The following is a 69,435-nucleotide window of genomic DNA, read 5'->3' as shown; positions in this document are numbered from 1 at the left end:
GTGCTGGGATTAAAGGTGTGTACCACCATGCCCGGCTCAGTACCTCTTTTGTTTCTGCTGCAATGTGTGCTCCTAGATAGCTGGCCCATGGGTTTCTGAATGGTTTTCCTATCTTACCTCCCGCCTCACCAGTTAGTGCTTCTGAGATTCGTGGTTTTCCTTCTCTTTCCCCTCATGGGTTCTGGAGATTAAGCTCAGAGTTTGAAGCTTGCAAAGCAAGTGCATCTACCTGGTGAACATCTCTCTACATCTGGACCATCCACAACTGTCCTTGCCATCTTTCAGTTTTTAAAATTTTACTTTGTTTAATGTATATGAATGTTTTGCCTGTGTTATGTCTGGGTACCACATGTCTGCCTGTTGTCCACGTAGTTCAAGAGAGGGCATCAGATCCCCTGACCTAGCGTTACAAGTGAACCACCATGTGAGTGCTGGGAATTTACCCTTTGTTCTCTATAAGAGCAGCCTGTGCACTTACGATGGAGCCATCTTCCCAGCACTCCTTTGTACTCCTGATGTCTGTTTTGTCATGTTTTGTTTTACACACATTCATTCAATTATTCAGGTTTTGGTTTAGTTTTGTCTTGTTTTTCTGGTAAAAGCACAGTTCGTAGCCTCCTTAAGTGGGTGCTGTGATACATGCAGACATATCCAGGTATAATATTTGGTTTGATTTTTATTTATTTTCTTTTTTGTTTTTTTTGGTTTTTGTTTGTTTTTCGAGACAGGGTTTCTCTGTATATCCCTGGCTGTCCTGGAACTCACTTTGTAGCCCAGGCTGGCCTCGAACTCAGAAATCCGCCTGCCTCTGCCTCCCGAGTGCTGGGATTAAAGCCATGTGCCACCACGCCCGGCTGTATTTATTTTCTAACAGCTTTCTGAAATTTAAAAACATTGATTTTCTTTGATCATTCCAACATTCATAATATGGGAAAACATTGTATATATACTCCAATTAAATCCTTAACCTAAAATCTTATAAAACACCTTGCCTTTGCAGCGAGAGCACACAGACACCTTACGCCATCTGAACATGATGTTAATGTTTACTGAGTGTGTGCTGGACCTGACGGCAGTGAGGGGTGGGAACCCTGAGCTGTGCACATCTGCTGTGTCCTTGTACCAGATTCAGGAGAGTGTAGTTGTGGACCAGATCAGCCAGCTAAGCAAAGATTGGGGGTAGGTACCTCCTGTCATTCATTTCCAGATTGTTGCAGGAAATATTAAAAAGAACAGCAAGTTCCCGTGCTACACCCAGCTACTCTGAGCCCCAGCCAGTTCTTATCTCATGGAGACTCTCTGACTCAGAGATCTGAAATCTCTATACACAGCTCGCTAAGTTCCCACTGGTGGGTCATTACTATGCCAGCCCCAAACTACAAAACCCCTATGGCCTTTTGTGGTGCACATCTGGCAAACCCCTGCTTTGCCACCATACCTTTCTCTCGAACCCAGAGGAGCCATCACATGAAAGAAAACACAAACAAACTTAGTTCAGAAACAACGGTAACTCAATCACTGGGTGCAACAACTAAAATCCTAATCTTGTAAGCCTTATTAAATCTAAAACCTCGGGTGAATCCTGACAGATTTGCCATTGAAACAGGGAGACACTAGTAGCTACATCTTGTTCTCACACTATCTCTGTCCAAAAGGACCCTTTCTCCCTCCTGCTTCCTCTCTACCCCTATCCAACTGGGAAGTCCTGCCTACTTGTCCAGTGATTGGATCCTTTATTCATCCCAGGAGAGTAGAATTAGCATCAAAATACAAGCAACCCCAGTGCTATCCACAATACCACAAAATCTTTATGCTTTCTATAAATTTGTATCTAAATGTAGACATTGTTGTTTGTTAGAAGTCAGGTCTCATTTTTAAAAGTTGCAAGAAAATATGTTGTTTTATTGTGTGATATGTTAGCCAGGAGTTTATTACACAACCTTAGCATTACCTTTCTCTGAAAATTTATGACTGAAGATATTTGATGGCCAAGAGGTTATACATATTTTTGTTTCAGTGTTTCTATAATATTCAAAGTTCTCATATATTTCTCCATACAAGTTCTTCTTCCTTCAGGAGTTAGATATATATATTGAAAAGTCAGGAAGGAGCCAAGTGAGTTCCACACCCAGCACTTGAGATACTAAGGCTGGAGGGTTAATAAATTGAGACCTGCCTGGGTTACATAGGAAAATCATTTCTCATGGTGGGAAAAATGAGGACATAGTCCCCTAGAAAAGCTGTTTGGATGGTGGCCTGATATTTAGCATGCTGAGTCTTGTGGGTCACTTCCAGAATAATTTTCTGCTCCTGTCTTCTGTCAGGCGGGTGGAGCAGCTGGTGTTGTACATGAAGGCGGCACAGCTGCTGGCGGCTTCCCTGCATCTCGCCAAAGCTCAGGTCAAGTCTGGGAAGCTGAGCCCATCCATGGCTGTGAAACAAGGTACAGAACATGTGTAGTGTTCAGCCCCAAGGGCTTTGTGTCCCACAGAGTCAGTCCGACGATCTTTTGTTTCTAATTGTTTACTTTACACAAAGAAATCAGGAGTGCTGGATCTGTCTTTCTGTACTGAGAGATCACAGAACCTGACTTCCCATCTTTTCCTTCAGTGAGCATGTAGCGTCACTTTCCTTCCAACAGCGGGGAAAGGTACATGTCACTATGTTAGTTCTGGAAGAAATTAAAAATAATTCCAATTTCAACTTTGTTTCAGTTGTTAAAAATCTGAATGAAAGATACAAATTCTGCATCACCATGTGCAAGAAACTTACAGAAAAGCTGAATCGCTTCTTCTCTGATAAACAGAGATTTATTGATGAAATCAACAGTGTGACTGCAGAGAAACTCATCTATAATTGTGCTGTGGAAATGGTAAACCTTGCAAGGCTTGATATTTTATAACTGTATTACTGCTCTCTGGGTGTCTTTAAATTGAACACCTACTTGAAATGATCTGTCCTTTAAGAATTTATATCCTGCTGTGTGTGGTGACATATGCCTTCAATTCCAGCACATGGGAGACAGAGGCAAGCAAATCTCTGTGAGTTTTAGGCCAACCTGGTCTACAGAGTGAGTTTGAGGACAGCCAGGGCTACACAGAGAAAACCTGACTCAAAATAACAAAAAAACAAAACAAAACAAAACAAAAAACAGAACAAAAAAACAACCAAGAAAAGAGTTTTTTTGGTTTGTTTGGTTTTGAGGTTTTTTTTTTGGGGGGGGGGGCGCAGAGTTTTGAGACAGGGTTTCTCTGTATATCCCTGGCTGTCCTGGAACTAACTTTGTAGACCAGGCTGGCCTCAAACTCAGAAATCCGCCTGCCTCTGCCTCCCGAGTGCTGGGATTAAAGGTGTGTGCCACTGCACCCGGCTTTTTTTTTTCAATTGTTATTTTTTCTTTTGGGGAGGGGGAGAAAAGAGTTATATCCTACCCTTTCTCAATTCCTAGGTGTATGATTACCTAATGAAGTCATTGGACTTACCTGATATATAAGTAGTACTAATATAATTTATTTAGTAAAAAAAGTTTTGGAATGTAAGCTGGTGAGAGTTTATTATTGCTCTAAACTATTGATAGGAATGATAGATAGTATATCACACCATACTGTGTTAAGACAATAAGATTGATTTTTTTTTTTTTTGGTTTTTTTGGTTTTTTTGAGACAGGGTTTCTCTGTGTAGCCCTGACTGTCCTGGAACTCACTCTATAGACCAGGCTGGTCTTGAACTCAGAAATCCACCTGCCTCTGCCTCCCAAGACAATAAGAATTTTATATTAGGAGTTATATTGCTTCTTTCCTTTCTAGATTTAGTTGTAACATTACAGAGTCGTCTTTTCATAGAATGTATTGATTTGTAAAGGTGTTTTGTCCATAGGACTTGTATATCCTTGCAGTTGCAGATCTTCTTATTTGTTAACTGATTCCAGGTTCAATCTGCAGCCTTGGATGAGATGTTTCAGCAGACTGAAGACATCGTTTATCGCTACCACAAGGCAGCCCTTCTTTTGGAGGGCTTAAGTAAGATCCTGCAGGACCCTACAGATGTTGAAAATGTGCATAAGTGTAAGTCACAGCGCAGCAGCGCTTGCTCATCTTCACTCCACTTTCACAGCGGGGCTCAGAACTATTAAATAGAAAACTGAGAAATAAACAGCCAGAGAGTTCTTTAATTGTTTAGTTTTTTTAAAAATTGGGTATCAGTCGGGCAGTGGTGATGCATGACTTTAATCCCACCACTTGGAAGACAGAGGCAGGCGGATCTCTGTGACTTTTAGGCCAGCCTGGTCTATAGAGCCAGTTCTGTGACAGCCAGGGCTACACAGAGAAATCCTATTTTGAAAACAAAAACAAGGCCTGGAGAGATGGCTCAGCAGTTAGAGCACTGACTACTCTTCCAGAGGTCCTGAGTTCAAATCCCAGCAACCACGTGGTGGCTCACAACCACCCATAACAAGATCTAGCACCCTCTTATGGAGTGTCAGAAGACAGCTATAGTGTACTTACATATTATATATAAATAAATCTTTTAAAAACACAGAAAAAGAATTAGAATCATGACATTTAAATTTTTTATTATTTTATTTTATGTGCTTGAATGTATTGCCTACGTGTATGTCTAAGTGTACTGCATGCATGCCTGATGCCTTGGAAACTAGAAGAAGGTATCAGATCCCCTGGATCTTGAGTTACAGAGTCACAAGCAGCCGTGTGAGTACTAGGACTGGAATCCGGGTCTTCTGGAAAAGCAGCCGTTGCTCTTAGTTGCTGAGGTCTCTCCAGCCTTCATTATGGGATTTTTCAAACAAAATTTGTTGCTGTTTTTCCTTATTGCCTCTCTTCTTCCCATCCACATTTTACATTGTTCTGAGTACCATGACAAAATCTTGAGTTGTCCTCTGCTTCCTGGGACATGGTGCATCCCTTTGCCCAGTGCACACTTGCCATGTATGCCTCCTGCCTATGAGTCACTTAGTAGCAGTTGCTGTGAAATATACTGTGTTGATAGTATAATGTATTGGTAGTACTGGGTTTGTAGATAGAGTTTGAGACTATTTATAGTTTCAGGCCTAAATTGGGTATCATAAAGTGAATCCTTTGTGGGTTAAAAAGAACCACTGAATTTAATTAATTGTAATTTGTCTTCTAGATTTGGAATCATACTGCCTGAGATGAATCATGGCTTTAAAATCTTGAACAAATTATTAATCTTTCTGTAATATGTTGACAACAATGCCAACCTTGTATACTGTAAGGATTAGAGAGGCTTCATACAAAATATAGATTACTTTTGTCCTTTATATTGTTCTCATTGCATTATTTTATTGTCAAGTTCTTGTTTAAGACTATAGGAGGACATTGTTTTATTATTGAACACTTTTAAGCTTTCTGGGTATAGTAACCAAAGAATATTGTAAAGATCCTATATACTACATATTTTATATAACCAACAGAGCATAGATTGATGGGATACCAGAGTGCTACATACATATATATGTATGTATGTATGTATGTATGTATGTATGTATATGTGTATACATATATTATATACACATGCACACACATATTATTTATATATATATCCCTAGTATCTGGTGTTTGAGGAGGAGCTATTTTTGTGGTTTTAGGACAGCATTCCTGAAGTTATTTGTACTTCTCAGCAAGAGAGTTGATTTGCCAATATGAATTTTACCACAACAGCATTAAACTGTTGGTCATATCTGTACTGTTGCTGGAAAGAGGAAAGAAAGTGTATTCATTGTGTTCACCTTGGGGCCAAGATAGAGCAGGAACCATGGTGGTGAGAGTCATGATTTTCCCTTTAGTTCCTCTGTCCCTGGGTTAAAAAACACAAATCTTTCTATTATTAATATCATTTTACATTTTACTTCTAGATAAATGTAGTATTGAAAGAAGATTGTCAGCACTCTGCTGTAGCACGGCGACTGTGTGAGTAGCAGGCTTGTCTGTGGATTGGCACGGAACAGGAGGTGATACACTTGGGATTACATCTTGATTCTGTCACCCATCCCAGGACAGTGTGGTGACTACCAAAGAACAAGCAGCAGCTTAAGAAGGAAGAACAATACAAAACTACTACATATTGTAGAAAACCTGCCTTATTGGAGAAGTCACTCCCCCTTTCCTTTCTCTTTATAGAAGCAGAAGCAAAAGAGTTTCCCACATGGCTCAAGTTATTTGAACCTGACAAATAATAAATGTACCTTAGAACTAGCATTATAAGTACAGTTATTCTTGTGGATAATTAAACAGAAAACAAAGTGAGTGACTTCATTCAGCTGTCTGAGCAATCCGTGAAATTCCGTGTTTTGCTCAAGCACACACAAGCAGAAGAGTACACAGCTCATCCGGGCAATCCGAGATTTGGGGCATGTTTGTCTGCATCTGAGCGTGCATCCTTAAACAGCTCAGGAGGAGGAAGCTTAAGAAGAAACAAAAGGTGACTCTTGGATGAATTGTGAAATCTTCACCTTGATCTAATGTGGACATGATGTTAATCTTCCAAAAATCTTTCATATTGCACTAATTTATTAAAATAACTGTGTATTGGATTTTGCAATTTAAAACTAACGGAGGCACAATGGACTTGTTTAAACACTTTACTTGATTATCTACATGTCCTTTTCAGAATTCATGTGTAATCTCCACTGAACTTTTAAATGGTTGGAACTTGCGTTCACGTGAACCTTTGCGTTTTTCTCACCTGTTATCTTCACCATCAGATCCTCTTAGTGGAATTTTGAGCTGCTGGTTGTTTGCATTTTTTGTTGTGCATGCAGAATGTGCATCGACCCCTGTGATCTTAGGTTTACTAAAGGCTAAGTTTATTTGGGCAGTATTAGAAAGCTATCATGAGTCAAGAAATACTCTTGAGAATTTTAATAGGGCCAAATCAAAGTGATGAATAATGGCTTGTTAGTGATGTGGAGTTTCTACATGAAATTAGTAAGAAATGAGGTTCATTTTCCCTTAGGAAAATGGGCAGCTCTCTCCAGACTAATATGTACTTCTCAGTGTTAACCCTGAGTTCACCATAGCTAGTCATGGCAGATCAGCACCTCTCCAAGAATGGTTCCTGTGTTGTATATTATTTGGTATCTTTTACTTACCTGCTTGAATACTTGAATAAACCATTCACCGGTTTTAATCCTTTTACTTCAAAACTTACACAAACTGACCTATGCTCTGATAGCTGCACAGAAACTCTTTGGCACCACACTTGCTTTAGTGTGCTGATTAAAGTTAACAGAGAAAACATGGTTTTCATTTACTTGGTGAACAAAGTAATGTAATTTTTACATTATTTATCTGTATGAAATTCCAGCAGTTAATTTGAACGTTTATGTATAGGATGTTTGTATTTTTAGGTCTTTACTACAGTGTTTCTACCTCTCATTTGTAACTGCATTATCTTCAAACTAGGTAAAACCCACTAAATCATTGTGGAATAGCCTTTTTTAAATTACTTGTACAAATGTATATTAAGGTTAAATAAAACTGACAGTGTTTTTAGGTTATAGTTGGGTTAATATTAAGTGGCTTGTCAAGCCAGATGCTTCCTTAGAGAGTGGGTTGGAAACTTGGCCATCAATATTCTTTGCCCTGCTCCAGGATTCAAAATTCTTGGTGGCTGTCATGCAGGCTCCTACAGACAAGACTATACCCCTCCTTATACTAGTGATAAAATGTCTTCTGTAACTTTTACACTAAATTCTTTCATGTTCTCCCAATTACCCCGTTTATCTCAGTTGATTTTCCAAGTAATTAGATGTAGTTGGCTTCCTCTTCTACCACTTTTTAAAAATATAATATGAACAAGTTTGGAGAGGGTAAGTTTGGTGTGAAGACAGGAAGTAGGCAAGCGTTGAAACTGCACTGTAACTCTCAAGCTCTTCTTGTATGACAAAGGTCTTGTAGGTGGTGTGTAAAAGCAGTGATGTCTCAGCAGTGGAGAGCAGCTGTAAACTTAGTCATGGTTCTGATATACTTCCATTATCAAGGCTAATTGTTTAAAGAAATTTTTGCCTTGATTATAGCAATAATAAATAAATGCTTTATGTTTCTGTATTTTTATTTCATATCATGTATTTCATAAAATGGAATTAGACAAGTTCACACACTCATGGGTCAACACCTATATTCATGTCCTAACCTGGAAAATTATTGGCCATGAAAATGTAAGTAGAATTCAGTGAACTTGCTAACTGGTTTTCTTTTCTTTTCTTTTCTTTTTTTTTTTTTTTTTTTTCTTTTTTTGGCTTTTTCTTTTTTTAATCTTCTTTTTGCTAAATGGTTTTCTTGCTATGTGGGTTTTCTCTAACTCTCACCTGTTGAAGCTCTGTTCTTGACATAATTACTTTCTACAGCCCTCATGTGCCCTTTTCTAGGAAGAAGAGCGGGCCTCACAAGAACCAGGTGTAGGAGCTTGTGTAGAAGCTCTCCTTAGCTAACACAAGTTAGTTTACAAGGGTAAAAGGAAGTTGAGATGAATGCAGAAGAGATGTGAACATGGAGTAGGCCCCTGATGTATCTGTCATGTCAGGGTTCCTGTTCCTGCCTTCTTCATGCAGCTGGTGCTCAGTGTGCATTTCCTGTAGCACTTCAGGTCAGAGAGGATGGCACCCCTCCTTCCAACTCACTCCCTTTCACTCCCTTCTCTGCCCAGCTGACCCTGTGAAGTAGCATTTCTCCTGCTTGGGAATACTGTGCTTAAAACTGCATATAAACAACTTTATTCTGTTTGAGAACATTCAATAAATGAGTGAATGACTTCTCTTCCATAGCACAGTGTTCACTGGTTCCCACAAGAGGAGCTGTTCTGTAGCCCAGCATAAGAACCAGCATAAGAATCTGATTAGAAATGGCCTGTCTCAGTCTCCTAAGAACAAGGAAGAGGAACCTGAGTTGGGGCAAATTAGGCATGAACTATTTTCCAAATATTTGGACTCAAATATTTGAAAACCCCAGAGGAGAAGCACAGAATTCACATTAATTTACCCTTCATTCTTTGTCTCTGCACAGTCCTGGTTGGCATTTTTATAGGACAGCTGCTTAGCAAGGAGCAGCTAATGCTCAGAGAACTTGTCTCTCTTACGTGCACCAAGTCCTAGATGTCATTTGGCTGCTCGATTGTGGGTTCTGAATCATTGAGTCAGCAGCTGTGTAGACTTTAAGTCTTTCCCAAATCCCTTTTATGCCTTACAAACCTTTGTGAGAATATTATCTTTGAGTGAGGAATCAGAAATTCAAGACAGTGTTTTTGGCAGGTAAATCAGGAAAATGGATCTGAAATGATGGCCCTGAAAATGCACTCTGCTACTCTGTGTGGTGGTGCTGCCTTTAATCCCAGCAGTGGGGAGGCAGAGGCAGGCGGATCTTTGCATATCAGAGGCCAGTCTAGTCTGCAGAGGGGTTCCAGGACAGCCAGAGCTACATAATAGGATCTGTCTCAAAATAAAAATTAAAAAATACATTTAATAAACAATGCCTATAGGAAATGGGTGATACTCCATGACAGACAGACAGGATTTGTGCCAGAGCACTGACACCTGTGCTGTGATTACTCAGGGGCTCCTCTTTGGGTTTGTTTTTTCATTTTTCTTTTTTCTGTTTGTTTGTTTGTTTGTTTGTTTGAGACAGGGTTTCTCTGTGTTGCCCTGGCTGTCCTGGAACTCACTTTGTAGACCAGGCTGGCCTTGAACTCAGGAATCCACCTGCCTCTGCCTTCTGAGTGCTGGAATTAAAGGCATGCGCCACCACTGCCTGGCACTCAGAAGCTCTTATATGTTAATTTATTTTGTTTTAGGACAGGGTGAAAAATAACTCGGTTTTGCATTTGTTTGAAGCAAGGCCTAGATAAGAGGACTCAGTGGCATGTAATGTCGGGGTTTGTTGGTCTGTATTGGACAATCATGGGATAAATAATTCTATCCAGACCTCTCTCAGCCCCCAGAGAACAGATTTTTTTGTCTCTCTTGCTAAGCACTATTTCACAGTACCCAGAAATGTCTAGCACAAGTATGTTGCTGATATAAAACTCAAAGGAAATGGGATAATTAATTTTCGCCCAAACATGAGTGTCTGTGGCACTGGAATATAGATTCATGTTGCCTTGAGTAATGTGGACATAGAGGAGTGGTGGCCACAAAGACAGTGTGTAGCTCTGTGTGTGTGTGTGTGTGTGTGTGTTTGTGTGTGTGTGTGTGTGTGTGGAAATGAGTCCTCTCACTGGAGATCTTGGGAGCAGTGGTAGGCAGGAACCAGCTTGGACTGGCTAATCAGAGTTGATTGCTTTTTTGTTTTGTTTTACTTTCCTTGTGTTATGCAAATATAAAACAATTTTCCTTGGAACAAAGGGCATACCCTTGACTCTGTAGCTCAGTGAGCTGAAGTTCTCAGAAGAAAGATTTGGGTAGGTGGATACTGATCAGAACTTCATGATTGTGGAGAGTGGGAGTGCTGGAGAACCAGAACAAAGCATCTTGGGTCTTACTAATCTCCTTCATGACATCCTTGCCAATACCAGGGAAAACTTTTTGGAATGTACTAAACTTAGCAGACTACCAGCTTCCTCAAGTCAAAAGCTAAGAGTACCATGAGGCAGCAGCTGAGGGCAACAAGAGCACGGATCTCTCCTCCCCGCCATCGCCTGCTTACCTGGTGACCCCACAATACATTTGGTAAGTACTTTGACTTATGACCCTTTTGCTCTGCAACTATAAAAAGGTCATGAGACCATTTCTACATCCACATTACTCAGGGCAACATGAATCTATGTTCCATTGCCATGGACACTCATGTTTGGGCAAAAATTAATTATCCCATTTCCTTTGAGTTTTATATCTGCAACATACTTGTGCTAGGCATTTCTGGGTGCTGTGAAATAGTGCTTAGCGAGAGAGAGAGAGAGAGAGAGAGAGAGAGAGAGAGAGAGAGAGAGAGAGAGAGAGAGAGAATCTGTTCTCTGGGGGCTGAGAGAGGTTTGGATAGAATTATTTATCCCATGATTGTTCAAATACAGACCAACAAGCCCCCTAATCAAAAATGCTCCAAAATACAAAAACACTTTGAAGACAGAGAGAAAACCACAAGTGTAAATTTTTACACCATGAAACTTTGTTTCATACACAAAATTATATTTAATACAGTACAAAAGTAAATTGTGTGTTTAGACTTGAGCTGGATCTTTAAGTGCCTCACTGTGTATATGCAGATTCTCCAAAGTCCAGGGGACAAGATATCAGAAATCCAAGTCACTTCTCAAACATTTTCCCCAAGGGACAAGGATATGGACAATTAGCAACTGGGTTGGGTTCAAACTAAAGATTGTTTTATTTGAATAGGGAGTGGTTTAGAGAAGACAAACAGTCTTCCCTTAACTCCTCTTAAACACTCCACAATACACAGAGCAGTGGTGGCGCACGCCCTTACTCCCAGCACTCGGGAGGCAGAGGCAGGCAGATTTCTGAGTTCAAGGCCAGCCTGGTCTATAGAGTGAGTTCCAGGACAGCCAGGGCTACACAGAGAAACCCTGTCTCAGAAAACAAAAACAAAAATCCACCCCCCAAAAAAAAAACCCCACCACCACAAACACGCCTCAATAAAAGTGTTAGAAGAGTTGGTGGGGGAGGGGACTGCAGAAGGAAGTGAATGCCTTCAGGGCAGGAATGGAACTCCAGGCTGTGTCTGCAAGGTTGAAAATGCAAGGACACACTGGCTTCGGAGCAGTCCAGAGCGAGCTGACTTCAGAATTCTGCAGAAGCTCAGCTGGGCATGGTCTATATCCCGCTTTCTCCCTTCTCTCTGCAGCTTCCTCAGATGCAGATCCTCAGATGGTTTCCCTCAAGGTGAAGAAAGAAAGGTGGTGGCTCCAGAATGGGAGCTAAAAGCTCATCACTGCAGGGTCGGAGTGGAGCTCCTGACTTGGCTTAGGAACTTGCAAACTGAAAGGGATAACTTTCTCTGATTGGCCAGTTCCATCTACACACCAAGTGCTGGGTAGAATCAAACCTCCACACCTTGAAGGTGTGTCCCAAGACTGAAAGTCCGACAAATCCTGCACATCCACCACTAGAAAAGATCACAGGTTGAAGGTCATTTTTGGCTTAAAGAGTCCAACTCTGTCTGCCTCTCTCCCTTTTTGTTTTCTGTTTTTTTAATGATTTACTTATTTATTACATGTGAGTACACTGTAGCTGTCTTCAGACACACCAGAAGAGGGCATCTGATCTCATTACAGATGGTTGTGAGCCACCGTGGGTTTGCTGAGATTTGAACTCAGGACCTCCAGAAGAGCAGTCAGTGCTCTTAACCACTGAGCCATCGCTCCAGTCCCCCTACCCCCTTTTGTTTTTTAGAGGCAGGGTTTCTTTGTGTTGCTCTGACTGTCCTGGAACTCTCTCTGTAGATCAGGCTGGCCTCAACCTCACAGAGACCCACCTTCCTCCTCTGCCTCCCAAGAGCTGGAAGCCTGTGCTACCACTACTGGTGAGCCAGTTTCAATTAATCATCAATCAATCAAAAGTCCTATACAGGTTGTCTTTATGTTTTTAGGAATACCCACATGTGTAATTAATTTTTTTCAATCCTATTTTTAATGATGGTTCTTAAAGGCTTCAACCTTCCTTATAAGCCACCACCCACCAGAGGTAGTGAAAAAGAAAGGATATGGGGGTGTGGAGGGTGGACCTATTTAGAAAGGATCTTTGGAGCAACTTCCATCTGTGTTGTTTGGAAATTGGCAGTTCAGTTCACAGGTTAGTAAACAGCAGCTTGCCACTCACAAACACCTCACAGCAGTCCAGTTCAGTAGAGTCGGGCTTGCAACAGCAGTGACAGGACCTAGCAGAGACAGCCAGGCCTCGAACCTGGGCTCCAGTCAGCAAGAGGGATCAAGGAGGAACACCAGGAGAAGTTCTAGGCTGTGCCTCTTTCAGGGAAGCAAAGATCAGCCAAGGTGGGAGACCCAAAAGTGTCATACAGCTAGCTGTACCAGCAAGCCAGTCTCCCTTTCCACCACTCCATGGAGTCCTATTTATACCCTCCAAACATTACATGTCTTCCACATGCCTTGCCTCAGCATAGCTCTTACTTACTGGAAAAAGAGCATGGCAGAGTGCATAGCATCTGGAGGGAGGAAAGGGAAGAGGAAGATATAAACTACATCATAATCTCAATAGTTAAAAATTATTTACAATTAATGTTTAAGGAATACATTTGAGTAAAACTTTTAAAAAGTGCTGTGGAAGAGACATGTCTCAGGAAAACTACGAGGCAAAGCAAGAATATTAAACTCACGTGTGAAGTTATCACCTTCACGTAATTTAGAATTCAGAGTTTCAAACGCTTATGTTCTTTGCCTATACAATAACGTTAGTCAGTAGAGACCTGATGGCTACTCTACTCCTCTGCCTTGTGTACACGTACACACACACACACACACACACACACACACACACACACAAGCTTTCGTCTTAAGAAGAATAAGAGGTAGTTTATTCTGGAGCCATTTTGAGTGACCATGGCCCAGGAAAACAGATTTGGATTTCTCTAAATTCTGAGTTCTGAGTAGAAGTGGGTTCATGAATTTCTTAAAAATAGTTTTACAGAACAAAAAGAAAGTTATTAAATGAAGTTTAAAATGCATTGTTGGGCCGGGCAGTGGTGGCACATGCCTTTAATCCTGGCACTTGGGAGGCAGAGGCAGGCGGATTTCTGAGTTCGAGACCAGCCTGGTCTACAGAGTGAGTTCCAGGACAGCCAGGGCTACACAGAGAAACCCTGTCTTAAAAAAAATACATTATTGGATGTGTCAGAGAGGTGGGTACACCAGAAAGGTAGGTACACTAAGAGAAGTGGGTGCATCAGAGAAGCGGGCCCACCAAGATGGGGGGGGGGGTTTCTCTTAACTTAGCTAACCACTCCTCCCACCAATCCAAAAGCTAAGATTGCCATCAGATAAGTTAATAGAGTCCAAAAGACTTATATCTATTAGTCACAAGATGTTGGTTCTGACACAGAGGTGGGCAAGAAATGGCTGTTCCGAAGGGCCAAAACTAACCCAAGGAAAGGTAAACTAGCCTCTGAACCTGCGATATCCCAATCTCCCCCACAGGACTGAAATTGTAATCAGTCAGCCAAACACAGCTTCTTTTCAGTTTTCATGCACACTTCCCATGAATTCTAGCTACCCACAAGCCCTCCTATGAATTCTAACCATCCTCGGCTTTCTGATAATTAATTCTAGCCATCTGTGCATCCTCCAATAAATGTCTGCATGTCTCACTTGTGAACTGGAAGTGCAGTGGATGAAAGCCCTTAAGTATACACATGGAGCAAGGCACTGTAGGTGGTACCTGTCTATTGCTTTGTCACTGGCATCTGAGTACCCACAGCAATTAAATGGAGATAAGTCTTACCCCATTTCTGAAAGTTACTGTTAATATATTAATATAAAATATAGATAAATCCATAATAAATGCCTTGATCCCTGGCATGTGCTACAAGTTTGTTATGTTATAAATATTAAGGGATCACCGTATTTCAAGGTATAAAGAATTCAGCAATGATATATCAACAGCAACCAATTTGCTAGGAATGATGGTCACACATTTAATCCTAACTAACACTCAGGAGGCAGAGACAGATGAATTCCAGGTCACCCAGAATACAATTTTTTTTAAAACAATAACTTTTAGAATTCTTAATTATTTGTATATATTTTTTTAAAGATTTATTTATTTATTATATGTAAGTACACTGTAGCTGTCTTCAGACACTCCAGAAGAGGGCGTCAGGTCTTGTTACGGGTGGTTGTGAGCCACCATGTGGTTGCTGGGATTTGAACTCTGGACCTTCGAAAGAGCAGTTGGGTGCTCTTACCCACTGAGCCATCTCACCAGCCCTATTTGTATATTTTTATGTTTATATGTTGTGAGTGTAGGTGCCTGAGGAGGCCAGAGACATTAGGGGAACTTGGAGCCAGAGTTAACAGGCAGTTGTGAACTGCCTTACTTTGGTTCTGGGAACCAAGCTCAGCTCCTCCGGAAAAGCAGTATATACTCTTAAGCAGTGAAAAGAAGGAAGGGACAACAAAGCGAATAATTATGAATGATAACTGCGCATCGACTATATGCTAAGAACCATGCCGAGAGGTTCGCAGATTTCTCATTCGTTCCTCTCAACCCCAGGGTACTGCTGTCATCTCTTTTTCAGAAGAACAACTCGGGCCAAAGAGGTGACCTGCTCAGTCTTGCAGGACAGTAAAGACTTGAACCCAGCCAGAACCTATGAATTTCAACCACACTTCCGACCACGCCCACTCTAATTCTCCCCCACTTTCCTCGAGTCTGACCACGCCCGCACATCCTCCCACCCACTCCGGCGGCCACGCCCACAGCATCAAATGCATTGCCTTCTCCTGCCCCGCCCCTCTCCCTCCGGACCACGCCCCTCGGCGGCCTCGCCCACTCTAGTCAGTTGCCCTCAGGCCCCGCCCCTGGCCTCGCAGTCTCGGAGGACTTTCTCGCGCTCGGAGTCGCCATTTTGCTGTAAGACGCCGTGCGGAGCTCTGTGCTGTCTTCCTTCGGCAGCCGAGGCTGCGGCGGGCCGGGCTGGGGTCGGGACCAGGTAGGCGGGCGGGAGCCGCGGCGGGCGGGCGGCGGGCCCCGCGAGCTCTCGCGGTGCGGGGCGGGAGCCATGGCCCTTGTTGCTCCGGGGCGAGCCCGGGGCCCCGTGTTCGGCTCCACCGGCCTTAGTGGATGATTGGGCTCCAATCAGACGTAGGAGGAGCGGCATAAGATACTCTGCAGGAAAAATCTTTTCCTCAATCTGTTACGTTGTTGATGAGGATTTATTTTTCTTATTTTGATATTGGCACAGTTTGGGTGTTTAGCTTTTGTGAGGGATATGAAAATACTGGACCGAGCTTTGAGGCCTGAGGAAGTGTGAGTTCTAATGTTTTATGGTTTCTTTTTCTTTCTTTCTTTTTTTCTTGCGGTGCTGGGGTCGAACGCAAGGTGAAGCAATGCAAGCGGCCTGCCATTGACTCATCTCATGCCCTAGTGCTTAACAATTTAAATGCACAAATAAAAATGATACGTGCTACTGAGCCCCACTATAGGAAACCTTTCTTGTCCTTTAACTGCTGTGGTTTGTATCATTATTATCCAAATTTTGCAGAGATATGCACATTACATTCATTAACTACTCTGTGGTTTTAACTTAGAACCAGTGTTTCTGCTCTTAAATAATCTTGCAGTTTGTGGGGCTTGATGGCACACCCCTTAATCTCAGAGACAGGTGGAAGGATCTTGAGTTCTCATGGTCTGCAGAGGGAGTTCCTGGCAAACAGGGCTACAAAGTTTTTTGTTTTGTTTGTGTGTGTGTGTGTGTGTGTGTGTTTAATTGTATTTAACATCATTGACAATATGGCTCTATACTTGGGATAAGCTCCAAGAATTGACAACACCAAAACAGTTCTGTGGTTGTTTTTTTTGGGGGGGGGGCAATTTAATATGCTATTTTCTTTTTCTGAATAAGGTATGTTTGCAATAGACATTTCAAAATCTGGGTATTTGTCTGATTCTATTGACTGTAGTTCATCAGGTTGCCAAGTCATGCTCTGTATGACTGAGAGTCATGCAGCCTATTGTTGTATGCAGGGAACTGTATTACACAAATCAGACTGCTACCCCACTCTGTCCTTTAGGGGCCGCTGTTGTGAGGAAAAGGCTACCTTGTATGACTTTGTTAAAAAGTCTGGAAAGTAATGACAAATCTGTTTTCCTATTAAAACTGCTTCCCCATGTGTGGAGGCTGGAGAGCTGGCTGGTTAAGAGTACTAGTTGTTCAAGAATGGGTCATTTCCAGCACCCACCCACATGACAGCCTACAACCACCTCTAATGCTAGACCCACCCGATCTGACGACCTCTGCTGGTCTCCAAGAGTACCAGGCACACGGGGTGTGCAGAGAAAACACCCATACACATTAAATGAATAAAACAGTTACTTCTCCAAATTTAAAGTAGTTTTAGATTTATTTCCTGTTTCTCCCAAGTTGTCACAAAAAACAAAACAAAACAAAAAATCAAAACTCTCAGAACAGCATTAGCCATAAGAAAGCAAAATGCTAGGAACCACGGAATATGGAAGAGTAATGTGGTTTTAGCTATGCCCTGCAGTTTCTCAATTATTTTAATTTATTTTATTTTGGAGACAGAGGTTTCTCTGTGTAACAGCCCTGGCTATCTTGGAACTCTTTGTAGACCAGGCTGGCCTCAAACTCCGAGATTTGCCTACCTCTGCCTCTGGGATTAAAGGTGTGTGCCACCACAGCCAGGCCTCAACTTTTTTTTTTTAACAGTTTTGTTTTGTTTTTTATTTCTTTTTTTAAACATCTTTCTTTTTTTAAGATTTATTTATTTATTATATGTAAGTACACTATAGCTGTCTTCAGACACTCCAGAAGAGGGTGTCAGATCTTGTTACGGATGGTTATGAACCACCATGTGGCTGCTGGGATTTGAACTCTAGACCTTTGGAAGAGCAGTCGGGTGCTCTTACCCACTGAGCCATCTCACCAGCCCTTGTTTTTTATTTAAGTACATTGTAGCTGACTTCAGACACTCCATAGGGGGGCATTAGATCTCATTAAAGAGCCACCATGTGGTTGCTGGGATTTGAACTCCGAACCTTTGGAAGAGCAATCAGTGTGCTTAACCACTGAGCCATCTCTCCAGCCCAGGCCTCAACTTTTATTTTGTACTTTTTATCTATTTATTCTTAATTAATAAACTATTTGTATATTTATTGGTTTCCCAAGATAGGGTTTTTCTTTTTCTTTTTCTTTTTTTTTTTCTTTTTGGTTTTTGGAGACAGGGTTTCTCTGTGTAGCCCTGGCTGTACTGGAACTCACTCTGTAGACCAGACTGGCCTGGAACTCAGAAATCCACCTGCCTCTGCCTCCCAAGTGGTAGGATTAAAGGTGCCAACACCACCTGCCTGTACTTTTTATTTTTAATGTTGGTGATTAAACCCAGGCCTGCAGCACAAAGCACCTAATTTTCACTAAAGTACACTTCTAATCCATCTCAGCAAGTCCGGCTTTTTTTCCCATGCTTGGGTTGGAACCCAGGCCATGTGCATGATAGGCAAATGCTCTACCACTGAAGCAGATTTTCCAGGAGTTACTTTCATTAACTCCTGGATCCTTTTTGCTAAGGAATGACTTTCTTTTTTTCTTTTTAAGATTTATTATATGTAAGTACACTGTAGCTGTCTTCAGATATACCAGAAAGGGCATCAGATCTCATTACAGATGGTTGTGAGCCACCATGTGGTTGCTGGGATTTGAACTCAGGACCTTCAGAAGAGCAGTCGGTGCTCTTAACTGCTGAGCCATCTCTCCAGCCCCATCAAATGACTTTCAATTCTCTTTTTGAACTGTTGTGCCTGAAGTGAGGCTTTGTTCAGCATACACTGGTTGAGCCTTTGCTGCCTGGACCTTCCATTTTGGTGGAGAAGCTTTTCCAAGCCTCTAACTTCATTGTCTGGGAGGTGATACAGGTCTAGCCTGTGGCTCACGCCTGTTGTGGTGTAAGCCCACAGCTTTAGCCATCTTTAGAAGGATTGGTTACACAGTGGATGCTTTAGAGAGGAAACAGCACAAAGGGCTTCATCATCTCTAGTACGAATGTTGAAATACAGTGGTGGTAAATCCATCTGAAAACAAGTGATCTTCAGTGTGGAGACCTCTGCGCTCATGAAATCTGACAGGTTGTCTCATTCAGAGAGATTAATATGATTTGTTCTTTCAAAGGTCTTGAAAGTCTCTGGAAAAAAGGTTTGTTTTCACCCATGCATAAATATCATATTCTTGAGTAAGTTTAGGGTAACATGAAAGCAGTTACGGCACGTGACGGGAGAATGGGAACAGTATCTGTACTCTAACACCGCCAACTAGTGATTCTTAGCCTGGTAAATAGCACGTCGAAGTAGGAGGCTGGTCTTGGTGGCACATGCATACCTTTAATCTCAGTATTTGGGAGGCAGGTGGATATCTTTGAATCTGAAGCCAGCCTGGTCTTCATAATGAGTTCCATGCCAGCCAGGGCTACATAGAGAGTCCCTGTCCCAAAAAAACAAAAACAAAAGCACTGTTGGAATTTCTAAGTGGGAGGGAACGTGGAACTAGAGGCACCTCTTAGAGGTGAACAGCTTGTGAGATGGGCAGTCACAGTGATTGTTCTGATGCCCTTTCTAGGTGCATGGCCTGCCTGCCTCTGCTGTTCAAGGGTGGGCATGGAGCCGGGCGTGGTGGCGCACGCCTTTAATCCCAGCACTTACGTGGCAGAGGCAGGTGGATTTCTGAGTTAGAGGCCAGCCTGGTCTACAGAGTGAGTTCCAGGACAGCCAGGGCTACACAGAGAAAACCTGTCTCGAAAAAAAAAAAAAAAAAACAACAATAAAAAAGGATTTGGCATGGAACCCAAGACGTGCCTCATGCTAGGCAAGCCTTCTCCCATTGAGCCACACTCCACCCATTCTGTCAGAGTTTGACTTTACAAGCTGTTGCTCTGGATTCAGCTTTGGAGACCAGGCAGGCTGCTATGCTCATTTGAGCCACAAAAGGAAAGGCTTCAGGAGAAGTCCTGGAGGAATACAGGGTAAAGAGAGGCTGGACTGTTGTCGAGACAGGGTTTCTCTGTATAACTCTGGCTGTCTTGGAACTCACTCTGTAGACCAGGCTGGCCTCGAACTCAGAAATCTGCCTGCCTCTGCCTCCCGAGTGCTGGGATTAAAGGCGTGCACCACCACTCCCAGCAGTCTCTCAGGGTCCTTTGTATTGTTATGTAGGAACTTCTTATTTGAAGTTTAGGGATGTAAAGAAATGGCCACCCCAGGCATTTTACTGAATTTAGTAGATAACCAAGACTGTTGTGAACTGCTGTGTGGTTGCTGCAAGCCTAAACTGGATCCTCTGCAAGAGCAGTAAGTGCTCATAGCCCTCACTCTAGCCCTGCTGATGTAGTGTTTCTTTTCTCCTACCCCATTTTTTTGAAGTTAATCCGCATTCTCTGAAAGCCAGGATTGAAATATTTATTACAGAAGGGACAGAGTAAGTTTTCAGGCCTTGTGGCTGTGCTTAGTATATCTAGAAATGATATTGAAATGGTCCAGGCTTTGGAAGGACTGGGCTTGACTGAGTAGTATCTGTGGACTCCTAGTCCACAGCCACTTTTCACAGTGTGCACCAGTGGACTCCTTACCAACATTAGATGGTTGGCTGTACAGACATTTATGACTTATTAACTTCAGAGAAATTTCCCTGTAGCCTATTGGAACCCTGGGCTTTCCATTTAGAATATCCCTTAAAGGCTGCTCTGCTACAAATGTGCTCTCATAGCCTGGTGATCCCACTGTATGTGTGCATGAAGCCTGTCTTAGATGATGATCCACTGACCACAACATGGCCACACTGTGGAAGCTGAGGCAGCACTTAGGAAGAATAGAATAGCTTGTCCCATAACTCAAGTTGTTTGAACAAGCTACTTAGATAGTCACAGTGATACACTCTTTTGAGCTAGAAACATTGAATGTGTTTTGTTGTTGTTGTTGTTGTTTTAAATATTTATTTATTTATTTATTTACTATATGTAAGTACACTGTAGCTGTCTTCAGACACTCCAGAAGAGGGCATCAGATTTCCTTACGGATGGTTGTGAGCCACCATGTGGTTGCTGGGATTTGAACTCAGGACCTTTGGAAGAGCAGTCGGCGCTCTTAACCACTGAGCCATCTCACCAGCCCCCGTTGTTGTTGTTTTAATAGAGTTCAGTGTCTGAATGTGTGGGGAAGGCCTGAAGCAGTGTGTTTGTAAAGTGGAAGAACCCCAATTGCCAGAGGAGGAGTACTGGAAGAGTACTGGTGGGGCTGGCAAATCCAGCCTTATCGGTCATGTCGCAGGTTTTACTAGGAAGATGTACTTGTTTGGGGCATAACAAACAGTTTTCATAATAAAATAAAAACACCAAAGCAAAACACAGCCAAATGAGCTTCCTGAGAGCTAGCCAAGCTAGTAAGACAGAGGATGTGTGTTCTTGGAGAGTCACATCTTCCACCCAATCTAGCACTCTCCCTGTGAGAGGATTCTGCCAGGCCCTACTCTTGTCTGTCCCGTGAGGGATAATAAACACTTCCTTCAAGGTTATTATCTAGTCAGCCTTGTCCCAGTTGAGGGGAAAAAAATATGACAAGTTGAAATTTTATTTTTGTTTTGTTTTGTTTTTTTAGACAGGGTCTCTATTATAGTTCTGGCTGTCCTGGAACTCACTGTGTAGACCAGGCTGGCTTTGAACTCAGAGATCCTCCTGCCTCTGCCTCCTGAGTACTAGGATTAAAGGTGTTCCTTGACCGGGTGCTCTAAAGCACAGAGCCACTTCCAGCACTGACAATGCATTTTAGATGTGGCCCAGAGCAGCTGCAGGGTGGGGGTGTGGGGAGCAGGTGTCATAGAAGGATCTGGGTCATTTATTCTTTGTTTAAGGATCAGTTAGTCCATGTCCTTGCTAATGGCTCTGCCACTTTTCTGTGTTAATCCAGGAGGAATTTTCTTGTCAGAGAGTAACAGGAGGTTGTCCATAATTGACTTTAAGCAGCAAACAGTAAAGCACTGAGCTCTTCAGCTCCGCCTTTCTTGTAAGTTTATTATTTATTCCCAGTGAGTATGAAAAGTAATGGACTTGTGTGGTGCCATTTGCAATCTTAAAATCCAAGGGTTGTACTTGCCCATACCGTATCTCCTTAAAATCAGGGCCACCATTATGGTGGCATCTATTTTCCTTCTACTGATGTCATTCTTTGTTTAAAAACAAAATCTGTCGGAAAAAAAAAAAAAAATCTGTGTCTTAGTCAGGGTTTCTATTCCTGCACAAGCTTCATGACCAAGAAGCAAGTTGGGGAGGAAAGGGTTTATTCAGCTTACACTTCCACATTGCTGTTCATCACTGAAAGAAGTCAGGACTGGAACCCAAGCAGGTCAGGAAGCAGGAGCTGATGCAGAGGTCATGGAGGGATGTTCTTTACTGGCTTGCTTCCCCTGGCTTGCTCAGCCTGCTCTCTTCTAGAACCCAAGACTACCAGCCCAGAGATGGTCCCACCCACACTGGGCCGTTCCCCCTTGATCACTAATTGAGAAAATGCCTTACAGCTGGATCTCATGGAGGCATTTCCCCAACTGAAGCTCCTTTCTCTGTGATAACTCCAGCTGTGTCAAGTTGACACAAAATTAGCCAGTACAATCTGCTTGGGTATATTTTATATATGTTGGTCCTTTATCTATATTCTTTTCTTCTAGGCTCTGAGAATTGGAAAGCCAAGAAGGTTTTGATGTTTTGTGTGGCGCCTCCTGAATTAGAAACCAAGATGAACATAACCAAAGGAGGCCTCGTGTTGTTTTCAGCAAATTCCAATTCATCGTGTATGGAGCTTTCAAAGAAAATTGCTGAGTGAGTTCCAGTTTTACCATTCAAATCCATAGTCAATATGTGTGGTAATTTTAAGTGTGATAATCAGACTAGCAGTGATTATCAGGATCAAAAGCAGGGATGGCTAACCTGCATGTCATCGGAGTACACTCAGCACTACAATGTGTCAGTGACCACAACTCCCAGGAGTGTGGTAGGCACAACTGTAGATAAATTATGGAAGTCTAGCAAACAGGGATGTGTAGTATATGAGTATAGTTTAGTGTAATTTTAAGAAACTGATTAAACACATACCAAATCCCTGCAGTGCATAAAACCTTGATATGAATATTGTGAGTTAACGGTGAACAGGCCAGTCAAAAGCTTTTCATATCATGTAAGTTACATTTTCGTGTGGGAGCCAGAAAGAAGCAAGCTAAGATAACCAGCGAGGTGGTTTTTGGTGGTAACAGATGCAGGAAGGAGGCAGTGAGTACATGAGGATGGGTAGAGTGGTCTGTCCTGGCTTAGTTGCTCAGGCACCTTTAAACCAAGGGGTGTCTAAGAACTGAGAGAAGGCTGGTGCAGAGCCAACCCCTCTCTGCAGAGGGGGAATCCGGTTCCAAGGCCTCTTACATGCAGTAACAGTAGAGCACGGAGCACTAGAAAGACGCCCGTGAAGCAGGGGAGACAGATTGCATAGGCCTTGGGGGGTCGTGGGGTGGAGGTCCAGGGTAGGCAACAAACAGATGTGATATTTACTTTATTTCATAATTAGAATGACTTTTATCTTTGTCAACTTATAAGTCATCTTTAATAGTAAAGATGTTGGGTCTCTTCTGTTGCCTTCTCAGCTTTTCCCCCTTTCTCTTCTCTAGGCGGCTGGGGGTGGAGATGGGCAAAGTGCAGGTTTACCAGGAACCTAACAGAGGTGAGCTTCCTTGGACATATGTATTGTGGATCTTCTTGCAGAATGTTGTGTAATGGGTCATCAAGTTGTCCTTGACTGTCAGACGGATGCAGTCATCTAGTCAGTTCAGAAAGCAGGAAGTCAGGCAGGCAAGGTGGAGGAGTGTGACTTTCAGTTCTTACTAATGCCATATAGAAGTGTCCCTGGTGCAAGTCACATATAGAGGTTTCGTGAAGGTTCTTGGGTCTCATTCAGGAAACACTGCATAAGTATAGCTAGCTCCTCAGCTTACTGTTGGTTGAGATCTTTTTGTTGTAGGTAACATGAGTCCTGTGTGCCTACACTTTTAGTCTGTAGGTATGTGGGCATGCCCAGGACTACATGCACACCCATGCTCGTATATGCTGCATTACTGCTCCCAGGACTTCATGCATGCCTCCCTACTGAGCTGTACCTCTAACCCTAGCTTGTTACTCTTTATTTCCTCTAAGGCCACAGGTTAATTCCTTAAAATATTGCTAGGAAGTAGTTGTAAGAAAATGTTATTTTATTTAATCTTGGTATTTCTCTAGAGTGGTGAGTATTCTTAGTGAAATTATTCTAGCAGGGGTAGTTGCAGCTTATATGGACATGAGAATCTTACTCTTTATTCTTGGACAGTAATAATTGGGATAATCTCTATACTTGACATCTTTTGACACATAGTAGGTGCTCAGTAAACATTCATTCTGACCTTTCTCTATAGGAATTTGTCTAGTGGTTCAGCCTTAAAAAGCTGTTTCTTTTAGTTTTCCTAAGATGGTTGCTACTGGACAAAGTGTGATTGAAATCTGGGGAGGTTCTTTTCAGGGAGCCTGGATGAGGGAGAGCTGAGGGAAGAGTAGGGCTATGGGCAAGCTGCTTCATTCCCAGGCTCAAGAGTACGGGTGGGAAATCTTTGGTTTATTACAGAGGAACTAACTTCTACATTCCTTACTGTTTGTAGATACTGCAGTTCTGGGTCAAGGATAGACACAAGGTCCCATGAGTAGCAGTACTAGGATTTAAATCCAGATCTCTTGTCTCTAAAACACATTTGCATTTGTAACATCACATCCCATTTCTTTGTAAGCACACTATTTTTTTTTCCTAATAACTTTTTTTAGAATCAATGCCTTACTACATAGTCTGAGCTGGCCTTGAACTCAGCTTTAACAGCTGTAAGCCATGAAGTGGTTGCTGGGGTTTGAACTCTGGACCTTTAGAAGTGCAGTTGGTGTTCTCAACCACTGAGCCATTGCTCTAGCACTGGCCTTGAACTCAGAGTGTAGCCCAGGTTAGCCTCAAACTTGCAATCCTCTTGCCTTAGCCTCCTAAATCCTGGTATAAAAGTGGCCCTCACCACGGAGCACAGAGCACATATGCACTAATTGAGAGAATAGAGCCATGACTGGCTATCTTGATGTCTACCATATAGGTTTGGTGTTTTGTTATCTAAATGTTGCATTTGAAAGTGAGGTGCAGACAGCCATACACAATCCCTAGATACCTGGCCACATCTTTGACATGTACGTTCTTGCACATAAATACAATACTTTATTCACATTTCAAGAAATTAGCTATAATTATGACTTTTGAAGGCTTTTTGCTGTTGCTAGTTTTATGATTACTAGCCTCAAGTGATTGGTTTTTTTTTTTTCAATTTTTAAAAAATTGTTGCCGGGCGTGGTGGCGTACGCCTTTGATCTCAGCACTCCGGAGGCAGAGGCAGGTGGATTTCTGAGTTCGAGGCCAGCCTGGTCTACAAAGTGAGTTCCAGGACAGCCAGGACTACACAGAGAAACCCTGTCTCGAAAAACAAAAAAAAAAAATTTGTTTTGATTTGCTTTTGTTTGCTGTTTTATGAATCAGAGTTTTACTTTGTAGCCCAGGCTAGCTTCTAACTCTTCTATCCTCCTGTCTCAGCTTCTTGAGTATTAAAATTCTAGACAAGCATCACAATGGCCAGAAGGTGACATGGTTTCACTTTTGATGTAGAACCATACCCCATCCTGCCATTTTCCTCTCTGTTGATGTTGCAGACCTACCCCGTGGAGTGTTCCATCCTGGATTTGTCCCTTGTTGCTAACTACAGATGTTTAAGATCAGGGATAGTCACCAGTCTTCTTTTATCCCACAACATACTACGTTTATGCCTCTGTTCTTAATTGATGCTGATGGCATGACTGAATACATCATTTCTAGGCTGTACTCTGGCATAGCAGACACTACTTAAATGTGAGGGGAGAAGCCTGAATTTGATTCTAAAGTATGATTAATGGCAGCACGCTTCATGTCAGTGCGTTCTGCTGTTTGGTAGTAGTCCTGGTTTCTGTATTCGATAAGTTTGGAAATTAATGCAGACTTGGTGCATGTTTTAACATTTTGAACTATATTTTCCCTCCTTTTCCCTTTAGAAACAAGAGTTCAAATCCAGGAGTCTGTGAGAGGAAAAGATGTATTTATCATCCAAACCATCTCAAAGTAAGTGCTTTCTCACTGCCTCTTGAATATGCCTATTAGAGTCTGAAGAGTAGGCCACACAGGAGAAGGTCGTTTTAAGATTGGTGTGCTTTTTTATTTGAGAAATGAGGACAGTTGAACCCTACCATTCTCATGCGTGGGTGAGATGGCGGCCTCTAGATCCAGTGGAACCTGAGTCACTATGAACTCGTGGACACTAGGAGAACCAGTGCTCTTCACCACCGAGCTGTCTCTGCAGCCCCCTTTGCTGACTTTTCTAGTGAAACTGCTGACTTTTGTTGCCCTCTCCTTTATCCTCCTTTGTTTTGTTTTTAAAGAGATAAACTCTGCTGTGCTTCAGTCCATCCCTAGATTCCTAGTGTCAAGCGACATGTCTGCCTCAGCCTTCCTAGGCACATCCCACTGTGCCCGCCCTTCTCTAGATTAGTTTGTTTGGGTGTTTATTGTTGATTGTTTTGACAGGGTCTTGTGTATCTCTGGCTTCAAACTTGCTATGGGGCCAATAATAACAAGTTGCTGTTCCTCCTGCCTCCACTTGAGTTCTGAGACTACAGGCGTGTGCCCCTATGCGCAGTGCTGAGGATTTAACCCGGGGCTTTGTGCATGCTAGCGAAGAATTCTACCAGCTGAACTGCAGATCCTTTTCTGTATTGTTTTGTTTTCTTAGATGTACTTGTTTTTATTCTATGTGTATGAGCATTTTGCACACATGTATATAAATGTACTGCATGCATTCCTGGTACCTATGGAGACCAAATGAGGGTATTAAGTCCTTTGGGTCCTTTGGAACTGGAATTAGGGACAGTTCTTGTGTCTCTGTCTCTGTCTCTGTCTCTCTCTCTCTCTCTCTCTCTCTCTCTCTCTCTCTTTCTCTCTTTCTTTTTAAATTTAATTTAAGGTTTATTAATTTAGTTTTACCTTTATGAATAGTTTGTCTGTATGTATGTACATGTACAGAAGCCAGACGAGAATGTTGGGTCCCCTAGAACTGGAGTAACAGATAGTTGTGCAGTGTCACATGGGTGCTAGGAACTGAACCCAGATCTGCAAGAGTAACAAGTGGTCTTAACCACTGAGCCAACCCTCCAGCTCCCTCTTGTGTCTTCTTGATGAGGGAAGTGGCAGACAGTAGACGTTCTTTTTTTTTTTTTTTTTTTTTTTTTTGGTTTTTCGAGACAGGGTTTCTCTGTATAGCTCTGGCTGCCCTGGAAGGAACTCACTTGGCTCACTTGGTAGACCAGGCTGGCCTCGAACTCAGAAATCCGCCTGCCTCTGCCTCCCAAGTGCTGGGATTAAAGGCCTGCGCCACCAGGCCCGGCTGACAGTAGACGTTCTTAGCGATAGATTCTATTCAGTTTTTCTAGCAATCAAGAATCGTGTTGGCAATTAGGTTCTGTGGCAGAACTGTTATCAGCTGACCCTGTCTTTTGGCTCCACATAGGACATTGAGCTCTGTCTTAACTAGGTTACAGAAAGTATGCATGCATATCAGGATCTTCTTTCTGAGATGCAAAGAAATAGACCGAGGATTTGATGGTGTCACATTCAGCTGCTTCTTCATTGTATTGGTTGATTGACTTGGTGATGGAGGAATAGCAGTAGTAAGGATTAGACCCAGAGCCTCCTATTGTTGGGCAAGCATTGTACCACTGAGCTACACTGCTACTCCTTACTTCATTTTAGTAACAACCAGTTTAAGCCAGTAAAACCTAAGACAGATTCTAAGTGAAGAAAATTTCTGTCCATTAACTGACATTTTCTTGTCATCCATTTGCTCATGAGTTAGTGGTAGTAAGCTTGCTTGGTACTCCTGATTTGTTAGCCTCAGGATGACTTTCTGCTCATTGCAGGTTCCCCTACTTATCCTTCCCCACAGAATGCTTTTCTGAAGTTACTTTAGTTAATCTGGGATCAGGCTAGTTCAATAGTGATAGAACCTTTTCATCCAAATGTTGGCATTCAATTATTAACAATATTTGTTGAATATTTTCAATAATTGGGGTCCTGTTGCATGTGTGAGATGCTTTCATGCTTGGAACAGTTGATGATCTGGTAAGGAACTATACACAGGGAACATGATAAACCAGAAAAGGTGACGCAATTCCAGCACTCAGAGGCTGAGGCAAGAGGATTATTAGTTCCAAATTAGTATCATCTACAAGGTATATTAGCCCTGTAGCCTTCAGGTTGTGTGCATCTGTGGCCCAACCCATTTATAAACATCAGTATCATGTCACAGTGCCAAAAGGTTGGCACTCCGAGCATAGTGAGACCTTCAGAGAAAACAAAACAAAAAACCAGAGAGTTTAATAGATACCAGGTACACCATAAAATAATAAGTGCTGTGTGACATATAACACAAAAGAAGTGCTATGGCTGTAACTCACTGGTAGAAGGGTTGGTTGTCTTGCATTCAAGAGCCTCTAAACTCAATACTCAACATTGCCAAAAGTTGTCTGGCAGTGGTGGCACACGCCTTTAATCCCAGCACTCGGGAAGCAGAGGCCAGCCTGGTCTACAAAGTGAGTTCCAGGACAGCCAGGGCTACACAGAGAAACCCTGTCTCGAAAAACAAAACAAAAACAAAAAACAAACAAACAAAAATGATGGGAGAGAGTTGAGGTGATGGTAATAAGAGGGCAGAGGGCAGACAAGGTAGGCCTCAGTGAAGAAGAGCAGTGAGTGTCTAGGAAGGCTTGTGGAACAGATGTCAAGGTGAAAAGTGTGAAAGCAGATCATAGAGGGGCCTGGGAGGCTCTGAGTAGTACAGTCCTGAGTGCTGGTTCCTGCTATGGATGAGAATAGGAACCAGTTCAGGGCCTTGGGCCTTTGCACTGACTTCCACTTTAAAGAACAAGCTACTCTGTTTGGAGTGTAAACTGAGGGGCCAGTGGAGGAGGTGGTAATAGAGATTCAAAGGCATGTGAAGAGAGGAGTCGAGCCACCTCTAAGCTCGTGCAGAGCAGCCTGAGGAACAGTATGGCCAGTGAAGTAGTGGTTACAAATTTTTTGATGATTAGGCATTTGCAAGGAAGAACAGTTCCTTTAGTTAGGTTTTAACATTCAAATGGAAGCGCCTAGCAACAGCTAGTTGGAGTACTTTCTGAAGGGGATTTGGGCTATCGATAGGACTATGAGAGTGGCCAGCATTTACAGAGCCTGAGAGGTGAAGGGTGACAGGAGGAGACGACAGTAGAATGTTTCTTTGGCAGGTGGTGAACCAAGAAAGGAGTCAAAGAAAACAGAAGAAGGAGGCAGAAGGCTATTGTGCACCTAAAGTAAGCACAGCCGAGAAGCTGCCATAGAAGCAGAAAGGCAAAGGAAAGACTGTTTTTAGCCAGTCCATTGTTGGAGGCTGTTGATGAAAGTTGGGGAGCTGTTTTGGAGACCAGAGCTTCTTTGAAGTGTACATAGGAGAAACAAGGAGAGTGGGACTGTAGACTTCTCTCTTGAGGTGTCCTACAAAGACAGGCAAAGAACTGGATGATGAGGTTCACAAGTTGTTTAGGATGAGAGGCAGAAGAGTGAGGAATGATGGTGACACTGGTCCTCCACAGAGCATGGCGAGGGGATGGCCACTAGAGTGTAACTTTAGAGATTGTAAAAAGTTCCCGCTGCTGCCCAGTGGCTGAGTGCATGTGGTGGGAAAGCCGGCTTCTGACCCTCCTTAGTGAGGAAGCAGAGCGCATCTGTCAGGAGCTGACGGCGGCTTGGGAGGAGAGGGGTTTGTCCTTTTTGTCTAATGCTTCAAGTGTATCGTAGTCGTAACATGCTAAGTGTCTGACATTGCACACGGGTTTCAGGGACGTGAACACCACCATCATGGAGCTCCTGATCATGGTATATGCATGTAAGACCTCATGTGCCAAGAGCATCATCGGAGTGATCCCCTACTTTCCTTATAGCAAGCAGTGCAAGATGAGAAAAAGGGGCTCCATTGTCTCAAAATTGCTGGCTTCTATGATGTGCAAAGCTGGTAAGAATGACTGTTTGTTTGTTTGTTTAAGACAGGGTCTGTCTATGTAGTCCTGGCTGTCTTGAAACGCACTACATAAACCAGGCTGGCCTCAAACATATAGAGATTTGCCTCTTTCTGCCTCCCAAGGAGGAGACTAAAGTTCTGCACCACCATGACAGATTTGTTTTTGACCTTAGAAATTTCAAAGCATTATCTTGACTAGAGTTGTAAAGAAAGCACAAGTAGTGAAACAGATAGTTTATACAGTGGGCTTCATTTTCCAGGAAAGATGTGCTGGTCACCCAGCAGTTAGCTGCCTGTAACCTTGGTGTGTCAACCCCACAGTACTGCAGTGGTATATTTCACATACCACCTAAGTGGCAGATACAGCACCAGTACACTGTCCTAGGGGAAGAGAAGGACATCACAAGATTTGGTGACATTATTCCTGGTGACATGAGGTTTAAATTTGTCAATTATTTCTTTCTGGAACTTGTCATTAAGTGCTTTTGGATCATGGGTATCTGAAATTATGAGAAGTATGCCACAGGTAAGCTGGGGTCTAGTTTAATTAGAAAACTGTAATTTGCTAATTATTGGAATTCTAATTATTAAAATTGGAATTCTGTTTTCAATTCACTAAGATACAAATAATGACTTTTGTTATATTTTTTCCTGAATTACTTGTTAACATTCATGTTGATATGTCATATTTTTTCAGTAATATTCAAGTTTTGAGAGGAGAAAAATAATTTTCAACCTTTTAGACTTTAATACAGGAACATTTTCATTTTATAAATAGTTGTATTTTATAAACCACATGTTATTTTCTGTTAAACATTTTCAGGTAACAACCTAAGTATTGTAAAAAACATTTTTATATTTTTTAATTAGTGTACAGGTTATTATGTGTGTTGGTCAAGGAGCAACTTTGGCCATTGTTCTCAGGTGACATCCACCTTTTTTTTGAGACAGGATCTCTCATTGGCCTGGAGCTCCGTGTAGGCAAGGCAACTTTACTACTTCTTCCTGTTTCTCAATACCTCTTTTTCCTTTTCTCTAGTACCACTTCTAGTTTCACAACCCATACCTACATATTAATATATGCAAGTTGTAAAGGGTAGGATCCACATATGAAAGAAGACATGCATATTTGTCTTTCTGAGCCTAGATTACTTTGTTCAATATAATTTTAATCTTTATAGCTGGATAAAATTCCATTGTGTACATGTGCTACAATTTCATTATCTATTCATCTGCTGACAGACATCAGGTTGATTCTGTTTTCTTGTGATTGTGAGTACAGTAGCAGTATGTGTGGATATGCAAGGGTTTGTGTGGCAGAGGTAGACTCTTCATGTCTGCCAAGCAGTGGTTCAACTGGGATAGGTGGTAGTTCTTTTTCTTTGTTTTTCTTTTTTTCTTTTTTCTTTTTCAAAACAGGGTTTCTCTGTATAGCTCTGGCTGTCCTGGTACTCACTCTGTAGACCAGGCTGGCCTCGAGCTCAAAAATCCGCCTGCCTCTGCCTCCCAAGTGCTGGGATTAAAGGCGTGCGCCACCACTGCCTGACTTCTTTTTCTTTTAATGTGTATCTCTATTTTGACTATGAATTATTTCTGTGTACCACATGTTTGCAGTACCCCCAGGCCAGAAGAGGGCATTCGATCCTCTGGAACTAAAGTTCTAGCTGTCAGTTGCCCGAGTCCTCTAGAGGAGCAACTATTGTCTTTAACCCCTAAGTCCCTTCAGCCCCTGGTAGCTCTCTCTTTTTAATTTTGTGAGAAGACTCCACATTGATTTCATGGTGACTGCATAAGTTTAGACCTCACTAGCATTAGTGTTTCTCTTTCCCTGTGTCTCTGACAGCAATTATTGTTATTTGCTTTCTTGGTGGTGCCGTTTTAACTAGGGGAGGCGAAATCTCAAAGTCAAAATCTCAAAGGCTGGCAGGCTTCTGTTTGTTTGCTTTTTCTAAGACAGGGGGTCTCACTAAGTAGACCATGTCAGCCTTAAACTGCAGTTGAAAAGCTTAAAGGAATGCATCTCACCACATTCAGCTCAAAGTAGTTTTATGTTTCCCTGATGGCTCAAGATGTCAAACACATGGATATAATTGTTGGTCATTTGTATGACTTCTTTTGAGAGCTGTCTGTTCAGTCTGTTCACCTATGGAATGATTGGCAATTTGAGGGTTTGGTTTTTGGGGGTTTTGTTTTTTCATTTTTCTGCTGTTTAATTTGTGCATTTCTTTATATTCTAACTAACACCTTCCTTACATGTAGCTAGCAAAGGTTTTCTCCTGTTCTGTAGGCTGGCTGTTCATTCCACAGCCTAAGAATTTTATATGTGTTTGTACATACTTTAACAGATGTCTGTGTTGTGTGTGCTTGTATGTTAGTGTACATGATTAAGGGAGGCATAGATCACAGAAGTTTGTGCCGACAAAGGACTGAGACTTCCCCAGGTCACCGCTTTTTACAGATACTCACTATAGAATACATTTCCATAGTAGCTTTACAAAGAAGGCAGAAACAAAACACAGCTTTAAAAAATATAAACCCTAGCAACTTCAGTCCTGGGGAACCATATTAGTTATTTAGGTTACTGATGTAACAGAACACCTGACAAACACAACTAGAGGGAGAGAAAGTTTATTCTGACTCACAGTTTGAGTACGGTCTGTCACACAGACGCTAAGGTAGCTAGGCCTTGAAGCAGCTCACAATACTGCACTTGCAGTCAGGGTGGAATGACAAATGCTGGGCTCAGCTAGCTTCCTCCTTATTCACTCAGACACCAGCCTAGGTGTGATGTCACCCACATTTATAATGAATCGTCTTGCTTCAGTGTAATCAAAATAACCCTCACAGTCATGCCAGACGCTAATCACTCACATGTATCTCCAAGACTTACCTCTAGGTGATTGCAAATCCTTTCAAGTTGACGTTATTAACCACTGTACCCCTTTGAAACACTAACAAGCTTCGACAGAGGAAACAGGCTAGCTCACTGAGTCATCTGGACTCTTTCTCCTTTCTCTTACAGGATTGGATAGACCACACAGGTTCCGCTCCTTATTCTTTTGGACAATACTACTTCTTAAATATTCCCGTACCTTTTTCTGGTAATCATTTCAGATGTCACAGTGTGGGTGAAGAGGTCTTGGTATCTTATGTTGGGTTTTGTCATCCCTGCTAAGGAAAATTCTAGGAGATACAATCAGCTGTAGTAACATTTGTAGAAATATTTCTTTGTTAAAATTATCTGCTGTTTCTGTACTTTAAGGGCTTGTTGTTGTTGATTTGCTTGTTTGTTTGTTTGTTTTTTTCAAGACAGGGTTTCTCTGTGTAGCCCTGGCTGTCCAGGAATTCACTCTGTAGAGCAGGCTGGCCTCGAACTCAGAGATTCAGAGTGTGCACGTGGGTATGTGCACATGTATGTAGGTTTCTAGAGGACAAAAGAGGGCCTTAGCCTTTGGAACTGGAATTACAGGTGGTTGTAAGCCTCCTAACGTGTACTGGTCACCAAACTTACATCCTCTACAAGTTATTTGCTGAGCTCTCTCTCTCTGCCCCTACTTCTTATCTTCAAATGGAAGTGAAAATCATACATCTAATATTACTAAAATTATAAGCAGAGGTGCCAGGTTTTTATGATAGGACAGTGTTTGCTCCGTCATTGTTATATAGGTGTCTTAGAGTCCTGTGGTACTGTTGACATGTTTAACTTGCTTATATTTGAAGGTCTGACTCATCTCATCACTATGGATTTACACCAGAAGGAAATCCAGGGCTTCTTCAATATTCCAGTGGATAATTTAAGAGCCTCCCCCTTCCTGTTACAATATATTCAAGAAGAGGTAAGCTAGCTCTAACTTTTTATGTTAATAATTCTGGGATGATATAGTTTCTGTTTCTTTTAGTTTTTCTTAAAAGACCAAAACTTGATGTATTCTGTTAAACTTTATAAGTACAAGTCTCTAAAAATTTCATATCTGTAGATTTTTTTTTCCCCCAAAATTTGCTTATGTGTGTGGTTGTTTTGTTTGCATGTAGGTATGTACACCATGTGTGTGCCTGGTGCCCTTAAAGGCCAGAAGTGGACATCAGCTCCCCTAGAAATGGAGTTGTGAGCCCTCCAGGTGGTGCTGGGGACTGCATCCGTGTCCCTGGGAGAGTGCTAGTTGCTGAGCCGTTGCCTCTTCACCCCTCTCCTTATTTATTGCCTTATGAGTTCCTCATCACTGACTTTTTCATCCATTTTTGCTGGCCTTTTCCCCTGGTATCCCATTTCATCAGCCCTCTTGGTAGTTTCTGAAGGGAGACTGTCTCTAAAATAAGATCTGTTTTTACTTAAGCTGACCCTTTGTTGGACCATGCAGAGGCAGATTCTGTTCCATGATCTTACTCAAGTTTCCAGACTTTGTTAGTCTTATGAGTATTTGTGATCTGCTGATTTAGAAGCCTTTTACATGTTTGGTTTGTGCCACACATGGGTGTTTTGCTTTTAGGAGCTCTTGTTAGCACATGGAGTGTTTCTCTGGAGTGACTTTTCCAGAGAGCTTCATTTCTTGCTGGTGTATTTAAGGGCAACACTTTCTACATTTTTTTTTTTTTTAAAGATTTATTTTTTATATACATAAGTACACCGTAGCTGTCTTCAGACCCACCAGAAGAGGGTGTCAGAGCTCATTACGGGTGGTTGTGAGCCACCATGTGGTTGCTGGGATTTGAACTCAGGACCTTTGGGAAAGCAGTCAGTGCTCTTACCCACTGAGCCATCTCACCAGCCCACTTTCTACATTTCTAAAGCATGTTTCCTGGTTGACAGTCCAAGCCTTCCTCGTGGGCCTGGTCTTTGGTCCTTTTGTCTTGCAGTGGTTCTGTCTGGTTGGCTGTCACCTTTCTTTGGCAGGGTTTGGCAGGCACAGCATTAGCTGCTTTTCTTGTCGAGCACTAGGACAGAAGGGTCTGACAGAGTGGGGAAGGTATGCTTGACTGCAGCATGAGGCAGCCGCTTACACAGCACCTAGTCAGGAAGCCCAGAGGGGAGTGCTGCTGCCCAGCCGTCTTCTCCTCGAGTCCAGGACCTAGTCAGTCCATCAGTGCCGCCCAGATTCAGGGTGAGTCTTCCCTCCTTAGGCAGGCCTTTCTGAAAACACTCTTGGAGATATACCAAAGGTCTGATGGTTCTAAATCCACTTAGGTTTACAGTCAAGACAACCAGCACAACCATTCATAGTGAAGTGATTTAGAAGTGTTTTTGAAAAGAAAGATGTATAGAAGCCTTTAATGAAAGATGGTGCAAGCCTTTCATCCCAGCACCTGGGAGGCAGAGGCAGGCGGATTTCTGAGTTCGAGGCCAGCCTAGTCGACAGAGTGAGTTCCAGGACAGCCAGGGCTACACAGAGAAACCCTGTCTCGAAAAACCAAAAGAAAAGAAAGAAAAGGAAGGAAGGAAGGAAGATGTATAGAATATCTGCATGTTTTATATTTAATATACATTAAAACCAGTAATTAAAAATAATATGCTGGACTGTGATGATGTGTAGCTTTTATCCCAGCTCTTGGGAGCCAGAAGCAGGTTGACATCTGTGAATTTGAGGACAACCTAGTATACAGAGCAAGTTCTAGGACACCCAGGGCTACACAGAGAAACCTTGTCTCAAAAAAACAAACAAGAAAACAAAACTATAGTAGATAGATAGATAGATATTCGTTCAGATTTTTATTTACTGATTAATTTTGAGATGGGCTTCTGTTTGTTACCCAGGCTGATTTTGAACTCTGGGAATCAAGTAATCCTGCCTCAACCTCCTGTACATGGCTGTAACTTATTATTTTTGTGAGGTTGGCACTTACTGTGCAGGCCAGGGTGGAGTGACTGCACTTTGCGTTTGTCTTGGTCTAAACACTTGGCTCCTTACATAACGGTGTTCTGGGCAAATTGGCGCTTTCCTCCCAGATTTCCTCAGGAGCTCATTTCTCCTGGTGACCAGCTACTGAGCTGCTTGTTTGGACTAATAGCTTCCTTCTAGGTCACTTGGTTCTTTCACATCAAACCTTGATGTTTGTGTTTATAAGATTTCCTGGTATATCCTCTGAAGACACAATGAGCCTGTTTTTATTAGAGTCCTTTGGTTTTATTAGGGCTTTGTTGGCTGCTATGTTGTCTCTTGGCAGGGTGTGATGTTATTTGATGAGGCAAAGAAGTGCATGAAATAGTTCAGAAAAACTTATGGCTAAAACAAGGTACCTAAATGAGTTCATAGTGTGTGTCTGTCTGTCTGTCTGTCTGTCTGTCTGTCTGTCTGTCTGTCTCTCTCTCTCTCTCTCTCTCTCTCTCTCTCTCGTCTGAGAACACTGGGCAGGTGTGTCTTTTCTCTATGTGAAAGTCCAATCAGTATATGTGTGTGTGTAATTTTTTTTAATTCACTTTACATCCCAATCAACCCACCCTCCTCTCTTCCCAGTCTTACCATTACAAATCCCACCTGACATTACTCCCTCCCTTCTCCTTAGAGAGAAGGGATGATGATCATTTTGTTCCTTTACTGAGCACTTGTTATCCAGTGGGCCTTTGGATGCTACACCCACCTGTGTTCTTCACAGTGTTGGGACTAGAGAGAGTTCACGGGTAAGAGCACTGCATCCTCTTGCAGAGAACCAGTTCCCAGCATCCACAATAGTCTACCTCCAGATCTGGGGCACCTGGGGATCTGGTGTCTTCTTCTGACCTCTGCAGAACCAGGCATAAGCATGGTACGTGCACATACATGTAGGAAAGACACTTTTATACATAAAATTAAAAGGTTTTTTTTTTTTTTTTTTTTTTTTTTTTTTTTTTTAATTGCCAATGTCACGTGAGGAAACACCAATGGGAATGTTCTTCAGTGGTCATTGGCACTGAGTGGATTAGTTATGTCTCAAGAATAGTTTGAAACCCTGCCAAGATGAAGTCATAAACAGCAAACTGCTTCTCTGCTGAAAGACGGTTCTTTACTGTGTATGTGGGCACAATAATGGTGACATCCTCCCTAATCATCATTAGCACTGTGTACTTAAGTTTTCAACTGTGAAACAATTCCCAAAGTGGATGATTATTTAGTTGCTTGGTTTTGTTTGTTTGCTTGTTTATCTTGGGAGGAGGCAGTCTCAGGTAACATAGACTGGCCTTAAAATCCTGATTCTCCTGCCTCTTGATTACTCGGATTATGGACATGTACCAGGTCACCTTGCTCTAGTTACTTAGTTTTTCTTTTAAGCAGTTTGTTTGTTTGCTTGCTTGCTTGCTTGCTGTTTAGAGATAGGTCTTACTATGTAGACCCACTGTCCTCAACTCAGAGAGGTCTACCTGTCTCTGCCCACTGAATTCTGGAATTAAAGATACTAACACAACTGTCTGTCACTTTGTTTGTTTAAAGGGCTCTTAAGCCCTTTTCTTAAGAACAGTAGGCTAACTGTCCTTTCACAAATGGCCTTCCTCAGCATGGAGTAACTGCAGTGTTTGATCCACAGTATTTTAGAATATGACATTAATTTGGATTCGGGCTCAATGGATATCTTTCTATTGTGAAATTACATTTGATGTGGGATTTATGAAAAGTCTTTATTTATTGAAACAGATTCACACCAGCCTCCTAGACAATTGGGATTACAAGGCATACACATCACACCTGGCTTGCTTCTGTTAATTTTTTTGTTCCTTGCTTTTTGAGGGCTCTCACTGAACATGAAGTTCATTGATTAGCTAGATTGCCTGGCCAGTGTGCTTTAGGGATCTGCCTGACTCCACCTTTTATAACCATCCCCACCCCAACCCCCCAGCACCACTCCCAGTGCTGGGGTTACAAACACAAGCTGCCACACTCAGCTTTTAAGTGGGTGAGGGGGTGGGCAAGCTCAGCTCATCACACTTCTCCAGCCATCAGCTTAGTGACTGAGCCACATCTCCATTCTCTTTGCTAACTTTTTAGAACACTTGTTCTACATTACTGGGTTTTTCTATATAGGTAAAAATATTCATATTGAGAACATTTTCGTCTTTATTTTCCAAAGGAAGATTTTGCTTTGAACTTTTTTTTTTTTTTTTTTTTGCTGAAACTTTAAGTCAAATGATAATTTTGAATTTCTTAGAACATTCATGTGTGTTGGTTGATGGAATAATCTCTTAGAGATAAAGTAGTAATCCCAGGCCTTTTGTCTTTCACAGATCCCAGATTATAGGAATGCAGTCATCGTGGCCAAATCTCCAGCCTCTGCCAAGAGGTAGGTGGGACTGTGTCCCGACTGAGGTAGGTGGACTGTGTCCCGACTGAGGTAGGCGGGACTGTGTCCCGACTGAGGTAGGTGGGGCTGTGTCCCGACTGAGGTAGGTGGGCTGTGTCCCGACTGTATAGATTGGGCTGCAGTGGTTCCCCCGATGCCCCTCACTTTTCTTCCATGGATTATTTTGGTATTATCCTGTCAATTCTAATGTTAGAAAGATATTTTAGTTTGTTCTTCTTTTCTCCAATCTCAGTTTATGACTGCCAGTCATCTTTTTTTCTTTTTTTTAAGATTTATTTTATGCATGAGTGCTCAATCTGCATATATACCTGCATGCCAGAAGAGGGCTTCAGATCCCTGGTTGTGAGCCACCATGTAGTTGCTGGGAATTAAACTCAGAGCCTCTGGAAGAACAGTCAGTGCTCTCTTTATTTTCTTTTTTTCTTTTCAAATTTTATTTATTTATTATTTATATGAGTACACTGTTGCTGTCTTTAGACACACCAGAAGAGGGCATCGGATCCCATTACAGATTGTTGTGAGCCACTGTGGTTGCTGGGAATTGAACTCAGGACCTCTGGAAGAGCAGTCACTGCTCTTAACCACTGAGCCATCTCTCCAGCCCCCAGTCAGTGTACTCTTAACTGCTGTGCCATCTCTCCAGCCCCAGTCATATTTCTTAACCAACCTGAGTCATCCCATCTGAGGATTACTGACCTCGTGTGTCCACTGTTAGTCCAGACCTGTCAGTAAAGTCCTGCTTAAAGAAAGATATCTCTGAGGGTAAAGGCATTTGCTGCCAAGCTTGACCTGAGTTGAATCCCTGAGACCCAGATGATAGAAAGAGAACCAACTCCCATTAGTTGTTCTCTGACCTCCATACTCCTCCACCCTATGCTAAATAGATGAGCGGTTTTGGGTTTTGTTGTTGTTTTCCAAGACAGGGTTTCTTTGTGTGTGGCCTGGCTGTTCTGGAACTCAATTTGTAGACTGGGCTGGCCTCAAACTCACAGAGACCCACCTGCCTCTGCCTCTGAAGTGTTAAGAATAAGGGTGTGTGCTACCATGCCCGGCAGTAAAGGTAAGCCGGGCAGTGGTGGTGCACGCCTTTAATCTTAGCTCTGGGGAGGCAGGCGGATTTCTGAGTTCAAGGCCAGCCTGGTCTACAGAGTGAGTTCCAGGACAGCCGGTGCCACACACAGAGAAACCCTGTCTCAAAAAACCAAAAAGGAAAAAAATAAAAGGCAAGCAGCATGAGCCAGGTATGGGAGCAGGCCAGTAAGCAGCACACCTCTGAGGTCCAGAAAATGTAAGCCACATAAAGCTTTTCCTCCCCAACTTGGTTTTGGTCTTCGTCTTTATCATAACAGAAAGCAAATTAGGACAGTGACATAGCGTGGGAAACTGATTCGTTAAAAGAAAACTGAAGGGGCTGTGTTGATATCTGACAAACGGGTTCAGTGAACATTCCAAAGAATAAAGGTTTTTTTCATGATGAGAAAAGGTCACTTCTTCAGAGAGTGTGGTAATTGTAATCATTATGAACTAGTAGCTGTAAGGAGAAAGGCTAGCCTCAGGGATGGTCAGCAGTCTCATCAATCCTCTGTCAGTAATCAGCAAAACAGACAGCATCAGGAAGGCCGCTAAGCACCAGGTCAGCCAGGGGCTCCAGACTGTACAATGGACATTCTGTGCTGTAAAGAGAGTCTTGAATTTAAAATGATTTAAGTTGGACCTGGAAAGGTGATTCAACAATTAAGAGCAAATAAGCAGCCACTGGCTGCTTTTCTAGAGGACCTGGATTTTATTCCCAGCACCCACATGGCAGCTCATAAAAATCCTCTGCTGGCCTCTGAGCAGCAAGCACACGTGTGCACATACATACTATAGACAACACACTCGTGCACAAAGATTAAATAAGTAAATATTAAATATTAAAAACATAAAATACAGAAGAGATATCTAAGAATCATCCCTAACTGCAATTCCAGGGAATCTGGTGACCTTTTCCTGGCCCAGGCACTGCACTGATGGTGTACAGACATACATGCACAGACATACATGCAGGCAAAAGGAAAACTGTTAATGGTTTAAGTCATATAAACTGTATCTATTTATTTGGGGGTGGGAGGAGGCAGGGCCCTTCTCTGTAACCTACACTGTCCTTGAACTTAAAGCATTCCTCTTGCTTCAGCCTCCCAGTATTTCGAATGGTGTACATGAGCTACCACACCCAGCTAGGTCTAGATTATAATGGTGAATCCTGTCACACATTTATGAGAGAGCGAATGCTAGCTTTATAAAGCATCAGCAGATACCTTCCCCCTTTCTGAGGCTGTCTTCACTCAGCTGGCTGATATCCCAGTGAACAAAGAAGTAAAGTTCTAAAGCAACTTGTTAGCAAATTGAATGAACATAAAGACGACCACAATGCCCTTTGAGCTTATCACCAGAACCTGAGGTTGCTGCAGCAGCTTTTAAAGGTCTATGAATGTCAATCACCATGTTGAGGAACAAGAAAGAGAAGCCATGTGATAAAAAAGGGAACTTTTTTATCAGACAAAGATCTGTAAACAACAGATCTGACTTCCTAGTGGTGAAAACTGGTGCTGTCCCCAGCTCTAGAACAAGATGACAGCATCTGTCCTTTTCCTCGGATTCAGACAGCACTGAGGTTCTAGATGGTCCAGCTAAGAACCACCAAGAGTGGATGTGGGTGCAAGGGTGGCTTGATCACTTATATAAGATATATTCACTTCAGTAAGCTTATAAATAAAAGATCCATACATGCAGGATGGACACCTTTAATCTCAGCACTTGGAAGCAGAAGGATTTCTTTGAGTTTCAGGACAGCCAGGTCTGCATAGTCCCTGTCTCAAATCCAGCACCAGTGTTAGTTGGCTCACAATCAGATACAGAGGACAGTTCCAGGGATCTGACTCCCTCTTGGGCAACTGCACAAATGTGCAAATACCCACGACAGACACATCTGAACATATAATTAAAAATAAAATTCTTAGTAATTAAAAAGGAAAAAATGGAAATAACTTGGTTTCTCATCAGTAAATAAATAGATAAGCAGCAATATATTCATATACTGGTAGACCATAACATGGCTGAATCTCCACAATACATTAGGTGGAAAAAGTGGGACATTAAAGGCATACTGTAATCAACATGCATGGAGTACATTAATCTTCTTGCCAGAAAGGTGATGGGTAGTTGCCAGAGCCAAAAGGAGAAGTTATAAAGGGCCAAAGATTTTACTTGATGCCCATAGAACAGTGGATCAACAGTGGATGCCAGTGTGGACATGTATTTGCCACATTAGAAGAAATTATTTGGAGAGCACAAATCTGATGAATGTATAAAGATCTCTCAGAGGTTGTGAAGTTGCGTGTTTGGAATATGATGTTTCTTCTAGTCCCATCTTGCCTTCATAAAGCTTTAAAAAGTTAATATGTAATATTTTAATGAGTCTTTTTTTTTTTTTTTAAGATTTATTTATTTATTATATGTAAGTACACTGTAGCTATCTTCAGACACTCCAGAAGAGGGCATCAGATCTCATTATGGTTGTGAGCCACCATGTGGTTGCTGGGATTTGAACTCAGGACCTTCAGAAAAGCAGTCAGTGCTCTTAACCGCTGAGCCATCTCTCCAGCCCTTAATGAGTCTTTAATGGACGTTGCTTCACATGGTTGATTCTCAGAGAAGTCTCAAAGATAGTATTAGCAACTGCAAAAAAGGAAACTTGAGGCTGCAAGAAGGTTCCTTAATCAGAACTTGGGTTCTGATTGGCTGCAGAGAGATGCTCATATGTGGGCTTTACATTCAGTCTTCCTGAATCTGAAGTGGTCGTTCTCTTTTGTTTTTGGTTTTGTTGGTTTTTGTTGGGTTTTTTTTTTTCCTTTGTTTTGGGTTTTGGTTTGTTTGGTTGTTTGGTTTTAATTTAAGGGTTTTTTGTTGGTTTGTTTTTCTGTGTAAGCCTGGCTATCCTAGAACTCAATCTGTAAACCAGGCTGTCCTCAAGATCTACCTGTCTCTGAAGTGCTGTGATTAAAGGTGTGCACCACCACCACCGGTGGTCATTGTCTTTTGTAATTACTCCTTTGGGAGAAACATCTTGCTTCTGTTCTTTCATGCCTTGCCCAAACATTAGCAGGCCGCCTCCTGGTTTTGATTTGTTTCTAATGTTCTTTTCAGGGCACAATCTTTTGCAGAGCGTCTACGTCTGGGAATCGCAGTGATCCATGGAGAAGCACAGGATGCTGAGTCTGACTTGGTAGATGGCCGGCACTCCCCACCAATGGTCAGGAGTGTAGCTGCGATCCACCCCAGCCTGGAGATCCCCAGTAAGTGTCCACAAGTACCTCTTTGCCACTGTTCTCTGAGCTACTTGAATTTATTTTGTGTATGCCACATGTGTGCAAATACTCACGGGTGACAGAAGATAGTGTCAGACCCCCTAGAGCTGGAGTCCCAGGATATTGTGAGCCATCTGATATTGGTACTAAGAACCAAAGTCGGGTCCTTTGGAAGAGTAGCAAGTGCTCTTTACCACAGAGCCACCTCTGCATGCAGCCTGTGGATTCTCTTTGGTGTGTGTGTTCACATACACACTCATGCATGTTTTCAGACACATATGCACATGGAGGTCAGAGGTCCAAGGTCCATGTTAGGTATTTTTCTCAGTGCTTTTTGCCTTTTGGTTTGTTTTTGAGAAATGGTCTCTCACTGGCCTGGAGCTCAACTATTATCTAGACTGGATGTGCAGCAAGTCCCAGGGGTCCTCTTCAGCATGGGGATTATAAATATACATAACTACACTAACACTGAGAACCCAAACTTGGTCCTCATTTGATATTTTACCCATGTAATCATCATTCTATGCTCTCTTAACTTTTTGAGTTGGTAAAAACTGGTAATTCCCTTCATGGCTGAATTAAAATAGCTGTTAGCCTTTGAGTCATAGGGCCCAGATTTAGGGAAGACTAGGAGAATGGTCAGCTACCTAGACCAGGCTGACCTCAAACCCAGAGATACATTTGTGTCTGCTTCCTGAGTGCTGGCATTAAAGGCATGTGCCACCATGACAGGCAACATTAACTACTTAAAGCCTTGTTAAGTCTTTGCTCCACCTTTGAGCATAGGCACTGAAGTGTGTGTTTCATTCTGACCAGTGCTGATTCCTAAAGAGAAGCCCCCAATCACAGTTGTTGGTGATGTCGGAGGAAGAATTGCCATCATTGTGGTATGTAGTTCTCCTTTATTGTTACCACTGTTGCTCTGTTGACTTACCTGTAACTGTGTGCATGAAGACTATGGGGGGTCGTGTGGCCGGGCTAAGCGTCATGTCGGTTGGTGCCTTATGCTAGATGTTAACTTTGGCCCCAAACAGAAAAATTAATGGCTTAAGAAAAAAAGTAGTTTTTATATAATTACGAGAATATGGTACAGCTGTTGGTTTTCATATTCTGGGAAGTTGTTTTTTATGGTTAAAGTGAAGGACAAAGTTGATTATAATTTTAAACAGATTGGCAATTAGGATTGTAGTTATTTCAATAAGGCCTTAGATTTGGTCCCTAACACCACAAAACCCAAAACTCACATCATTTCATGCATGTATACTAAATGAAACACTGAAGAATGGACAAGGCAGCTACAACTCACTGCTCCCCTGGGGAGAGAGCCAGGGGCCGAGGGCCTTCCTAGGTTTTCCCTGTTCTCTGTCTCCCACCAGAGGCTGTCATTAGCCTAGGAGTCTTCCATTCATGACATTACTGAACTTTACTGTCTGCCAAGAGTGCTGCTTTTACATGTAAAGGACATATGGGCATTGGGGTTGAAGAGTTTGCTCAGCAATTGAAAGCATTAGCTACTCCTGCAGAGGACCCAAGTTTGGTTCCCAGCGCCCACATAATCTTAAAACTGTAACTCTACTTCTAAGGAATCCATTTGACACAGGCGAAACTCTCATACACATCTATAAAAAACAAAGACTTGAATGTTTGTATAAAGAGTGTGTCTGTGGGCACAGTGACTTTTGGTCCATGCTGTGGCTGATCCACCTAGTGGAGCCATGTGTACGTGGAGTGCCGTGGAGGCTGCTTTGGTCTTCACTACTAGGTAGTACGTTAGGAGACCGTACAGCTGATTCATCTGTTCTTCATATTGGACAGTTTCTGATTTTTCTTAATTCCCAATAATACTGCTTTGAACATCCTTATACTGTTACCTGGTGTGTCACTTACACAAGAGTTTCTAAAGGATAGCTGGAGTCACTGGGTTTGAAAGTGTTGTAACAGGCTCCCACACCCCATCATAGGTGCCTTGTATTTTTAACTGTTGTCTGGTGATTTTGTTTGTACCCTTTTCAGGGGTCTCCCGTGTCATCCCACAGAGTTAAGCTGCATGCTAGTTTATTTCATGGACACAGGGTAGTGGCAGGAGGTGCAGATTCAGCACAGCACTGCAGACTTTCTTCTCCATATCAGAGCTGCGCTTTCTTTTTCCTCTAATTCTAAGGGTTGAACCCAGGGCTCTGTGTGCTAGGCAAGTATCTATCATTGAGCTACATCTCCAGCCCTCTTTATTTTGAGACAGGGTTGCTGAGGCAGGTCTTATACTATTTCTTCACTTCAGTCAGAATTTCAGCTCACAATCTTCCTGCTACTGCCTCTTCAGTAGCTGATATTACAGGTCTGTAGTGTTAGAATCTGCTTAGATAGGCTTTAAAAAACAAAGACCAGCCGAGATGGTTCAGTAAGTAAAGGTGTTTGTCACCAAGCCTGACAACCTGAGTCTCTGGAGCCCATGCCAATTGAAGAAGAGACCTGACTGCCACAGATTGTCCTCTGACCTCCACATACACCTAGGGCATATGTGCACATGCGCACTGTGGTTTTTTAAGGGGCTAGAGAGATGGTCAAAGTGCTTATTTCACAACATGAGCACCTGAACTTGAATCCCTCATAAAGTTGGGTAGTGCAGCTGTAATCTCAGTTCCCCTGCGATGAGCTAGCAGGCAGACAGAAGTCCCCGAAGCCATGAGTCAGCACATGCAGCATCAGACAGACAGAGACCCCAACTCCTACAAGGTGGGCTGTGAGGAATGATACCTGAGCTTGTATCAGCACAGAGGCACCTGTACTCAGACACATGCACATATACACAAACTCAAAGTTTAAAAACCAGCATTTTATTTTGGAGTAGTTATAGGTTTACAAGAAGTATAAGATACTGTGCAGGAGGTCCTGCAGGCTCTTGACCATGCTTCCACTGCATGCTGGCTCATTTTTATGTTAGCTTGACATGGGCTAGTGTCTTTTTGGAAGAGGAAACCACAATTGAAAAAAATGCCCCCACTACATTGGCCTATGGGCAAGCCTGTGGTGCATTTTCTTAATTAGTGATTTAATGTGAGAGGGCCCAGTCCATTGTTAGTGGTGCCATCCTGGGGCAGGTAGTCCTGGGCTCTATAATAAAGCAGACTGAGCAAGCCATAAGGAGCAAGCCATAAGGAGCCCTCCTCTGTGACCTTTGCTGCCTCAGCTCCTGCTTGCAGGTTTCTGCCCCAAGTCCCTCAGTGATGGACTTTGTTGTAGAACTGGAAACTGAAGCAAACCCTTTCCTTTCCAAGTTGGTTTTGGTCATGGTGTTTCATCGGTGTCATAGAAACCTTCACTAAGAACTTTTGCTAAAACTTTGGTATAGTAGTTATTACTACTATACCAAAGCATAATATAAGCATGCTATGGCATACGCACACACACAAACAGTACTCACATGAATAAATAAACAAAAAAATTTAATAGAAAAGAACTGCCAAACTGACAAGTTTGTTTTTGTTTGTTTGTTTGTTTGTTTGTTTGGGTTTTTTTGGTCTAAAGACAGGATCTCTACATAGTCCTGACTATCCTGAAATTCTGTAAAGCGGCTGGCCTTGAACATAGAGTTTTGATCTGCCTACCTCCTCCTTCTTCTTCCTTCTGGGATTAAAGGTGTTTATCACCATGCTCAGTTTTTATTTATTTATTTATTTATTTATTTATTGGTTCGTTTGGTTTTTTTCGAGACAGGGTTTCTCTGTGCAGCCCTGGCTGTCCTGGAACTCACTCTGTAGACCAGGCTGGCCTCAAACTCAGAAATTCACCTGTCTCTGCCTCCTAACAACTGAGATTAAAAGCGTTTGCCACCACGCCTGGTTCATTATAATTTTTTTTTTTTTTTTTTTTAATTTATTATATGTAAGTACACTGTAGCTGTCTTCAGACACTCCAGAAGAGGGCGTCAGATCTTGTTACAGATGGTTATGAGCCACCATGTGGTTGCTGGGATTTGAAATCCGGACCTTCGGAAGAGCAGTCGGGTGCTCTTACCCACTGAGCCATCTCACCAGCCCTCATTATAATTTTTTAAAGTTTATTTATTTAATGTATGTACTGTCTCTCTCTTCAAACCCAGCAGAAGAGGGCATTAGATCCCCATTACAGATGGTTATGAGCCACTCTGTGGTTGCTGGGAATTGAACTCAGGACCTCTTGAAGAGCAGTCACCTCTTGAAGACACACCAGGAGAGGGCATCAAATCTCTTATGAATGGTTGTGAGCCACCATGTGGTTGCTGGGATTTGAATTCAGGACCTTCAGAAGGGCAGTCAGTGCTCTTAACCACTGAGCCATCTCTCCAGCCCCTCCAAAGACATTTCTTAAGCAGAGTGGTATGGGGTTGTGTGTATTCCAGCTACTCAGGAGACTAAGGAGGGGGAATCACTTGCTCAAGTATTCAGGACACCCTGAACAACATAAGAAATAAGACAAGTGTTGATGTGCCGTTTGTATGGTCTTTGATTTGACAGGATGACATCATTGACGATGTGGATAGCTTTCTTGCTGCAGCAGAGACCCTGAAGGAAAGAGGTGCATACAAGATCTTTGTGATGGCCACTCATGGCTTGCTATCCTCTGATGCTCCCCGGCTGATTGAAGAGTCTGCCATTGATGAGGTAGTAGGGTCGGTGGTCAGGGTGGGCTGTCTGAGTCCTTAGCAGCAGAACCGGAATGAGTATAAGTTCATTTTAGTTAAGAATAAAGATGCAAGCCAGTAGGGTAGCCCATGACTTTAATCTCAGCACTAAAGAGGCTGAGACAGGAATCTTGCCATTATTTTAACATTAGTCTGGGCTGTGGAGTAAGACCATGTCTCAAAAAATTAAAACAAACAGAAAAAGGAATGGATGAAAAATGCTTGTTTGATTTCATCAACTGTAGCTTTCCCGTTTGAGTGAGATTGGCCTGATTCAGTTCTGGCTTGTATGCCTTACTAGTCGCCCATGTCCAGTGTGTGGTGCAGTGATGGCTACAATGCTCCAGCTGTATGCTGGGTGCCCAGCTGGTTTAAGAGGACACATCCCCTGTGCGCTGTGACTGCACTCTCTCTCCTGTCCCTCCCTGCTTGCTTTCTCTGTGGATTTGTCCATGTGCTCATGTCACATACAACATGTGGTCTGTGATGAAATGTGCTTCAACATGTTGTCTCTTCCTAAGTTGATGGAAACTTGAGGTGCTCACATATTTTAAAACTTATTTTCATCTATTATTTTGTGTGTGTTATGTGTATATATGAATGTAAGTTCTCATATAGAGGTCAGAGGACAATTTTCAGGAGTTAGGTTTTCTCCGAAGCTATGAAGAAGAGACCCAACTCCAGCCCCACCAGCAGTAACGGGTTCCAGTTTCTCCAGGTCTTCCCCAACATTTGTAAGTGTCTTTTGAGTTGTAACTGCTCTAATGAGTGTGAGGTTATCAGATCTTAAAGCTAGAGCAGCTTTTCCTAATGGAAACAGAAGCTGTGAGAGACAGCAGGCCTCCCATAGGGTGAGCCTCAGAGACTCAAGGCTGCAGTACATTTTTCAAATGAAGCCATGACACTGGCTGGCTTTTTGTTGTTGTTTGGTTTTGTTTTGTTTTTCTTTTTCTTTTTTTCTGTTTTCCAGATTTGGCTTTGCTCTATTCTGTTCTATTTGCTTTGTAGTACTGGCCCTGAACCTAGGCATTCATTCACAAACGTACGCTCTGCCATGAGTCATACCCCAGGCCTGAGGCTGCTTGGGATCTGACGCTTTTATTTCTTGTGATGCACAGGTGGTGGTCACTAACACAATCCCACACGAGATCCAGAAGCTGCAGTGCCCCAAGATCAAGACTGTGGACATCAGCATGATCCTCTCAGAAGCCATTCGCCGAATTCACAACGGGGAGTCCATGTCCTACCTTTTCAGAAACATAGGCTTAGATGACTGAACAGTTCTCCTATGGTAGAACTCCCACAGGTCAAGTGGGAGCCCAGCATGTATGCTGGGAGGGCCCATTCCCAGCCAGATACACTTGACCCACCCTTTCCCCACATCTTCCTCATCGATTCCTGTGAAGGTACAAGGACCAGCTTTTTAATGTTGGTTTAGGTTTTTGTGAGTTTTGGGGGTAATTTTTATAACAGAAAGACCTCTTAAATGAAAGAAGTTAAAACCTGATCGTTTTTAGTGTATCCATTTTAAATAATACACTTGTGAGATTTTTAAGCTCAGCCTTTTTTTAAAGTTGCTTGATCCAACTGTTCAAAAAGTTAAATAAAGTGATCTGCTGTCTACTACCTGGGGTCAAAAAGCTGCGGTTGGCTCCAGCGTGTGACCTTTTTAGGGACGCTTTTACAAGTGGGCATATAGATGCGGCTATATTTATTTTCTGCAACTAAAGAAAGAATAAAACCTTGTGTTTGTTTTTTAAACCTCTGTATGTGGATGGTTGTTCTGTAGCTGGACTGGACAGCCACTGGAAACCTGAGTTACTTGGCTGCTTTTTTCAGCATCTGAGCTGTGTGTGCAGTGCTTCATCTGGTGAGGCAGTTGTTGTTCTTACAGGTCCTCAGAGGCCCTGCAGGTTCTGGATGCAAAGTCGCTTAATTGAAATAGAAGTAAGGCTCGCGGCCTCAGAGGCTCAGCAGTCCCCTCTGCTCTCTTCAAAGTGCAGCCAATGCTCAGACCAAGGTGCAGTAAGTCTTGCTGAGTGAGGAGGTTGGGGCGGGGGTAGGCGTGGGGGACAGTGGAGTGGGCGGGGCAGCAGCACCACAGAGGATCAGTAGTACTAAAACTTGTCTGACTTAAAGTTTCAAGTTTAGATTTCTGTTTCTAAGTAGAGTTCAGAAGAGGCCATTGGATCCTCCAAAATTGGAGTTATAGCTGTTCGTGAGCCAGCATGTAAGTGCTAGGAACTGAACCCAGGTTCTCTGTAAGAGCAGTGGGTGCATTTAATCGCTGAGCCATCTTTCTGGCCTCAGAAGTTTATAATTCTCTCCATCATCCTTGTATAATGGAGCAGGCCTGACCCCAGAGTATTCATGCCCACATGGCCTACACTCTTACTAACCTCATTTTACTAAGGAAAAAACAGGTATTCAATCCTGATTTTTCAAACCCAGTTTGAAAATACATCTTTACCTTTGTGATCAAGGAAGGAAAAGGAAGGGAAGGGAAGGAGTGAGTCCCACTCTTCACAAATAGAGCATGTCCCCCTGACACCTACCGGAAGAGCTTTAGGAAGATGGTGTCATCGTAGGAAGAGGCTGGGGTGAGGTTGGGGATTCAGTCCTGACCTGTGCTGAAGAAGCTTCAGCTGTGACTTTTCTCATGCTCCCTTTAAAAAGCACCGGGAAAGTAACTGGCGGGAAAGTAACTGGCATCACTTTGAACAGGGGTAGCACTTTGTAGTGATCTTGGGTGTGTAGGTCCCTGCTGGCTCTTTGGCCTTCGCCTTTGTCTGATGAGGGAGGGCGGGTCACTCCTGTGCATGCTGTTTGAGGGATGTGCTTTCCAGCACTTCAGGTAGGAAGTTTTCGGGGTTGCTGGGGCCTCTGAGGCACCAGCCCTCTGGTGCCCTGGTGTCACCCATGAAGCAGTCACATTTACAGGAGAGGAGTAAAGAAAGAGGAGCGATGGAAGATTGCCTCTGGGTAGAGCGTTCACAGACCTCAACATCTGCGGACTCCAGCGGCCACAGGCTTGTCAGAGAGCCAAGAGCATGGAGAAGCTATCCCAGAGGGGCAGAGAAGGAAGGGCATGCAGGCCCATGCTCGGGCACACAGTGTCTACAGCACGATGCTAGAGCAAACAGATAGGTCCTGGAGGGGCCTGTGTTCATGGCTAGAGAGTGCCATGGTGCTGAGGGCCAAGGGAGGGCCAGCCAGCCCACTTACATCCCCTCTCAGTAAACCTCTGCAACTAATTTTATAATTGCAGAGTTTCCTAGAGGCCCCCCTTAGCAGGTTGCCTTCTCCACTTGGCAGTCAGAGATGGTGTAAACTTGAACTCTGAAAACAGAAAAGACTGTTAGGTTGGACATGGTGGCACGAATTTGTAATTTCAGCACCTAAGCGTTTGAGGCATGTGTGTTAAGAGTTAAAGGCCAGTGGTGGCATCCAGGCCTGCCCAGGATGGGCTGAGGGTGGGGGGGATCATAGCGGTGAGAGAACTGAGGTATTAATCTATAGTGACTGTAATGCCATCTTGTGACAAGTATGTTTAAAATAAAGTGTTTGTATCATCAAGAACACAGGGTATTGCCGAGTACCATGAGTGACTCTAGCTCAGCCATCACCCTTTGGCTCTCAATTTCCTCTCTGCTCCAAGTCCCCACCCCAATGCCAGTCAAGTAGATGTGAGAATGGGGACCCCTGAGGCATCTCAGGTTAGTCCAGTGGATGTAGAAGTAAGCCTCCAATTGGCTGGGCCAGGAAATAGCACAACGTGTGTTGACTTCTCACTAGCTTCCAATTTCAGTGAAGATCTCAATGTTCATCCAGGTCCCACCATTAGACCCAGCAAGGCCTCCGGGCTCCATTCCCTGAAGCATCTCCCACTCTTGCTTTCTTACATTTAATCTGCTTACACATCCGAATTCCCTTACCCACTGACTCAGGTGGCTTTGGTGACCATTGGTCATCAACACCTTAGCTCCCCAATTCATCATTCTTAACCGCACGGGGGACTCACTTCCCCCTGCCGAGAGAGGTGGCTTCAGCCTCTTCCCAGGGGGCCTGTCTGCCAGCGGTGCCCTACTCTCTCCCTCTGCCCTGGCTGGGCCCTCTAGAACTCTCATGGAGCTGTACAGCTAGCTAGCTGTTGGAGTGGATAATGGTGTGGCCCGGGTAGGATGTGCAGTGGTGACTTTGGTTCCTAACCTGCTCACTTGCCTGCTTTGTCTCAGACTTGACCCTCCTCAGCCTGGGGTTTTGACATGTGGTTTGAGGCTGATTTTTAGCCCGTGGATTTTCTACTTGGCTCACTCTGTCTTCTGTGACCTGCTGGCTCCTTCCAGTACTGAGACTTCTTTCCTAAAAATAGGATAATGACTTCCTAGTCAGCTCTGCTCGTGCTACAGCTATAGGCCCAAGTTTGACCAGGAAAAAGCCTCTGGCTGGATTTCTCGAAGCTCCTCCCTTTCCTAGGCGCCTCCCTCTCTTAGGCTCCTCCCTCTCCTAGGCTCTGGCTGACTACTGTTCTTTTTTTGTTTGTTTGTTTTTGTTTTTGTTTTTCGAGACAGGGTTTTTCTGTGTAGCCCTGGCTGTACTGGAACTCACTCTGTAGACCAGGCTGGCCTCGAACTCAGAAATCCGCCTGCCTCTGCCTCCCAAGTGCTGGGATTAAAGGCGTGCGCCACCACGGCCGGCCTGATGACGGTTCTATTACTCCTGTTTCACACAGAGCAACCTGACAGTTCACTTTAACTTTCTCAGTTTGAACAAATTCACTCCAGATTGTTTTATAAAAGGAACCCACTGTGGTAATACATCCCAAAATCTATGTGGACCCCAAGTTCAGTCCCCTAGTGCCTGTTAGCACCAGGATACTCCAAGCCCCGCCTAACCATGTGACCCTTGACCTGCGTTGCCAGGACAACGACCTTCAATCCCACAATCCACTTGACTCAGTTCCCACCCTCACTGGTGTGACATCATTTTCCCTATAAAATGGGAAGCCATCTTCTCTTAGCTCTCTTTGCCTTCTTCTCTCCTCCCTCTCTGTTCTGCTCTTCCCTTCTACCCGCTCCCCCCCCCATTCCCACATAATAAACCTCTCCCACGTGGAACACCTTGGCCTGGTCTGCTGCCTGGTTTATCTGCCCAAAATATAAAATTGGTGCCAGAAACCCGGGAATGACTGGTCAAGCAGAAACCAGCAGCCACACCAGCGCCCGGTGTGTCTGAGGGGCACGCAGTGGACACAGCAGCAGGTACCGAACACAGCATCCACAATAAGATCCCCACTGCCTTATCTTGTAGCCGGCGCGCAGCTCGGCTCCAGCGGCTCAGCGGCTCGGCTTGCAACTTCCCCTTCCCCTCTCTGAGCCAGAACTCTTGGCAGCCCCACATACTAGCATCTAAGCAGTTGCTTGAGAAAAGACCCGACCAGGGGTCATGCAAAGGCCAGGGGGGAAGGAGAGCAACTGTCCGCCATTTCTACCACTTGACCTGCCGCTGTCCCGGGGCACAGAAACTTTAAACTAAGTCAACTGTGCCATTCCCACGTGCCTTATAGACCAGGCTTCCACATTCCCATTTTACCGGTTTGCAAAAACCTCGCACAGACACCGGCATACTATCGGCAGGGCCTGTCAGTGGGGAGTAGCCTCCGATTCTCAGAACAGCCTGGCCAGCTCTGCCTAAGGACTAAGAGGCGAGACCCCTGCCCATTACCTGTTAATATTGGAGATCAAGTCCTTTTATCTCCTCCAGGTCATCAACCTTTACCTCTCTCTCCAAAGTGGCAGGGTCCTTTTAAGGTAATCCTCGTAACTCCTACAGCTGCTAAACTTGAGGGACTCTCTCATTGGGTCCACCTGTCCCACCTAAAACCCTTCNTTCCCCCACCTAAAGATGATTCCTCTTCATACACATCAACCCTAATAGGACCGTGCTCTGTTAAGCTCCGGAAGACATCAAGACCACAGGTCTTGTCTCATCCTAGAGAATGAGGCTTCACTCCGACAGCCAAACCTGACCTCGCTGGATGAGACACCAGATTAGTTGTGGCCTTTTCATATTTTCCCTGCTGTTCATTTTCATCAAGGGTAATCCTTACGTTTGGAGATTTGAAGTTCAAAAAAATCTGCTGACAGCAAGCAGACTTTCCAGATAGGATCAGGAAGCTGTTTCATAGCCGGGTGCCAGGAGCCGATCCAGATTGCCATCATTCCTATATCTGTGGCTCCATCCTCATATTATGACCTTTATACCTGTTTTTCTCTTTGACCAGACAAAAGATTATTGCAGAAAATGGCCGGACGAGTATGAGGGCTGCCCATACTAGTCTTGTGAGATACACATGCTAGGGACACGGATTAATCACTTCTATTGATTCCACAAGACACTCTTCCTCTATATTCGAGACCCATGGGATCCCAGGTGGGAAATAGGAGTTGCTGGTAAGCTTTACCACAAAACTCAGCCCAGCTCCCAGTAAGTATCATCCACATCCAGGGACAATAATGTCTCAATGCCCCTTGTCTTAGTAATCTTGTCTCTACCTTCCTTCAGTGACAAGTACAGAAATTTCTAACCAAGCTGTTATTCAGCTCCTGTTACAGGATTACCAGCCGCTGCCCACAAAGAAATCACTGTCCATAGGAGAACCTGACTCAGACGATTGCCATACAAATTCCGATGGTGAAGACCAGATATACCCTGAAAATTGATGACGCCCCTAAACAGCAGGAAGCAGCTTAAGAGACACGACGCCCCTATTCCCTCTTCACCGTTGGTTTCCCCTCTCTTTTTCTCCTTTTATAATAACAAGAAGGGAGGAATGTTAGCACCAGGATACTCCAAGCCCCGCCTAACCATGTGACCCTTGACCTGCATTGCCAGGACAACGACCTTCAATCCCACAATCCACTTGGCTCAGTTCCCACCCTCACTGGTGTGATGTCATTTTCCCTATAAAATGGGAAGCCATCTTCTCGCTCTCTTCACCTTCTCTCCTCCCTCTTTCTCTCTCTCTCTCTCCTCTACCCTTCTACCCGCTTCGCTGCCCCCCCATTCCCGCATAATAAACCTCTCCCACGTGGAACACCTTGGCCTGGTCTGCTGCCTGGTTTATCCACCCAAACTATAAAAGTCTCTAGGGCCTAGAGGGTCTTCCCAGCTGCCTGCCCTTTCCCTCACCCCCAGCCATCCCTGCTCCCCTCATGGCAGTTAGGAGTCTGGAGGAGAAATGAGACGGTATTAAGCTGTCCTTGGCACTAAGAGTGGGTCTCATGTTGGTTGAGAACTAATCAGTGACAGACAAATAGACAACGCTAGACTAAGAGAGCCTTATACAGAAAGGCAAGTGGTTTCCTTACTGGGGTGGTCCACTGTATGCTTAAAGATGACCAGTCCTGGGTAGCAAGATGGCTGCTGGGTACAGCTGCTAATGACCTGAGTTCGATCCCTGGCCCCCACATGACAGAACTAATTTCCACAGATCATCCTTTAACCTCTGCATACGTGCCATGGCATACACACATGGAAGGTGCATGAGCATGCATATACACTATATAAATAAATACATAAGTGAATGTGAGTTTTTTTTAAAGGACCTCAGCCTCTATCTAATTCCCACCACTAGATCTGTAAAGTGCAACTGGCTCTGAATGTTAATTATCTAACACTCTAGGTCCCCAAGATGACCACACCACAGGTCTGCCATACAGGCAACAGAGCTGGGGCATAACCCAGCAGTCCCTCATAGCCTCGTTTTACCTGCTTGTCTGCTTTGATCTGAATCTGAACTTTGTTGAGTGGCCGGCTGCCTATCTAACTTTTGGGTGGTAATTAATATTTACACTTAAAAGTTAAAAAAAAAAAAAAAAAAGGTTGGCAAGTTCTGTGACAACTGTAAATGAAAATTACTACCCTTAATTGAATGCACTGTACACCAGGGGGTTGTCCCAATGGTGATAAAGCAGCGTTATCACTTTATCACTGCTCCATGTTTGAAGTACAAGGAAGCTGGCTCAGAGAAGTGGAGGACTTTGACACCAAGGATTAACCAAACATTCATGGTGCCTGCATCTGCATGAAAGTGGTACTGGGGGCCTTAGGGCCAGAGCAGGGTGCTGGCAGCCCCAGCAATTTAGTCTGTACCCCCACCTGCAGTGGGACAATTAGAAAAACAAAAGGAGGAGATGTATTCAACATGGCCGCTTTGGGAAGAGCTCCCACCACACACCCCAGTCAATCTTTAGGAGGTTGGAGGTTCAGAGTTAGTGAGCATGCTTAGCTCAGCCGTCCTGATCAAGTCTGCCTCAATGCTGGTCTTTCCTCCAAGGTAATCTCACAGATGGTACATCTCTTTGGAGGACAATTTCTCCAGGATGAGATCCTTGGGGGAAATTCCAGTTTCTTGGGGCCCATTGTCTCAATAGTCTGATAGGTATGGGATGCCATATTGGTAAGGGAAATCTTAGCGGCTCGCCCGCCTGAATGTGATAGTAAGGTACTGCTGCTGAACTCACCAACCCCATGGTTTCAGAACACAGAAATCAAGTTGGAACCAAACTGGATGCTCCTTCCCTGCCAGCTTGCTTTAGTACCAGAAGCTGCTGCTGAGGAAGATGGGATAATGTTCCCGGGGAGGTGTGTCAAGTGTGCCATTCTCCTCAGTGACTTACCCATGCTTCAGTGAATGACCTGCCCACCCACGCCCCTGCCAACATCCTAGCTAAGTTTAGTGGGGCACACGAGAAAGACGTGGACATTGGAGGGAGGTTTCTCTGAAAGAGTTTCAGGAGAAGACGGCAATGGAGATGGAAATGACTAACCCACCATACATGTGTGGTCCTGTGAATGAGAACGACCCCATAGACTCATGGGTCTCAATGCTTAGTCCCCAGTTAGTGGAACTATTTAGGAATGGCCTCGTTGGAGGATGTGTGTCACGGGTGTTTTTAGGGCAGTACAAAACTGAGGCAACACGTATGAAACAACAACGAGACCCACATAAGTAGTTGCTAGTAACTCAATAACCTAAAAGAAAGTATTAACAGAAGCAGTGAGGGCTGGTGAGATGGCTCAGTGGATAAGACACTTGTCATGCAAGCCTAACACCTGAACTTGATCCACAGAACTCATGTGAAACTGGAAAAACAAAATCAACTCCACAAGTTGTCCTCTGACCTCCATGTGTGTACTGTGACATGCCCACCCCTCCCATCATATATTCACAACAATAAAATTCTAACAAGACTGGCTTATCCACTCAGCCATAGGCCCCACACAAAGGGCCCGTGAGATGACTAATTAACAGCCCCTCAGCTTCTATAGATGACTTACTTCAGCTCCTCTCCAGCACACAGTCCCTCCTACCTCAGCCAGACCAATGTATCCTAATAAACACTCGTATGCCTTTTTCTGCTTTCCTGGGAAATTCACTTAGCACTGTGTGCAGTCCACATGGCATTTAACGAGGGTGTCACATTCCTTTACTTTTTCTTTCTTTCTTTCTTTCTTTTTGAGACAGGGTTTCTCTGTACAGCCTGGCTGTCCTGGAACTCACTCTGTAGACCAGGCTGGCCTCGAACTCAGAAATCCGCCTGCCTCTGCCTCCCGAGTGCTGGGATTAAAGGCGTGCGCCACCACACCTGGCAGGGTGTCACATTCTTAATTTGAAACATTTCCAGGAATAAAAGGGAGTGTTGTCGCTAGACCATCCTCACAGGGTCCCTTGCTGGGCTGGAGCTCCTTTGTAGACCACCTAGCCTCGAATTCACACAGAGCCCCCTGCCTCCTCCTCCCAACTCACAAGGGCTGAGATTCAAGGCAGGCACCACCATGAGTACACGATGTGAGCTGTGTTGACACTTTTGAGTCTGGGCAGACCTAGCAAGCTAGGTCTTGGATGCTTATCTTCAGTGGGCCAATTAAACAGACAAAGCAGAGAAAATGTATTTTCTGAGGCCACACTCGGAGGGAAAACAAAAGGACCTGCCTGTGATACTTCCTGGCCCAAGTCCATCTTCCAGAGGGCCTGACAGAGGTTTAGGTTTCAAGAGAAAGCAAGTGATATGTGTAACTAAGTAATCCTGCCCAAGGTGTGGTCATGTCCACTGCCGATCCATCGACTGGGCTATGATGAGTTGTGGGAATGGTGTGGTGACTCTCCTCTTCTATTTGGTACCGGGCTTTAGACTTTTCCTTCACTCAGCATGAGACTCCTTGGGACAGTCCAGGACAGACATTATAACAGGACCCTTTGTTCACTGAAAGCCTGTGATGGTCCACAGCAGACATCAGGTGAAACCTGGGTGGGTAGACAGTTGGATCCTTCCCTCTCAGTTACTGTGTGACCTTCATTGGGTTTCTTACTGTCTCTATGCCTTGGGTAATTAATGCTGTGGATTGAATGTGAGATCTGCCCCATAGGCTCATGTGTTAGCCGGTGGTGCCAACTTGGGAGGTTGCAGAACCTTAAAAAGCTGAAGCCTGGCTGGTGGACAAAGGGGGAGGCTTAGAGGGCACTCCATCTAACTTTAGATCTAACACTAGAATGAGACCAGCCTCAAGCTGCCTTGCCTCCTGTATTATGAGTCTAAACTGAAATAAACTCTTTCTCTATGTTGGTTCTCATCAGGTATTTGGTTACAGTGACATTAACCAGAGAGTTGGGAGTGTTGGGTAGACAGTGCCTGGACGCACAGTGAACACTCAGTAAGTGTCAGTGATGGTGATCGGGATGACTGGGGACCTGAGCTGGCCTCCAGGGTTCCTGCTGAGTCCTGGAAGCTTTGCAGAAGAGGTAGAGATGATGAGGGCTGGACTGTGGCCACCTGGGCTTGAGCACCCAAAACCTCAGCCACTGGATCAGCAATCAGAAGGGAAGCTGGGCAGGAAGGGCCACCAGGAGGTCACTGCCCAGTAAATGCAGGTGCTGCACACAGGTGGGCAGTGACTTAGGAAGTGTCATTTGTCTGGGTTTGATGAGTGAATGGAAGGGCAGGTTCATGCTCGCTGCCTTACATCAAGTCCGCACAGGACTCTCCCCAGGCTTTTCTAAGTAGAAGTTAGAACCAGCCTGAACCAGCCCAGAGGAGCTCCAGCATGATTGAGGGTTGCTCACCTGAGCCAAGGCAAAGGCTGCAGTCTTACAGAACGCTCAGGCCATGTCGGAGCATGAAAGGTGATGATTGTCTTACCCTTTGTCCTCTCCCCTCTGTGCAAGCCTGCTTTGAGTCCTAGACATTCCAGCAGTTCAGATATGTGGTTTGTGTGGAATGAGAGGATCTTTCTACCATCTGTCTGTTGTCTTCTATCACCTATCATCTACATATCTATAACCAACCTATTATTAATCTATCCATCTACCATCCATTATCCATCATCTATCATATGTCTCTTATCTCTCCTCATCTATCATCTCCCTATCTATAACCTATTAATTTATTAATTTACCCATCTATCATCCATCTATCTATCTATCTATCTATCTATCTATCTATCTATCTATCTATCTATCTATCTCTCATCCACCCATCATCTATCCATTATCAATCATCTGTCTGTCTGTCTATCCATGTATCATCTATCTAGCCACCTAGCATCACTTGTTTGCCTATCTGTTAGAATCCAGATCAGACTTCTGTTGGGCCAAGCTCACCTGCAGCAGCCTCTTTGCTCTGGAAATATCAATCCCCATTTTCAGATCCTGTGTGTGGCTCTATCTCCCTAACAGATACCTCAGGTGCTGTGATGTCAGGAGAACAGGTGCCAGTCTCACTTCCCTAAGGAAGTGTACGGACCTCAGGTTGCCAGGCTTTGGGACATGAGAGAGCTACCTGAGGCAGCACATCCCTCTCACTAGTATAATGGGCACAGCTCGACTGGTGTGCCCCTCTTCCTCAGTTTCTACAGAGTTACACATTCCCTCTTGGCAATTCAGTAACCTACCTCTCTCCTCTCCTCTGCCACCCACAAGGGAATAAGAAACACCCTGACCCCATGAACCCCCCCCCCTGAGACCTCCAAGGAGCAGCCTTGTGAGTCTGAAGTGTCCTCCGAGCACCTGACATGCACCTGCCCATTGGCCTGTGTTAATGTGCTATTAGCAATGCTTCTGATAAATCTCTTGCTCAAAATGATAGTCCGCCTCAGTGTCCCCCTTGAACCTAAGCCTCTATCTATTGCCTGTCTGTCTGTCTTTTATTAACTAGCTCTGCCATTTACTTTTTAGCCTGTCTTCCATTCCCCTGCATGAAGCCACCTGCCCTTTTCCCTGGATGTGACATCCCCAGCCTGAAGGCCTCATTATGCCCACATCTCCTTGCCTGGGAGGCTGTGGAGGGTATTTCCAGAGTCCTGCCCTGCTCTGCCTTGCTCAGCTCTGTGACTTCCCTGTAGTTACAGAGAGGCAGTCGACAGTAGCAGGAACAAGCAATACATCCATAGATGAAGCACAGCGTGGCCTTATGCTTAGCTTACCCCCTGATCAGACTCATTAGTACTGGGCATCCAGCTCTTTCCTGCTCATCCACACCGTGTGCTAGTCAGACCTGTGCCACAGACCCAGGACACTTAAGAGAGAAAAATCCTTCAGATGTCTCCCCAGCAAAAGCTGTAGCTGCTTCCAGCTTGGAGGAAACGGACTAGAACACCCTCATTCACTTCAGGGAGGCCCTCTTGAGAAGGAGCCTGGTTAGCAAAGTCAAAATTCCCAGCCCCTCTCTGAGACGACCCAGAAGAAGCTGCTCTCTGGTCTGAATTCTCTAATGGAGCTGCTCTTCCCGGTCACCTCCCTCCCACAGGAATATGCTTCCCTCTGCGGTGCGTTCCAGAAGTCACTTCTGGCCTGCCACAGCCTTTGACCTGGTTGTATTCATCAATTTCACGCTTGGTGGGTACCAGTCCTCTGTGTCAGTTACACATTTGTCTTGCTCTGCTCCCAACCCCCACACAGATGACTGACTCGCTCATCCAGAAGGTGGTTCTCATGAGTAAGGGGAGTTTCTCTGGATGGATGGATAGATGGATGGATGGATGGATGGATGGATGGTTCTATAGTTTGAACACATCCCCAAACCTCACTTATTGGAAACTAATACTACAGAGCCAGGTGGAGACTTCGAGAAGTGATTAGGGTATGATCCCTGATCAACAGGTTGTATAGCTCAAGAGCGGGGTCTGTTTTCAAAGGCTGGCTATAATCTCTTGGATAACATGCCTCTCTGCCATGCTTCTGGAGTTTTAGGGTTGCCCACCCAAAAGAAGGGCCACTCCATATGTGTCCCTCTGGCCAGTTTCCAGAGCAATGGGCGGCATCTTTATTCTTTACAAACTTCCTCGTCTGCGGTATTCCGTTATCGTGACAGAAAATGGACTGAGAGGCAGATTTCTTCTCAACTGGGCTGAGTTGACCAGAAGGGCTGTGTCCTTTTTCATGTGTGTAAATGTGGGCATGGCTGGGCACAGGGGCAGAGGTGTCATTTCCCCTGTGCTTGAATTCTTCAGTGAAGAACAAGCAAATCCGTTTTCTTTTGAAATTTTTCTTTGATTGGAGACAGGCAAGGTTGTCTGTCAGTACCTTCCTTCCTGCTGAGGAGAGGTGCCAATGCCTGTTGGTTCAGCCTCTCATATTGATGAGACAGACTCAGCGATTTAGTCCCTGTTTGACCAAAGCAACTTTTCTACAGGAAGACATTTAACCGGGCCTTGCTACAGTTTCAGAGGGTCAGTCCATTATCATCATAGCAGGGAATAAGGCAGCAAGCATGGCACTGGAACATCAATTGAGAGCTACATCCTGATCCAAAAGGAGAAGAAGAGACTGGGCCTAGCATGGGCTTTTGAAATCTCAGTGACACATTTCCCCCAATAAGACCACACCTAATCCTTCTAATCTTTTCAAACAATGCCATTTCCTAGTGACTGAACATTCACTAGGAAATGAGCCTATGGTGGGAAGGGAGTTGGAGGGACATTCTTATTCAAACCACCACTCTCAATAAATCTGTTTGTCACCCTATGGGTCTTTCTGATTGGTGTGAGTAGGTATTTGAATCACAGATACTGCAGGCAATCACTTGCACTGAGGTCAGCTTGCAGTAGCATGGAGACAGAGCCATTTAAGCCTGCTGAATCCTGTGCTCGGTAGAAACTCAAAGTTCCTGTCTCGATCTTGTCCTACACAGAAGAGTTAACCTTTAGTTTCTGCTCAGTAGTTTAGTTGCCTAGTAGCAGGCTAGGTGAGATTGTATGCCATGTGTTCCTGGTGGCAGACGCTCACTCATTAACGCTTTTGGAAGGGTTTCATGTAAAGTTAAACTCCAAACACTCCAAAGAACTGAGCAGAGCATGATGCAGTCACCGAGCACTAATGTCCCTGGTGCCTGGGTGGCAGGCCTTGGTGGAGTTTCAGTGAAACCAGAGCCACCACTGCCATCATACTGAGAGCCAGGACTATATCTACAGAGAACTTAGCTCTGCCTCTTGAATGGTGGGGACAGACAACTTAGCCTTCAGCCTCTGTTCCTTGGCTAGACTAAGATATCACCTACACTGTGTGGTGACTTTGCTCGTGACATAGGAGCAGCTACAGGATGGGAAGGGGGCCTTGGTATTTGACAGGTCCTGGCCCAGGCTGGGTAAATGGATGGCCGAGTGGTAGGATCAGGTCTGTCTTGCTTGCTAGAAGAATAGTAGAGATGATGGCGACGGGATTCAGAGCCTGGCATAGGGACTCTCCTGGCATTGTCAGGAGCCACCATCTTGAGTTTAGATCAGCCTGCTGACTCCAGAGGCAAGCCTGTCCCTCAGGGAGATGTCTTTAGAGGCGAGGCAGCCATCCTACTGCTCCACGCTCAAGTAAATGAAATATAGGTGACGCTAAACGGGGCATTGGCATCTCACCCAGACCTTTGCCCTTTCTCTCCCAACCCACTCAGAGTTTAAGAAGGGTTCCTTTCCTCTGCCCGCCCTCCTCCCAGAACACCCCAGTCCCTGCCCTCTGGGATTCACCTGCCACTGCAGAGCAAAGGGGGACCTCCCTGTGCTTTGAAGCAGTCCCTGGGCACGAGGCCACATTGTGGGCTGTAGATGTCAGTTTCTCATTTGGCTTAATGATCAATTAATTCCACTCAGAAAGCCCTTCATCACCTCACTTCTCCTCAGCCCCCGGGCTTGGCGCGGTGCTTGCTGCAGGATGGCTGGAAACTCCACTGGGGATGTCCATGTTCCAGGATCCCAGCTGAGCGTCACGGACATCATTGTCATCGCTGTCTATTTTGCCTTGAATGTGGCCGTGGGCATATGGGTAAGAACCTGCAGTGGCCCACTGGGCTCTCAGGCAGAACTGGGGCCAGCACATTCCTGAGTGTCTGTATGGGCTTTATTTGGTGGTCTGCTGCCTGAACACTAGGATTATGGTGAGTCCCTAGCTGTGCCCAGAATCCAGAAGTGGGAGGATGTTCGAGGATTGGAAACTGCTGATAGTCCTACCCTGCTCAGTAGCTGCAGAGCTCAGTTTCTCTCTGGAGAACACAGACAGGCTATTCAAGCCAGCAGAAGATCCACGGACAACAAACACCCTGTGGTGTAGTTGTCACGCCCTCCCCTGGGTCCCATCTACCCCACGCCCAACCTCCGGGAGGGTCAGGCTTGCACGTAGATAAAAAGTCAAAGCAATGGGGGTTCAACTTACCCAGGGGTCCACAGACTGGGAATGGGCCCCCCGTGGGCCCCTTTTGCTGTCATCTCAATGCCAGTCTTTAGGGTGCTCCTAAATGGGAGGCAGTGCAGCAAACCAGCCTCGTCCACCTCACTGCACCATGTTTAGGACAGTTCCCTGCCTCAGCCTTGGAACCCTGAGGTTCTCCATAGGAGAGCCATTATCCCTTTCTTTCCTCCTATAAATCCTGTTCCAAGATAAGAGCCTGGGAAATGGGAGAGCAGACATGTTCACTTAGTATTGTAGGGCAAGGACTGTACCTACTTCACAGGATGAGATCTACCAAAGAGACCGGGTGAAGACAGGACCCTGTTGCCACCGTTGAATCTATAGCAGTGGTAGTACCAGTAGGACTGTAGTGGCTAGTGGTATGGACATAGTGTTGATGCTGGTGGTGGTGGTGGTGGTGGTGGTGGTGGTGGTGGCAGCGGTGGTGGCAGTGGTGGCGACGGCGGCTGCGGCGGCACTGATACAATTAATTATGTGATCGAATGCTAGATGACTTATGGCCATCAGCAGAACTGGGTTCTCCTCTTACCCCAGCTCTGCTCCTTTTGTTTTGTTTTGTTTTGTTTTTTTTTGTTTTTGTTTTTGTTTTTTTTTTTGTACTTTTCAGATTCTGCTTTGGTTTGGTTTTATTTGAATTTTTATTTGATTTTTATGTGAGTGGGTGTTACGTCTGCGTGTATGTCTGTGCACCGTGTGCATACCTGCTTGGTGTCCAAAGAGGCCAGAAGAGCGTCAGATCCTCTAGAACTGGAGTTATAGATGCTCGTGAGCTGATACGTAGATGCTAGAGATTGAATCCAGATCTTTGGAACGAGCAGTCCATGCTCTTAACCACTGAGCCCCATGGTGTGTGTGTGTGTGTGTGTGTGTGTGTGTGTGTGTGTGTGTGGTGTGAATGCATGTGCATGCAGTGTGTGTGGTGCATGAGTATGTTTGTGTGTGGCGTGTGTAGAGTGGTGTGTGAGTGTGTGTTTGTGTCTGTGTGTGTATTTTACAAAGTGATATTTAACAGCCCGGTCTTTGATGGCACTTACCAACCACATGCTCTAACCCTCTGTCGTATTTTACTAATTCTCATAATACCTCTAATTTTCTTATCAATAACATACCTTCTATAACCTTCTATATTATCAATATACTAAATTATATGGACAGGCCATGTCCATATATGACAGGGAGCTTGTGCTCTCTCTGTCCACTGCTGGGATGTTCCTGGTGCCTCTCCTCCTGTCAGGCCTCCCTATTTCCTGAGACACAGAGCTGAAATGAGGCTGATTTGTAACCCATCATGGCCTGTTAGTATTCCAGTGAGCTGCCAATTTCTTACTCCAAATCAAAGGCTAAAAATGATTGAGCTCCATGGGGAAGACTATAGACACATGGAACTGCTTCTGACTGAGAGCCAGTGTGACTCCAGTGAGCTGAGGCATGCAGGGAAAACAGCCTCTTTCTGGCCAGATCAAGCCTTGCCTTGAGCCAGCAAAGCCCACCTCCTGCAGAGCCACTTGCAGCCCCTAGCAGCCACCCTCAGCAGCCTTCTAGGGACAGGCTGGAAGACAGCTCAGTAGGTAAAGCACATGAGGGCCTGGGTTCAAACACTCAGAACTCAGTCTAGCAGGGGTAGTGCACACCTTTGAGATCAGCACTCTGGAAACAGAGGCAGGCAGATCTCTTGAGTTCAAGGCCAGCCTGGTCTACAAAGTGAGTTCCAGGACAGCCAGGGCTACACAGAGAAACCGTGTCTCAAAAACAAAACAAAACAAACAAACAACAAAAACCAGAACCTGTTCAACCCATGCACCCAGGAGACCAGTGTTTCCATGGCAAGGAGATGGGAGGCAGGTAGGAGAGTCCCAGAAGTCCACAGTCCTGCCAGCTTCTGGTATGTTCAATGCTGAACAGCAAGAGATCCTGTCTCAAATAAAGTGGGAGATGAGAGCTGACACCAGGCCTTATCGTCTGACCTACACACACACACACACACACACACACACACACAAAATGAGAGGCATGTGACCAGGAAGATGCAGCAGCAGATCTGAATGATGAGTTTGGACCACATGTTCCAAGAAATGATAACTGTACAGGATTCTGATGCTGGAGGTTTGATGCAAGGGGGGGGGGGGACTGTTACAGAAACAAGTGACAAAGACGACTAGTTTAGAGTACACTCAGTCCCACAGGCCAGGCTGAGTCAAATGGTGTCAATCATAGGGCTAGAAAGAAGGCCCAGAGGTTAAGCGCACTTGCTGCTCTTCCATGAGACCTGGGTTCAACTCCCAGTCACATGGTGGATCACAACCTGACACCATCTTCTGGTTTCTGACAGCCCCAGACATGCACATGGTGCAAGTCACACATGCAGGCAAAACACCCACACGCATACAATAAAAATAGAAATTCTAAAAAACAAGGTGGAGACAGTCACACTGAAGTTCCACTTCCCCAGTGTGAAAGCAGCTTCTTCCACGCCGCTCCAAAGTGTCAGAAGGAAGAGCCTCTGCTGCCCGTGAAACAGGCCTGTTTCCATCTGAATGGGAAATACAGTTTCCCCTGCCTTGTTCCTTACACCGAAAACCTAAAGGAACCCAAGGTCCCTGCCTCGAAAGGACAGTCACTTTGGAGTTGACAATTTAGAGGTTCTTTTGCCTTTTTTTTTTTTTTTAACCATCTGTAAAACCAACCCCTCTTGCTTGACCAATAGGAATTCTGCCTTAGGAAAGCAATACAGCCCAACTCTGAAACAGGAAATGAACTGGAGGCAGGTTAACTGTGTATCTTTTCCTGACTGAATAATATTCCATTGTGTGGATGTGTGTGTGTGTGTGTACATGTTTTCTCTTTGTGGGTCACATGCATTGCAATGCTCAGAGTACAGAGGAGCTGTCAGGCATTTGCCGGAGGCAGAAGCATCTTCCATTCAATGCAGTTTCTGCCTTTTGCTCTTTTTTTGCAGTCGGCTTGTCGAGCCAACAAGAACACAGTGAGCGGCTACTTCCTGGCAGGCCGGGACATGACTTGGTGGCCGGTGAGTTCACCCACCTTCTAGCCTTTCCTTTGTCCATGGGCTGACTTCATCAGGATCTGCTTCCCCCAAGGTCTCTTTATGTGCCTCAATCAAGGTCCCTGTCTAACACCACCAGCACAGTGGGATAACCCTGGGCTGGAAGAGACCCCCGAGTTGCCTGTGTAGGGACAAACTGCTCTAAGTTCTGTAAAGGGGTTTGGAGTCTGAAAAACTCTGGGGCTTTTTGTTTGTTTGTGTTTTTGTTTTTGGCCTTGTGGCTTACCTATGGGTACCCCAACTTGTACACCTGAGCCTGGGATCCTTATATGTGAACAGGGCGTGCCCCCCCCCTTTAGACCTGCCAGGTTGGAGGAGGTGTTTCTGGTCCGGGTGGAGCTGATGTAATGGGCTCACAGTGATCACTTTTTCTCCCCCTCCCCCCCTGCAGATTGGAGCCTCACTCTTTGCAAGCAGTGAGGGCTCTGGCCTCTTCGTAGGATTGGCGGGCTCGGGCGCTGCTGGAGGCCTGGCTGTGGCAGGCTTTGAGTGGAATGTGAGCCTTGGAGAATGGGCACAACCTGTGGGAGGGCTGAGGTAGAGGGTACGGCTCCGCTCACTGGCCCCTGGACGAAGGGACTCCCAGCAGTGTGCATCAGCCAGGGTCTGCCAGACTGTAGCACGCAGTGTGCCAAGTGTGCCACAGCTAGCTGGTCTGTAGATACAGAAGGCCCGGCAGCCCGGCGGTCCAGAGACATCTGTCCGCAAGAAGCTTTCAGCGTCTCACAGCAAAGCAGGAGGGGCGGGGGTAACCTCAGCTCTGCTCAGCTCTGCCACATCTGGTTGTGTGCCAGCGCAGAGCTATTGAGAGCTGAACCCACAACCCTCCCATGCCTCTGTCCTCACAGGCCACATATGTGCTTTTGGCGTTGGCGTGGGTGTTTGTACCCATCTACATATCTTCAGAGGTGAGTCTCTTCCTGGGGCCATGGCAGAGGCTTGACCCTCACCAAGTCGGGAGGGACAGGACCTCTGGATGGGGCCGGCCCTCCCGATGATACTCACCTTGTTCCTCTTCTCTTTTGCCTCCGCAGATCGTCACCTTGCCTGAATACATTCAGAAGCGCTTTGGTGGCCAGCGCATCCGCACTTACTTATCGGTCCTGTCCCTGATGCTGTCTGTCTTCACCAAGATATCGGTGAGTTGCCCCCACCCCCACCCCTACCCAGCCTGCTTCTGTGTGAAAACTGTCAGGATCTGCGGGAGCCCAGCATGGGAGGGGCCTTAGAGACTAGCTCATCCAGCAACGTGTGAGTGCACCAGCTAGAGAAACCGAGAGCCAGGGAGAGAGGTAGAACGATAGCTGAGCTCTTCAAAGTGAGCCACATCTGACCACTAGAGGGAGCCAAAGGCCTCATGATGCCTGCCAGTCTCATGCTCTAAGTCTAACTGGGCCTCCTACCTGCCTACAGCTTTCTCTTAGGACCTGGCCCTGAGGGATCAGAAGCAGGAAGCTCACCTCCAATCTTAAAGTGGGAGCTCAGGGCCTGTCTGGTCCAAGCACCTGGATTTACAGATAGGGAACCTGGGGTTGTGCGGGAAGGTCGGTGGACTTTGGGGGAGGCCCCATAGTTGTGGCAGTTCCTCAGGGATCAGCAGCAGGCTCCTGAGCGGAGCTGGAGCCTGAGTCAGACACACACTGAGGGAGCCTGCCCAGCCTCATCCTCTGCCTCCTGTGGAGGTCAGGACCTGGGGAGGTGGGTGCTGACTGTTTGCAACAGCATCAGCAACAGCATACATACCACAGCCTTTCCTAGATGTTCCCAGAGAACATGATAGCTCCCTCTCTGTGGAGATTCCAATCTGGAGGGGCCTGGCCTTGAGTCGAACTGTCCCTCTCCTGTTCTTCCTCTTACTCATACCCCTTCCCCACCAACCCTACCTCCCGGAAGCCAGGCAGAGTGGAGAAAGCCTGCTTCTGGCCTGTCCAGGGCCCGCTCTCCAGTAGGAGGTGGATGGATACACAAGACAGGCGAGCTGGGTCTCAAATGAGGAAGATATGGGACTGGGCCTCAATGAAGAGGATGTGATGGTCAGGGGAGTGCCAAGGAAAGAGAGAGGGGGGCCTCATAAGAGGTGTCTGGGGACCGTTACTAAGGACACTTTCAGGACGGGAACTTCTGAGGAGAAGCTAGGTCAGCCACGAGAAGTGGTGGGGACTGGGGCACACTTGTAAACATGTTCTAACATCCACAAAACCAGCCAACTGCCACATCTGCCTCTGGGACAGACAAACTGCTCTGCAGGGCAGCGGTGGGACAGGAGACTGCAGCCTTAGGCTATGAGAGGTCAGAGAGCCCCAGAACTGGCGGGTTATCAGCTGGGGCTAGCCAGGGCCAACTTTGCAGAATCTCTCAGCTGAGCTGGGGATGAAGGAACGAGGAAATGGGCCGAGTCAGGGGTGGTTCCTTTCCCATCTAAGACCTTACACTGGGAGGCTTCAAGTGGGCCACTGGGCAGGACTTCAGAGGGCAGAGGGACGCTCAGTGCATAGGAGGGGCCTTGAGGCAGGCTCATCTGCCAGCTGCGGAGTCCTTCACAAAGGTTATGGTGGCCAGGCCAAGGTCAGCTAAGATCTCTGTCAGAACCACAACGACTAGGATGTGGCTTCAGACTCTGCCTTGTGGGTGACTCCGAGTTACCAGCTGTAAATGGGGAGCAGTCACGTCAAGGTCCTGCCTCAGCACCAGGCGGCTGCCGCTGAGGCTGAGGAGAAGCGGGAGGAGGCACACTAATTGCTGCGCTTGGTTTGGGAGAGGCTGGGCCCGCCCTGGGTCTTGGCTTCGGAGTGGAGCTATTTGAAGTGCGTGGGCCACACTAGGCCCAGACACAGAGCCCAGGAACGCCCTGCCTGTCTGTACAGCCCGTCCAAGCAGAGGTCACAGGGCCCTCCTGCTGCTGTTATTCAAACTGGAGCTCCAGCACGCAGACCTACATGGCAGGTGTGGAAAATCACAACCCCAGCTCAAAGCCAAGAGTCTGTATGCGGCTCCGTCGCGGTGGGGCTCTGGGCCAGTCATTTAACCTCTGGAAAGTAGGGACGTGAAGCATGACACTACCCGCCCCTCAGTCTAGGCGAGCCATGGCCCACAGGTGATCCATCACACTGCTCCTGCTGCCTCACTGGCCTCTCTCTCCCTCTCCCCTAGAGTTGCACACTGCGCATCAGCCAACTTGGCCTCCGCGCACTTCCATAAGCACCAGCGTCTCAGGGCTCTGCAGTCGCTCTTCTCTGGGGATGCATGCTCTACTGCCACCTCCCTGGATTCTCAAATCTCTCCTGCTGCCCCTTTCTCCACAGGTCCAACCCCCTTACTTTCTCTCCCTCTTCCTTCCTTCCTCCCTCCCTCCCTTCCTTCCTTCCATTGACGTTTTTCTGGGACTATGAAAGTCACAGGTGCCGGGCGTGGTGGCGCACGCCTTTAATCCCAGCACTTGGGAGGCAGAGGCAGGTGGATTTCTGAGTTCGAGGCCAGCCTGGTCTACA

At 44.8% G+C, this 69,435-nt stretch overlaps 3 protein-coding genes across 6 annotated transcripts in view; all 3 read left to right on the top strand.

Moving 5' to 3' along the window:
- Ulk2 (unc-51 like autophagy activating kinase 2) overlaps positions 1–7,537 on the top strand; it is a 79,511-nt gene extending 71,974 nt beyond the window's left edge. The window contains exons 23-27 of the mRNA XM_021211814.2: positions 1,001–1,179; positions 2,325–2,443; positions 2,715–2,872; positions 3,929–4,064; positions 5,894–7,537. Of these exons, the coding sequence (XP_021067473.1) occupies positions 1,001–1,179; positions 2,325–2,443; positions 2,715–2,872; positions 3,929–4,064; positions 5,894–5,952 (651 nt within the window). The 3' untranslated portion in view covers positions 5,953–7,537. The remainder of the gene's footprint in view (positions 1–1,000; positions 1,180–2,324; positions 2,444–2,714; positions 2,873–3,928; positions 4,065–5,893) is intronic.
- A 7,975-nt stretch (positions 7,538–15,512) lies between these two features.
- Positions 15,513–48,956, top strand: Prpsap2 (phosphoribosyl pyrophosphate synthetase associated protein 2). 4 transcript variants are annotated; one of them, XM_021211587.2, is made up of 12 exons: positions 15,513–15,647; positions 21,623–21,718; positions 22,377–22,527; positions 23,364–23,416; positions 25,831–25,897; positions 29,701–29,873; positions 33,600–33,715; positions 38,068–38,123; positions 42,330–42,478; positions 43,307–43,377; positions 46,984–47,130; positions 48,269–48,955. In XM_021211587.2, exons 3-12 carry the CDS (start codon positions 22,409–22,411, stop codon positions 48,425–48,427), a joined length of 1,110 nt encoding a protein of 369 aa, XP_021067246.1. In that variant the 5' UTR covers positions 15,513–15,647; positions 21,623–21,718; positions 22,377–22,408; the 3' UTR covers positions 48,428–48,955. The 4 variants fall into 4 exon arrangements, with proteins under 4 accessions (XP_021067246.1, XP_021067249.1, XP_021067250.1 ...); XM_021211590.1 differs by lacking the exon at positions 23,364–23,416 and having other exon boundaries at positions 48,269–48,911; XM_021211588.1 differs by lacking the exon at positions 21,623–21,718 and having other exon boundaries at positions 15,519–15,647; positions 48,269–48,911.
- A 13,227-nt stretch (positions 48,957–62,183) lies between these two features.
- The window catches only part of Slc5a10 (solute carrier family 5 member 10), a 47,627-nt gene continuing 40,375 nt past the window's right edge, over positions 62,184–69,435 (top strand). The window contains exons 1-5 of the mRNA XM_021211954.2: positions 62,184–62,460; positions 65,840–65,911; positions 66,339–66,443; positions 66,796–66,855; positions 66,982–67,086. Of these exons, the coding sequence (XP_021067613.1) occupies positions 62,350–62,460; positions 65,840–65,911; positions 66,339–66,443; positions 66,796–66,855; positions 66,982–67,086 (453 nt within the window). The 5' untranslated portion in view covers positions 62,184–62,349. The remainder of the gene's footprint in view (positions 62,461–65,839; positions 65,912–66,338; positions 66,444–66,795; positions 66,856–66,981; positions 67,087–69,435) is intronic.

Source organism: Mus pahari, chromosome 14 (genome assembly GCF_900095145.1).
Source record: "Mus pahari chromosome 14, PAHARI_EIJ_v1.1, whole genome shotgun sequence".
NCBI lineage: Eukaryota > Metazoa > Chordata > Mammalia > Rodentia > Muridae > Mus > Mus pahari.
The sequence above is the reverse complement of the archived record's forward strand: the minus strand, read 5'-3'. Positions and strand labels throughout refer to the sequence as shown.

Coding starts and splice junctions, on each gene's coding strand:
- Prpsap2 (XM_021211587.2), top strand. CDS start 22,409: ATGTTTTGTGTGGCGCCTCCTGAATTAGAAACCAAGATGAACATAACC. Junction 22,528..23,363: donor CTTTCAAAGAAAATTGCTGA/GTGAGTTCCAGT, acceptor TCTCTTCTCTAG/GCGGCTGGGGGTGGAGATGG. Junction 42,479..43,306: donor CCCCAGCCTGGAGATCCCCA/GTAAGTGTCCAC, acceptor CATTCTGACCAG/TGCTGATTCCTAAAGAGAAG.